This window comes from Microcaecilia unicolor, chromosome 11 (genome assembly GCF_901765095.1).
Source record: "Microcaecilia unicolor chromosome 11, aMicUni1.1, whole genome shotgun sequence".
Lineage (NCBI taxonomy): Eukaryota > Metazoa > Chordata > Amphibia > Gymnophiona > Siphonopidae > Microcaecilia > Microcaecilia unicolor.
The window spans coordinates 74,047,647-74,098,300 of record NC_044041.1 but is presented as its reverse complement, the minus strand read 5'-3'; the positions used below and the strand labels follow the sequence as shown (position 1 = coordinate 74,098,300).

Below are 50,654 nucleotides of genomic sequence, written 5' to 3'. Positions count from 1 at the left end.
AAATTTAGGTGGTTTATAAAATATATCTATCGCCCGTCAGCGTGCCTAAAATTTAGTCGCAGGCAGTTATGCCTAAATTAGGTGCAGACTGTGTGTATTCTATAACACACATAGTTTTTGGAAACACCCATGACCCATGGCCACTCCCCCTTTTCTTAGAATTTATACGCATTTACTGTATAGAATACACTTAAGACAGCTGTGTGCATAAATTCCAATTAATGCCAATAATTGCTTAACTGGCAATTATAAACACTGACTGACCTGTTAAAGTAACTAAGTTGCGCACACAAATCCAGAATACGAGCAGAATTGCGTGCATAACTAGGCTGTACTATCTAGAATGAATATGAATTTAGATAGAAAGCAGCCAATCTTTTCTATGGTCGATCCATGAGTATAGTCTATATTTATTCTATCTTATTTATAATCTGCCTAAACCTAGCTGCATCATGACAGAACATGATCATAAAAACAAATACACAAACAACAAAATAATGTAGAGTTGGTGCTATTTGTCACTTATACATACTGTGACCACTCCCCTGGATGCTCCAAGCACACCACTTTACATCTACGTATAACAAGTTGTACATCCAGCATTATGGAGGTAATTCCATAAAAGTCGGTTAGTTAGGCACTAGGATGATATGCACTAAGTGTAAATTCTGTATTCTCAATTACATGCATAATTGCCATTTTAGCGTACTTGCATAAGTTGGTATTTATGTGCTTAACCTTAGCTGCAACCACTTATAGCTGGAAGGCTGGTGTAGATGCTCACACCTAAATTCTAAAAAGTTAGGGCCAGATTCTATATCCGGCACCTCAGAAATCTGCGCGGAAAGAATTTCCACCTAAGCATATAAGTGGTGTCTAGATTTAGGCGCGGTATATAGAATATGCTTAGTTGGTATCCCAGCGCCTAAAACTATATACCTCCACTCCCTTTACACCACGAAAAAAGGTGGTATAAATCCCGGCACTTAGATTTAGGCGCAGAGGGCTATATTCTATAACACACAAACGCCCATTGCCAGGGCCGCCGAGAGACTGGGCCGGGCCCAGCCCCTCCCCCTCCCCGAGGTCACCACCACCCCCCTCCATCTGCGGCTGGGCCCCCTGCACTGAAATCACAGCGCCTCTCACCTCCATGTGAAAGTGCTGCAGGCAGCAGATCACCTTCCTTCGGCCCTCCTTGTGTTCCGCCCTTGCAGAAGTTATGTCAGACGAGGGTGGGACACAGGGAGGGAAGGATGCCCAAAGGGAGGCGATCTGCTGCCCTGCAGCGCTTTCACACTGAAGTGAGAGGCGCTGAGATTTCAATGCAGGGGGCCCGGCCCAGTGGCAGACGGTCAACGACGGGCCCCCGGCAAATTTTGTCCCCCCCCCCCCTCGGCGGCTATGCCCATTGTCCTGCTTATAACCATGCCCCTTTTTGCCTGCACGTTTAGAAGTTAGGCACACTGTGTTACAGAATATGCATAACGAGTTGTGCTCGTAAATTCTAATTATTGCCAATTAGTGCTCATTATTGCTTGTTAAGTGCTGTTATCAACACTAATTAGCTCAAGCCAATTAAGTTATGCACATTATTATAAAATACAGCTGGATTTCGGCACGGATCTCTAGACACGTTATATAGAACCTGGGGGTTAGTGTACTCTATAGCACTTAGATGCCAACAAGATAGAATACACCTAAGTGCAGTTATGCATATAATTGCAAATTAGTGCCAATTCTAATAATCACCAATTATAGGCTGCTACTGTTAACTTTTTTTTTTTTAATATTGGATGCTATATTTTCAGCCTTTATCCATGTCACTAACTTTGTACCCAAAGAGAGAGCTGCAACAGAGCGTTTCTTTTGTTTAGCATATGGGTTGGGGGTGGGGAGCTAAAAGGGAAGACGAAAATGAAACAATAATTTGAAAAATGACAATCACTTCTAACTACCTGCTGTGAGTGCTGTACCCAGGCTGATGTGTTTGTATATTATATAATGTTGATTTTCCTGTATATTGTACATCAGACAGTGGAGAGGTAGAGGACTGTGCCATACTGACCAGCCCATCTTATCCTTTTCTGTGCACACACTAATGTTTTAAGTCAAGAGCAGATCACACTGAGTATTCATTGTTGTACTGGCTGCCATGTGCACTTGCTTTGTCCATTATGCTGTTTTGTGACTCTTTGATGGGATTATTTTTCTTTAAAATGCTTTTGGAGAGACTGGACATACTTGTGGATGATATACGGGGGAAGCAGAAAGCATTTTAGTGATTGCAGCAGTAGCCTCCTCTCTATGACAGTGGATAAACAGGAAACTTTGTTTTAAATAGGTGTCACCAGCAAGTCAGTTTTGAAGTTTCCTTATATTCACCCTCCTTAGAGGAAAACAAGCATTTATCTAAAACTGCTCAGAAAAATGCCTAAACATGCTGCCACAATCAGAGAAAGCTCCTTTATCACTGGGTGGCAGGAAAGAAAAGCCTCCTCTAGTCCATGCCCTTCCGTTTCAGCCCATAAGCTGCACCATGCTTGTGTAACTGAAACCAGCCAGGAGACTTAACTCGTCTACTCTTTGCATCTGATTATTCTTTGATACACATGGGGCCAAACTCTTGGCGCATACATTAAAAGGATAAACAGCTCATTGTTGCTGGAAGGCACCAGGTATAGACCTGGCTGAGCATTCTTCCAATTTAAAGCTTTACAAACCAAATCTCTACTTCACTAAGTACTTTCCCTTGAAAGACCAGTATTATGGTACAGCTAATAAATGAAACCCTCACTTGTACTGCAGTAAAATGAAAGAATATCCTTTAACTACGAAGGTAGAGTGATGATCACCCTTTCTTGCACAGAGGGAGGGTTGTTTCCCCACACCTGGCAATAATAGTTGTAATAATAGTTTTCTTCAGTTTCAATTGCAAACTAAAATCTCCAAATTATAACTAAAGGCTACCTGAAAATCAAACTAGGGCTATGTAACTGAGGAGTGGATTTTAAGAGCAGACATATTTAGACTGCAATTCAGGTAGTGAGAAGATTACCTCAGTAATCGAGTTCCCCTACGCTGCAGGGGATGAGTCTTTTCTAAAACGTAAAGCATCTCCTTTAAAATCACAATAAGTTAACAACCGGTTCTGTAATTATAAAAGTGTTAAATCCTATTGTCCGCAACCATGGGTGGGTTAGAAGCTAGCTCTCCAGGTGCCACAGCTTTGTACACCCAAGGCCTCCTTAATTTTCTGTTTATTCCCAATTTTTTCATTTGCTACTCCCTAAGAGGACTTTGCATTATTAAATTTGAGAGGATTAAGAACAAGTCAAAAAGCTAATGCCAGAAATAGCACTGCACTTTACCTTCATTATTGGAGCCTCAAAGACCATCACCTTAGCACTGACCCTCTGTGCCCCTATTGAGATGTCCATGACCCACTTCCGTTTGCTGTGCCAGAAGTTATAAGCTCTGGGGCCCAACTGGGTAGCCACTGTCTTACCTGCATGTGTGTGTGTGTGTGTGTGTGTGTGTGCTCACACCTGGGCGACATCTTCTGGCTGGATCAAAGCGTGCTTGTGAAAGAGATTTTTAAACTACCTATAATAATTAGAAAAAAAAACAGTTCTGCATTTGATTGTATGGTGGTAGTGTCATAGGCTTTCACAGTCTTTTTACCAGACACCCAGCTAGCCAGTGAAGCACTTTGTGGCCCTTGAACTCCCAGTACTACTGGGGAAGCGCTACAGCTAACAGGACCTGTTTTGTCTCATAATGAGAATTTTAATGATTTAAGGCAAGGCTAAATTATACAGTTTCCATGTACCCAGTCTGTTTTCAATTAAATATTTTATGAACTGTTTGTTTTGTTGTCTTTCTTCTAAATACTACATGTGCAGTCTGTGTATATATATATATATATATATATATATTGCTTTCACAGGCAACTCTAGTAAAGGCAGTGTATCCCTACATCCAGCACTTTACCATAAAGGCTTATAAAAAAACCAAAGACCTTAAGGTGCACTAGCAAAGCTGTGTGTGCCAGGTTCTTAGTACTGGAGTAGCAGGAGGTGCCGTAGGACAGGAGTGAGATGCACTAGCAAAACCGTGCGAGGCTCTCGCTACTAGAATAAGCAAAGGTTGCTGGCAGACATGAGTTACACTGATAGCGCTGTGTGGGTCTCAGTACTGGAAGAGCAGGGGTGCTGCAGAGCTGTGTGTGCAAGAGGTCGCAGTAGTGGACAAGTAGGGTGTGCTGCAGAGCAGGGAGTGAGGTGCCCTGCAAGAGCTGTGTGGATGGGTATCAGTACTGGAATAATGGTGGCTGGTGCATTAGCAGAGCTGTGTGTGAGGGGTCTCAGTTGTGGACAAGCAGGAGGTGCTGCAGACCACGGAGTGATATACTCTGGCAGAGCTGTGTGTGGGTGTCAGTACTGAAAGAGCAGGGATGCTACAGGGCAGAAGGGAGGTACATTAGCAGAGCTCTGTGTGTGAGGGGTCTTAGTAGTGGACAAGCAGAGTGTGATGCAGAGCAAGGACTGAGGTGTCCTGGCAGAGCTGTGAGTGTTGGGTCTCAGTACTGGAATAGAAGGGGCTGCTGCAGGGTAGGTGGGAGGTGCATTAGCTGAGCTGTGAGAGGTGCACAGACACAGCTGTATGAAAACAGCCCTCCATATTCCCATTCATTACATAAAGTTCATAAAGATTGTAGCATTGGCGAGGAGTGGCCTAGTGGTTAGGGTGGTGGACTTTGGTTCTGGGGAACTGAGTTCGATTCCCGGCACAGGCAGCTCCCTGTGACTCTGGGCAAGTCACTTAACCCTCCATTGCCTGCCGCATTGAGCCTGCTATGAGTGGGTAAGCGCGGGGTACAAATGTAACAAAAAAAACCCAAAAACTCATAGTTTACAATTAACGGTAGACATTTATGTTTCTCAAATTACAACCTGTCACTATCATGCTGTTGCCTTCTTGACCACACCAGCCCCAGCTTACAGGACAGGGAGATTTTAAACAGTTTGTGTAACAGGCCTTGCTGGGAGACAAGACAACATCAGACTCAAAACACCCAGGAAGGTTTACGCAGCTCAGAGCTCTGTACTGCTTTTAGAAGCGAGATTAGTGGATCGATTTTGACTGTCACAACAGTACTTGCATCTGAGACTATTGGGAAGAGCAAGCAGTTAATAACAAGCTACAGAAGACTAGGGAGAGCAGCCCCAGCCTGATGCCCTCCTCGAGACCAGTACTCACATAGAATCCCAACTGGTTCAGAAGAATAGGGCGGCATGGATGTACTTCTTGGATGCTGCTGTTACCTTGTAGAGGAAAGCACAAGCTCCACTGCTAACTGGAAATACTTATCAGTCTGTGGCCCAAGCTAGAGAAATGCCACTCTCTGTTTACTGACACTTGGTTTCAATAAAGAAAGAACGGCAGCAGCTAATGGCTGAAGTCCAGCTAGAACCAGTGGTAGAACAAAACTGGGCAGTGCAGCGTACATAAGAACATAAGCGTTACTATACAAGGACAGACCAAAGGTCCATCAAGCCCAGTATCCTGTTTTCAACATCGGCCACTCCAGGTCACAAGTACCTGGCAAGATCCCCAAAAAAGTAAAATAGATTTTATGCTGCTTATCCTAGAAATAAGCAGTGGAGTTTCCCAAGTCCATCTTAATAATGGCTTATGGACTTTTCTTTCAGGAAATTATCCAAACCTTTTTTAAGCCCTAAAGGTAACTGCTTTTACCACATTCTGTGGCAACGAATTCCAGAGTTTAATTACACATTGAGTGACACATTGACACATTCTGCTGTCTCTGGTTTGTTTTAAATTTACTACTTTTTGCTTCATTGTATTTTTGGCAAGGGTAAACATGCAATTCACGTCTACCCATTCCACTCTACTCCGTATTTTATAGAGCTCTACCATATCACCCCTCAGCTGTCTCTTCTACAAGTTGAAGAGCCATAGCCATTTTAGCCTTTCCACATAGGAAAGTTGTCTCATCCCCTTTATCATTTTTGTCACCCTTTTCTGTACCTTTTCTAATTCCGCTATATCTTTTTTGAGATGCGGTCACCAGAATTTGCTTTCAGTTTGAGAGGGGAATATGCAAAGATCACCAACACAGGAAGCACCAAAAACCTATGTAGTTATCGTGTTTACTAATCTGCATCCTGAATGGCCCTTGAAAATCAAAATAAGAATAAAAAATTCATAGGCTGTAGCCATGATTATACAAAGCCAACAGTTTGCTCAGCAGCTCATAGAGGGCAGTCTCCAGCCACTACTGCAGGTGACCAGCCCCAAAGAGCTCTGGAGAAATCAAGGAAAAATGTGTATCTAGCTGTATATATGTATGTATGTATGTATATATTTATGTGTTCCCTCTTTAATTTGAAAAGAAAAAAAATAATTTCTAGAAAAAGAGTAGAAATCAATAGCTTGAGGATGGTCAGGATGAACATGTACAGCCTGAAGCGTCTCTTTCAAGCGCTTGAACTGAAACAAGAAGTTACAGAACAGAAGGAATCTCATTTGCATGACAATTTTAAAACAGTAGAGGCGACATCTGACTTGATACTAATGCCATTTACTGACTGATCAAGGCTGAGGTCCATTGCTACAAAGCAACATGACTGATCCCTCTTCCACTCACAGATAAATTCACTGGGTTAGGTACCTTTCACCGTCTCTATGGTATTTAATGTAGCCAGAGAGTTTTCTACTGCCCTTACAGAATAGTACGTTCATGGGGTATGCTCTGGCACTTGAAACAGAGTACAGCAGAACCCAGCAACAACCAAAACTGTGAAAAAAGTCACCTAACGAGCAAAGCCTAGACAGATACACTCATGGCAGCCACAAAGTGTCTGATTCATACACTTTTATTCACAATTACTGCATGGCACCTCCCCCAGCAGCAGCAGGTTTACAAGATATGGACGATGGGAGGTGGAATTACCAAGCAGGTTATTCTGTTCATTCTTAACATCAGTCCTATATCTGTTCCACAAAGCTGAAGCAAAGTGATCCCTGATCTAATACTGCATGTATCAGTTTCTCTCAGCCTTCAATGTTTTCCATCCAAAATGACAGGGCCACCCTGAGGCTCAGTGGTAGCGCTGTCCTCAGCTATATTCAAGGACCTATGTTCAATTTCCAGTTCAGCTCTTCTGCTTCCAGGGCCAGCTAAAGCTGTGGATGCCATAAAGGCTGCATTTACAGACTTGGGGGGGGGGGGGGGGGGGGGGGGGGCACTTAGGGTGCAAGCCATGGTTATTATACAATGGCAACATCTAGAGGCCAGATTTAGGAACTGTGACTGCTGGATTCCAGAATGTGCTCTAATACAAGGCCCGCAGTCAAGGACTGTGGCGGGGGATAAAAATAAAGAACCCTCCCCAGCTAACTGTGAATAAATGCTTATAGTGCCAGATCTCAGTCCCTGATCTGACTGAGCTGGAAGCACAAAGGAATAAGTCGACTTCATCCCACCCCCACCCCACAATGAGACTAAGTGGGCAGAATGAGACTAAGTGGGCAGAGCCACTTTTTCTTAGTCAAGTCCTTTTCTGGGATACTTGTGTGGGAAAAAGCCCCCACAACTCTAGGGAATAAATATTTATTGCATAAGTGCCTTGCAGAACTACCGTAGTGCTACAATAAAAATGGGGACTGGGTGGGGGAGAAAGGAGTGTGTGTTTCACATTTATAGATTCCTATAACTAAGAGCACTATCCTTCCTTTACTGTAGTGAATGTTTTGTAGAAAACCTCATTTTGTAATTAAAAAACAAAACAAAAACAAAACACAAATCAAAACAGAGAATGTGACAAACACAACATTAAAAGAGAAATAATTCTGTCTTCCTTACGTGCCAGTGCACAGGCTGCTCCCTATCAAAGTCAACTTTCCCTTTTAAACTAGCAGAACAGGCGTTACTGCCTTAAGAGAAAATACACAGGCTATCAAAATAACCTTTTGGCTAGCTGCATTAATTAGTAGGTGGTCACCAAGGTTCCAACTTCCAATCCATGAAAACTGAGTTATGAACAGAGGCCTTTTCCCCTTTTCTTTGCATTTGGTTCACACCTTTCTAATTGGAAGGCAGCCATATGCCTATCAACCCTTGAATGGATTTTTGACACCCTTTAGAACTGTTTCAATGATTCAGCGTGTATACCAAGAATCTAGGAACGCAAAATGGCCCACAATAAAACCACACACTAAACAGAGACGCTAAGCTCCCAACTCAGACCCAGACTAAAATCTCAGCAACGATCAGAGGACACAGAGGCCCCGATGCTTGGAAGCAAACGCGGACGCTAGAGGCCATTACTGCTGGACTAGCGCCCGCATTTGCTAGTGCATTATGTTCAGAGGCCCCTACCAAGGTGATCAACGAGTGTACCAAAAGCATTTAAATTAGATTTAAAATTAGGTCATTTTGTTCTCCACGATGCTTGGAGAACAGCGCCCTGAAGAAGGGCACCCCTAAGACAGAACTGCCTTCAGCACTGAGGCAATTGCAAAGTCCTGCTACATCTGCACAGCAGAAGAGAATTTTGAACTCAGGCCCACCTCCTACGAGCAAAACATAAAATTTTTTTTTCCCTCCCAATGAGAATTTTTCTTGAGGGGGGGAGGGTGCCCTGCTTTCTCAAAAACACAAGAGCAGGACTAGATCATGGAAGAAGGTTCAGGAGAAGGAGCCAAGCCGCAGAATGAAGGTGAGAAGAAGAGATCAGAAATACTCACCTCTGCCAGTAGATCTTGCTACAGCTGGTGCTGGCACTTCTCCCTCCTTCCTCCGGCGTTCTGGGTACGCGCTGAAGAGCTGTGCTTGACACACAACTCTTCAACACAAGCGCCATCCTTCCCCTAACTTTGAAACAGCTCTCTAATGCTCAGCGCTGACAGCGCACCTAAATTTGCATGTCATTAGCGCTGAACATCAGGGAGCTGTGTTGCAGGGCTTTTGTGGCGGTATTATTCCAGCACTATACTGAACAGCTCCAGAGTTTTGAGAATCTAGGCAAGAGAAAGGAATTGAGGATAGGGAATGAGGTGGACGGGTTACATGCAGAGGGTGGAACCTGCCTCCCTCAACACCAACAAAGCATTTTTTACAGCTTCTCAACTGTGAACACATTAACATATGTCAAAAGGTTCAGTGAAGTTTCTTCCTAGTGTGCCAAGAAGATAGAACACTACAGTTTTTTCTCCAGGAATGAGGACACAAAGCCCAGCAGAGGCAGGATTCTCTTTTCTTAAATTTCAGTCTTGAGGTTTAAATGCATAAACACTGTTTTGAAAGCAAGTTTCAAGCCATGCTGCACCCTGGCCAGCAAGGGCTCAACAGCATTCCAAGTTTCGGAAGTTAAAAGTGCAATATTTGTTGCCTTCAGGCACGGAAATGACAAGAAGTTGGCAGAAGGTGTAAGAGGTTCTCTCATAATCTAGGTGGCCATATTTGTTTAAGTGCTAGTTTCCCAGCATCTGAGATTTCTCCAGTATTGCAGGAATCCAGCTTGTTTTAGAGCTGCTATCAGAATGAACAGTCCTCACTCCTCTGCCAGACACACTATATGACAGCAGAAACGCTCTCATTCTTATCTGCAAGATGTGAAGTCTCAAGCGAACAGGTTTCCCCAGATGTCCAAGCGTCTTTTCATTGTCCAATTCGGATATCTGCTGGGCGTAGCTGCCGTTCTCCCTCTGCCAGGAAGATCTGCATGGCCCTGTGCAGCATGTGGACTCCGAGGCACCGACGGCGTTTCATCGACCAGCTCAAAGCACAGCCATAGTAATCACCCCTCTTCCGATTGGTCAGCATCTTCAATCCTGGGAATGATGAGAAAGTACAAGAGATAAAAATGTATAAAACTTGCTACAGTTAAAATTTTCTCTTCCTATGCCTAATACCATTTTGTTGAAGGAACAGCTATCCTTTTGTAGAGACGTCTAGTGGACAATTACCGTATTTTTCGGACTGTAAGACGCACTTTTTTCCCCCAAAATTTGGGAGGAAAATGGGGGGTGCGTCTTATAGTCCGAAGGTAGCGAGTTCGGGATCGCCCTCCCCTATTTACGTCACGCGATGTTCCCTGGTGGTCTAGTGACGTCGGGGCAGGAAAGAGCCCCCTCTTTCCTGCCCAGCGCGCTGCTCTCCGTCCTCCTGAATGCTGTCTGACGGTCTCGGTGAGATTCAAAATGGCCGCCGAGACTTCAATTCTCGGCGGCCATTTTGAATCTCGCCGAGACCGTCAGGCAGCATTCAGGAGGACGGAGAGCAGCGCGCTGGGCAGGAAAGAGGGGGTTCTTTCCTGCCCCGACATCACTAGACCACCAGGGAACATCGCGTGACGTGAGTAGGGGAGGGCGATCCCGAACTCGGACAAGACGCACCGGAGCACCTAGGTTTTAGAGGAGGGAAAAGGAAAATTTTTTTTTTCCCTATTTCCCTCCTCTAAAACCTAGGTGCGTCTTATGGTCCCGGTGCGTCTTATAGTCCGAAAAATACATAAGCTGTGTTTGGCAGATAGTATTATTTTGGAAAGTCAAGAACAATCCCATAATGAACACAGGACCAACCTTATGCATTTTTTCAAGGGATCTCTCTCTCTCTCTCTCTCCCTAAGGTGGTTTAACTACAGCCAGGAGGAAGAGGAACCAAGTGCCCATCCTACAGAGCACATACTATATAGTGCTGCTATACTTAGGCAGCTCTACCACCTTATGTGGCACCTTGTCAACCTAAAAAGGTGAAAACCCAAGAACAAACATCTGCTGTGTCCAATCACAGAATGGCTAAAAAAATATTAAGAACAACAAAAACCTGCTGACAAGATGCAGTACACAGTGATAAACAAGTTTTGCTCAGTGCTCTCTGCATCCCAATAGACCAATTCTAATGCCATCTGTCACTCTGTGGATTAGTGCTGCCAGCTCCCCACAAGATTAAAAAAAAACAAAAAAGCCTTTTCTTACCAATGGCATCCACCATGCATGCCTCCCGTGTGTACGCTTCCACAGGGATCACATTCTGAAAGCAGTGCAGGGAGATCACACCCAGGCCCCCTTGCCAAATATCCAGGATCTGCTGCACCTTAGGACACGTCTGCAGAGGACATCGTACCAGCTGTCAGTGCTCATACTTCATTATTTGTGTGTTCAGAAAACATATACACTGCTTTTAATAAACATTTCTCCAGTGGTTTATAGAGACATAAGAACATTAATAGACATTAGGACAACAGTGTGATAAGGTAGTCAGTGAGGAGAACACTAAGGGGCATACTGAGGCATAACCAATGGAAAATAGGAAACAAAAATGGCTCTAGACCATGCTTAAACATGCAAACTTATGCCTCTGTGTGCTAACATAGCAGATGGCTTTAGTGTTCACCCAAACATTCTAATGTCACTCCTGAGCAATGACTGGGGCTATCTCACTCCACCTCTATAGCATCTTGGGCTCAATAATAAGCAAACCTGGAGGAGCTGATCCTCCCAAAAACACTCAGGGTGGGCTACTGAGTCACTGAACCAACCCTGTTCTCTTCTTTAGTCATGCTAATTGGAAACTTTGAGCTTTTACACCATCATTCAAGTGCTGTTTTTCCTCTGGTATCAACCTAACAAGAAATGCTTGAGCCTGCCACTTGCACATCACCTCACTACTGTGTTCTCGTGTGACTCTTCTAAACCCATTCCAATGACCAGTTCCTTCCTGGTGCCGGGGCCAGTTCATAACAGTGATCATAATATGATCAGATTTGATATCGTCTTTGGAGTAAGTATACACAGGAAATCCAATACGTTAGCATTTAACTTTCAAAAAGGAGACTATGATAAAATGAGAAGAACAGTGAAAAAAAACTTAGAGGAGCAGCTGAAAAGGTCAAAAATTTACATCAGGTGTGGATGCTGTTCAAAGATACCATCCTGGAAGCACAGGTCAAATATATTCCATGTATTAAAAAAGAAGGAAGGAAGACCAAATGACAATCGCATGATTAAAATGGGCAGTGAAGAAAGCTAAAAGAAAATCCTTCAGAAAATGGAAGAAGGATCCAACTGAAAATAATAAGAAACAGCATAAGGAATGGCAAGTCAAATGCGAAGCGCTGATAAAGAAGGCAAAGTGGGACTTAAAAAAAAAAAAAAAAAAGATTGCGCTGGAGGCAAAAAACACATAGTAAAAATCTTTTTAGGTATATTAAAAGCAAGAAGCCAGCAAAAGAATCAGTTGGACAGCTAGATGACCAAGGGGTAAATGGAGAACTCATGGAAGACAAAGCCGTAGTGGGGAGATTAAATGAATTCTTTGCTTCGGTCTTCACCAAGGAAGATTTGGGAGAGATACCAGAAATAATATTCAAAGCTGACGAGTCAGAGAAACTGAATGAAATCTCTATAAACCTAGAAGATGTAATGGTGCAATTTGACAAACTGAAGAGTGGCAAATCGCCTGGACTGGAAGGTATTCATCCCAGAGTATCGATAGAATTGAAAAGTGAACTTGCAGAACTATTGCTAGTAATATGTAATTTATCTTTAAAATCAAGCATAGTACTGGAAGACTGGAGGGTGGCCAATGTAATCCCCATTTTTAAAAAAATTTCCAGAGGTGATCCAGGAAATTATAGACCAGTGAGCCTGATGTTGGTGCCGGGCAAAATGGTACAGACTATTATAAAGAACAAAATTACAGAGCACATTCAAAAACATGGATTAATGGGACAAAGCCAACATGGATTTAGTTAAGGAAAATCTTGTCTCACCAATCTATTACATTTTTTTGAAGGGGTGAACAAACATATGGCTAAAGGTGAGACAGTCGATATTGTGTATCTGGATTTTCAAAAGGCATTTGACAAAGTACCTCATGAAAGACTCCAGAGGAAATTGGAGAGTCATGGGATAGGAGGTAGTGTTCTATTGTGGATTAAAAACTGATTAAAAGATAAAAAAACAGGGAGTAGGGTTAAAAGGTCAGTATTCTCAATGGAGAAGGGTAGTAAGTGGGGTTCCTCAGGGGTCTGTGCTAGGACTGCTGCTTTTTAACATATTTATAAATGATCTAGAGATGGGAGTAACTAGTGAGATAATTAAATTTGCTGACGACATAAAATGATTCAAAGTTGATAAATCGCAAAAGGATTGTGAAAAATTACAAGAGGACCTTACGAGACTGGGCATCCAAATGGCAGATGATATTTAATGTGAGCAAGTGCAAAGTGATGAATGTGGGAAAGAGGAACCCGAACTATAGCTACGTAATGCAAGGTTCCACATTAGGAATCACCAACCAGGAAAAGGATCTAGGTGTCATCGTTGATGATATATGTTGAAACTCTGCTCATTGTGCAGTGGCGGCTAAGAAAGCAAATAGAATATTAGATATTATTAGGAAAGGAATGGAAAACAAAAATGAACTGGTGGGCTGTGTCCATCTACGAGCAGGTGGGCTGTGTCCATCTATGAACAGGTGGACATAGAGATAATGAATTGAAGACAGTGATACCAGATGGTAAGCTCCTCCTTCATTTAGTATGTCTCTTCACAAAGCAGGATCAGAAAAAGCAAAAAAAATGCCCAAAACCTTCCTCACCAAAGAAAAACAAACAATCTTGCCTGTTGAACCAGTCACTGTCCGAATATTTCTTCACTCAACGTGTAATTAAACGCTTGAATTCTTTGCCAGAGAATGTAGTAAAATCAGTTAGCTTAGCAGGGTTTAAAAAAAGGGTTTGGCTAGCTTCCTAAAACAGAAGTCCATAAGCCATTATTAAAATGGACTTGGGGAAAATCCACTGCTTATTTCTAGGATAAGCAGCATAAAGTGTATTCTATTGTTTTGGGATCTTGCTAGGTACTTGTAACCTAGATTGGCCATTGTTGGAAACAGGATGCTGGGCTTGATGGACCTTTGGCCTGTCCCAGTATGGCAATATTTATTTTCTTATTCTTCCCTGCAGCCACCCTCAGATCCAACTTTTATGATCCATCTTCAAATCTGGCTTGCCACAATCATCACCTGTTGGTCTATTTCATTAGCTGCCCATCTCTACCCTCTCCTCTTTGGAAGGTCCTGCTGCTGTCTTCAGCATGGGGAGGGAGGGGAAGTTCGCTCACCACATTAATCTGCCTCTGATCATTACACATGAAAAGCTAGGCCAAGGAACGCTAGTGCTACGCAGCATCTCTAGTCTGGACTAGTGCTGGCTGCCATCTAGAGGCAGCAAGGGGAAAAAAGGGTCTTGGTACCTGTTTTCTTCCAGTCTTGTAGTGCGTTAAGGCTTCATAAAGGTGGCAGTAAGGGCGAGCGCGCTTCCCTTTGCCCACATAGAAGATGGCATTGACAAACGTGCAAAAGCATTCCACCTGACTCAGACTATGGCAGCGTGCGGGCAGATTGCGGGTTACTCTGAGAAAGAAAATGCAGGAGTCTGACTGAACAAACTGCTAAACTGGTTTATAAGTACTTTTAAAATAAATAGAACCTTGTAACATACAATAGAACACCACAGACCCATAGAAGACACATAAGTATCACCAAGGAAAACGGCCATCCCACCAAGCCATTTCTTCAGTCGTCGTAACAGACGTGGAGGGGCATAATCGAACGCGAACGCCCACCTCCATGGGCGTCTATGTCCGAAAACGGGTATGTGAAGAGGCGGGACAGACCATATTATCGAAAAAGATGGGCGTCCATCTTTTGTTTCGAAAATACGGTTTGGACGGACCAAATGCCATGGATTTGGTCCCTTCTGAGATGGGCGGTTTTTTTTTGTGAAAATGGAAACTAAAAACGCCCAGCTCAGAAATGTCCTAATCCAAGCCATTTGGTCGTGGGAGGGACAAATGTACAACACTACCATAGATCTTTGGGGTGAAGAGGGCAACTACATGTGGGTACAGTGGGTTTTAGAGGCCTCCCATTTACCACCACAAGTGTTACGGGGGGGGGGGGGGGGGGGGGGGGGGGGGGAATGGGCCTGGGTCTGCCCGCCTGAAGTGCACTGCAGTACCCACTAAACGTACTCCAGGGACAGGACTTGTTGCTGGTGTATAACCTTGGCACAGCAGTTCACACCTGAAGACTAATCTCGCTGAAAACGTCCTTTATTTGAATAAGCACCTTTACTCACAGTTAACTGCAGATCAGAGGTTGTGCCCCACTGGCAACGAGTCTCGCTGGTACTGAGATTAGCAGTAGGTCCGAGCTGGCAGAATGGTGTACAATGCCCTCTTTCAGCAACATTCAAGGTAAGAACTAAGTGCTGTAACGTGGCTAACACAGGAAAGGGATCTAAAAGTGTCTTACACAAATGGCCACTACCTCATGGACTACCGGAAACAAAACAGGGCACACTCTGACCCAGTAAGCAGGGGAAAAAAGCACCATGGGAGTAGAGCCTACCAACTACCAACATTGTGAGCATTTAACACAAGCTAGTGGAATCACGGAGCCCAATACCCTACACCCACCACAATGCATTTCTGATGCGACTCTGCAGTGCCATTAACAGAAAAGGTGTCACACTCACCCGAGACCCACATCAGAACCAGGGAAAGGCTGTCAGAGGATAGAACACATTCTGCTGTCATGGAGGTGGGTACGGCATTTGAGGCTGGCATACAGGCTGGGAAAAAAAGTTTGTAAAGTGGGGTTTCTTTGGTGGGAGTGGGTTAGTGACCGCTGGGGGAGTCAGGGGAGGTCATCCCCGATTCGCTCCGGTGGTCATCCGGTCAGTTGGGACACTTTTTTGGGACTTGGACCTGAAAAAAAAGGGTCCAAATAAAGCGGACCAAATTCTAGTCAAAAACGCCCTTCTTGTTTCGATTATCAGCTAAAGACGCCCATCTCTCCTTGGCCGATAACCACGCCCCAGTCCTGCCTTCGCCACACCCCCGTTATCTTTGTTCGTCTCTGTGACGGACTGCAGTTGAGGACACCAAAAATCGGGTTTCGATTACACCGATTTGGGCGCCCACGGGAAACGGACGCCCATCACCCGATTTGGGTCGAAATATGGGTGTCTTTCTCTTTCGAAAATAAGCTGGATAAGCTCCTCAGTAACAGGATGCACCACATCCTGTCCCCCTCACCTGGGATCTAAGAGTAAATAATTGAAACTGGATTTCAGGATTCCTTCCCGCCACTTCTTCCTCCTGTCAGGCTGATCAAACTGCTTAGATAGAGCCATCTCGTCACCCTGGCATTCTGGGATCTGGGAAGTTTGCAGGGTGAGGGTCAGCTCAGGACTGTATCCTACACCAGGGCAAGAAAGAAAATCAGTAAAAAGTAACATGTTTATTCTGGACAGTGTGGATCATATGAATAAAGCATTGGGTCTTACCTATAGTTTCCTTCCGGCTCCTAGACTGTGGATCCTTCATCAGCTTGTCTAACAGTGCCAGGTAGACCCATCTTGTGAGGCTGGTGATGGGCCCGGGATTCTCACCAAAGTCCCTCAGCTTCCTCTCAATCTCCTCATTCGATAGCTGGAGGAGGTCCAGTCTTATCCTGGATGAGTTGCATCTTGGGGTCTGGCTGGCTTTGCATTCTTGCACCTCTAAATTGCTCTTATACATCCTCCAGTCATAAATGATGGTCTCTTCAGAGCTTGTGGTTTCTGCAGTGTTCTCCTCAGTGCACGGGAAATGCTTTTCTATCAATGCATGTCCTTCCTCATTGTCTGTGTAGAGATATTCTACAGATTCATTCTTGCTCATGTTGACGGGACGACCACCAGGAGACAGTGTAATATCATGACTTGATGAATCCTCGATAGCTGTCAACTTGTCCGAGATAGTTTGTATTACAGGGACCACAGAAGGTGGCCTTATTGTAGACAGTCTACTAAAGCTAAATCTTGGCACACAGGGTTGACCTCCTCCTTCCTTCTCAGGAAACCTGGGATCATCTAACTGTGTGTTGTGGAAAATTTGTTTGTTACTAGAACCTGTATAGGCTTTCATAGAGAGTGGAAGAGCCCTGAAATCCCAGAGATTAGCAGTCATACACGTGGTGGTGTCCATACAGCTATTTCCTTCATCTTCTGTCAGCCACGTGTTTTCTGAGGAAACCTTGGCAGTGTTTGAAGTTGGTAGAGGTACATAGGATACAGTGCTGTGTTTCAGCCCCTCTGAGCCTGAAGATGATCTATCATCAGTGAGAAAATCACTAATGCTTCCATCGATGTCATGTTTGAGAAGCATTGTTGGACTGCAAGCTATTGGGACATTGTATTTCCTTTGGGAAGAGCAAGAGGGCACCTCATTTTGTACAATTTCAGTATGATCTACTTTAAGCATCTTGTGCTCCTTCATTGGCAGATGCTGGCAGTGTACAGGGTTATATTCATTTTCCTGACTCTTCCTTGGGCCATGATCTTTCATCTGACTGTCACTTGCAAGCAGACACTGGGGAACTCCTTCTTGGTTTCTTAGTCGCCTGCCCCGTTTAGGCATATCCAAAGTATTGTCAAACAGAGATGAGGAGCTGCTATTGCGGGAGGAGGAGGAAGTTACACGGCTTTTCGTTCTAGCAGTAATATAACAAGGTCTTTCGTTGCCTTGGGGTGTAAAGGATTCAGCTGTTTTTGTTAACATTAACATCTTCTTCAATTCTCTGCTCAGGCTTGTATCTTTGCTTTCAGAGCTAGAAGATGATCCTGAGTCTTGCTCTATCATCACAGTTTCTTGAGTTACACTATATGGAGGAGGATCGTTCTTCCATTTGGTTGCAAGCATCATGCTTTTGAGCTGCTTGCTCAGTTCACCAATAGTGTTCTGCTGCAGGCCACTGCAATCATGAACAAGTGCCTCTGGCAGGGTTTCCTGAGACTGCAGAACAGTCACTGGCAAAGTCTCAGTGTCTGTTAACAGATTATCAGAGGCTTGGCTTCTTATCCCTTTATTCTGAACCAGCTGTGTACAAAGAGATTCCGTCCTGGGTGCACAAAATGTTGCAGGTGACATATACTTCTCAATAGAAAAAAGATCTTTCAACTGTGACTGCTGCTCATCATCTTTAGAAATATCCTTTAGAGCGACAGTGGCATGAGCAGCAGAATTAATTGTACATTGTAACTGCGATTCTTGAGTGGGTGACATTTTCGCCTCTACATAGGAGCTTCCTGTGCTTGTCCCTTTGCAGTTCTGAGACGTGTGTTTAGTATGACATGTCTCCTGTACACACTCTCTATTTTCAGAGTTTCTCTTCAAGTCTCCTTCATGGACAGAAGCTTCAGCTGCATTCATGTACCAGTCACTGTCACAGCTCTCATAGTTATCACTACTTGAACTACAGTGCTGCACCTGCACCTCTGAGCCCAGACCACCATCATCTTCAGTTTGCTCTCTTTTCTGCAGAATTGCTGGATTGATCACCGTCCTGTCCAAGTCATAGTCAGAAGAGGAGACCCCACGCTGGAAGTAGTATGCATGATCTGGGGATGTGGCATCTAGTCCTTGGTTTTCAAAGATTTTTGGAAGGCCATCAGAGTCCAGAAGCTGTCTGTCTTCTGAAGAGTGAGGGGTCACATCAATGTTACTTGGTCTGGAAGAGCAACTTAACCCAATCTCAGATTCTTGGAAGGAAATAATCTGTGACCCTTTGCAAAAACTGACTCTCTTCTTGCCCAAAGAGGAAGACATCATTCTGGAATCCAGTGTTACCAAAGAGACCCCAGAGCCATCACATGGCATCTTGCTTCCTGAGCATCCATTAGGTGTTGCTGGGTTATCTACCTCAGAAATGAGATGTGTAGATGGGGCAAATGTGTCTAACCCAGAAATGTCACCACTGGCAAATTCTTTAGTCATATATTGGCTGGTGCTGTTCACCATGTACTTCTTGCTGGATGAAATATGACTATTGCATGGCATGTCTTTCTGGCCAATGTCACAACCCATTTGCGGATGAAGAAATGTCCATGCTGGTGCTTGTGACATACATAAAATGGATTCATCCTCAAGAAAAACTTCTCCTTCAGGTTGGCTTTCAGTATTTACATTGCCTTGACTCAGGGAAGACACCCGAGTACCAGACAGCACTGTTGAGGACGGTGAATGCTCCTTGTCTCGCCCATGACAATCAGAGGGTTTGTGAACATGCTGAATAATGCCTGAAGAATACAGAGCGTCCTGGAGAGCTTTTTCACAACTGCTTTGGCTGTCCTGGGTTCGTTTCTCCTGGTAGTTAATGCCAGCAATCACAGTGTCATCATGAAGGATGCTATTCAACTCAGAGGTCAGGGCTGGGCGCAGACAAGATTTCCTTGTACTGTTAAGTATTTCCACTTCACCACTTCTTTCTGAAAATCTGGAGATACTGCTGGGGTCTGTTCCCATACTAGAGAAGAGAGAGTCTCTGTTCTTTGTTGAATAAGAGTCTGCAGGACATAAAAACAAACAGGTTAACATTAGTTAGTGCAGAAAACTGGTTTAATCACCAGCAGCAGAGAAACTGCTGGCAGTGGCCCTGCTGCTTTCTGATTAAAACAAATTGTTTCACCTCTCATCCTAAATTTATCCCAACAGGACCCAGTAAATAATTACATTGAAAGTAACAAAGATGTGAGGTTTCATTTTCTGGTTTTAACAATGAACACCTATTGCAGCCTACAAAGATTCTAGTTTTCTTGTGCACCTTTACCTTTAAAAATCACCTAATTTAGAATAACTATACACAGTCAACATTGCTAGAACTTTAGCTAGGCCTCGATTCCTTCTAACTGGAGGCTGAGCTGCTCATTGAAGGATTGGCTATGGCAGCTTTCAACCAGCAAGGGGTAGGAACACTCCAGCTGCTATCAAACAAGTGTCAACATATTCAAGGTATAATCAATGTTATGGAAATTCATTTTTGCCTTACCATGACTCTGTTTGGGTGAGTTTTCCTCACTCCTCTCCTCTGACAAATGACAACTGTAATAATCCTGCAAAAGCATGAAACATATCCTGTTTCCCTGCTCCAAAGCCAAATCAACTGCACAGTTTCCATCCTGTGGCACAGAGAAATAAGACAACAAATAAGTTCAAAAGAGACTTTTTGATGAGACTAACTTGCATATGGCAACTAGAACTGAACGCAATATTCAAGGTGCAGTCACACCATGGAGCGATACAACAGCATTATAATATTTTCAGTCTTATTCACCGTCCCTTTCCTAATAATTCCTAGCATCCTGTTTGATTTTTTGGCCGCCGCCATACACTGAGCAGAAGATTTCAGCGTATTAATGTACAATGACACCCAGATCTTTTCCTTGAGTACTGACCCCCCAAGGTGAACCCTAGCCATCATACAACAATGATTCGGATTATTCTTTTCAATGTGCCATTTGGATGCCCAGTCTTCATGCAATATTTCACAGACCGCATGTGTTTTAACAACCTTTATCATCTGCTCATTTAATCACCTCACTCATCGTTCCGATTTCCATATCATTTATAAATATGTTAAATAGCACCGGTCCCAGTACAGATCCCTGCGGCATTCCGCTGTTCACCCTCCTCCATTGAGAGAAATGACCACTTAACCATACCCTCAGTTTTCTGTACAATAACCAATTCCTAATCCACACCAGTACTATGCCTCACCACCACCGAGTAGTGGCAGATCAACATTTGGGAGGTGTGTCGCCCCCATGCTTACTCCAAATTAAATCTATGGCAGTGTACAAACCTGGTCTTTGAGGCTGGGATCCCCTCCTCTTCTCAACAAGAGTTTTAGACACTTGTAACAACCCCAAGAAGCAGCAACATGCAGAGGTGTCAAGTCCTCAACTGATCTGAAAAAAAATAAATAAATAATGGTATCCTGTGTTTAGCTATAAGCCAGCATATTGTTCTGTGATTTCTATTTACTTTCCTTGAAAGCAATGCTTCTCAACCCAGCCCTCTGGGCACACCCGGCCAGCCAGGTTTTCAGGATATCCACAATGAATATGCATGAGAGAGTTGCATGCACTGCCACCTCAGTTTACAAGTCTCTCTCATGCGTATTCTTTGTGGATATCCTGAAAACCTGACTGGCATGACAGAGATTTGTTGGGTGGGTGTGCCCCAAGGGCTTGATTGAGAAGCATTGTTGTCAAGGAAAACTCTGTCCTACAAACCCATCCCAATTCAGAGACAAGCTGAAGTGCATTCTAACTTATAGGCCAGGGGTTCTCAACCTCTGGCCTTGAGACAAACCTAACCAGTCAGGTTTTCAGGATATCCACTATGAATATACATTAAATTAATTTGCATGAGGTACCTCTACTGTATGCAAATCTAACTCATTCATATTCAAAGTGGGCATCCTGAAAACCTGGCTAACTAGGTGTCCCCAGGACTTGGGTTAAGAACCATTGTTTCAGGCTAAACCTTGTAAAACAATAGTCCTAGTCTTCATTGTTTCAGAACATCAATCCATCCAAAAACTAGTCTTGGGCAGCCAAGTAAAAATCAGTCTTCTGCTTTCAGATAGAACTCACTTATGCTTCTTTTGTCACATCATCCTCTTCACATCCCCACCTCACTCTGGGTTTGGAAGAAGTTCTCAAGCATTAGATACAGCTTCCAGACTTCCACTAGCGCTGCATGGGTGATATGCAAGCTAAGGATAGAATACCTGACATTGGGGTTTCCTCCATGCTGAAGTATCAGGTTCAGGCAGCGCACTGCACTCTCTCTCTCCTTCCCTGCAGCTAAATGAACAGCTGCTATCCCATCTGGCAGGAGGAGGTTAGGGTCTGCGCCTTGTTTCAGCAGCGCATCCACAGCCCTTAAAATAACAGTAAGATCCAAGAGTAACAGAAGCACCAGTTATGGATAATGGCACTGCTTGCAAAAACAGGTTCTCATTTTTTTCAGTACGAAGATGACAGACTGGATTTGGTGGTTATTTCAAATCACATACAAGCAGAACCGGCATTAAGGGGGGGCGGGGGGGGGGAAAGAACAAACACTATTATTAAACAAACAAATTATTTTGTTACAATGCGCTCTTGCTAACATCTCTTTTTTTTTTTTTAATTAGATCCACTGACTACACAGATAGAACTCCTAAATGCACTACGTTTGCAAAACACGTAAACCCGTTGACAGGAAGCATCGGAAGACGGAGAGAAGTACAAACTTTAAGAAGGGTAAAGCTCTCACTCTGGGTCCTCCTCCTCCAGCGCCTTGCACAACTCTTGAGCCAGCGAAAATGCACACATCCTTCCGCGGGCGTGAACAAGGATAGAGACCCAGGCCACTTTCCCCACCCTCCCCCAACACAATCAGATTCCCGGCTTTGCTCTTGGAATTTAGAAATATCGCCAAACTGCTCAAAACCGAACCGAGTATCACTCCTCCTGCTCATCCTACCCCTCTGAGTCTCCACCTAGCGCGCCGGCCCGGCGCTCAAACTTCCCGCCTCTTTCCGGAACGCTACTGCGCAACCGCGACTTGAGGGGGGGCGCGCCGCTCAGTCAGGACTCTCCGCGGCCCAGGCCAGCCTAGACAGAGTCGTGGCCTCTCGGTGTATAGTTTAGCTCACCCTGGTTAGCTGCCCCGTTCCCCAAACACCTGTAGGCTTGATTAAACACACACACCAAATGTGACTTGGCAAACTTCCCGTCGCACTTGATCACGTCAGTTCCTGCGCGTGTGAAACATGGGGGGGGGGGGGGGGGGGGGTAAGGAGGATAGGTTCAGCAGGTTGAAAAGCTCTCCTGTTGCCAGGTAGAAGAAAATAACACCTTTTTTTTTTTTTTTTTTAACTGAACTTAATTAAGCTACTCAAAAATGGATTAGTATTACTTTAATAAAAGGATATCACTATATATTTTTTCGTTTTGATGATTTCTAGTCTCTGCTCCAAAACACAAGCTTTTTTTTTTGTACCACAGGCTTAATTACTGCCCCCATCATTGACTCTGGGAGACCACAAGCCCCTTCTGTAAAATTGCATATAATCTCAAGACCATTCCTCTTTCTGAAAGGAATACAAAAAACGAATTTACACAGCTTACTTTAGTTAGGAGCCAACTCTCACAGGTTGGTAGCAGAGGGCCATTTGACTGAATCTTGCACAGAAAAAGTGCTGCAGCATGCAAATACATGCCACATTACAACCACAGCACAGCTGTAGCTCTGCAAAAAAATGTGGATTTTCCTTTCAGTGCCTCAGCTAATCACTACTCAGGCACATACTGTGGCAATAAGCTCCTTACCCCCTGCCTGACCCTAAAAACAATTCCCTAGTGGCCCCTCCTTCCAGTCCAAATGTGCCCTAGTAGTCCAGTGGTCAACCCTAGACTGGTGGTCTAGTGGAATTGTACACTCCCAGACCCTCTATACCTCATAGGAGGCAGGAGTGATGACTACGTGCTCCTGCCACCTTCAAAAGGGCAGTGTCCCACCCCACTCAGTGCACCGCCAGTTTGAAGATGACAGCACCTAGAGGCAGGAGCAAGTAGGCATCATTCCTGACTCCTACAACTGATGGAGGGGTTTAGGGGAGGGACTGGGATTCCACTGGACTACCAGGTCAATGGCAACGAGCAGGGCCAGGCCCAGCCTTGCTGAGGGGAGAGGGAGCAGGGCATCACTGGACTACCAGGGCATTTTTGGACTAGAGGGAGATAGAGGCCACAGGACCACTGAGGAATTTCTTATTTTTTTTAAAGCTTGGGGGATAATGGAGGTAGGGTGGGTGCCATAGGCTACTTTTTTTATTTTAATGATGGTTGAAGGGAGAGAAGGAATACCACTAGAGATTTGCTCCTCTCAAACAACTTTTCTACCTGCTGCAGACCTAACCCAAAGTTTCCTGTACTAAATGCACCAAGGAATTTTTTTTTTTAACATTGCTGCAGGGTAGTTAAAAACTGCTTTTAAATAGTCTGTGCTGAAACCATTAAAGTATTTTGCACACAATAACATGCATGCTAAGCTGGTGCTAATCCCCTTTTAGAGCTAGCAGAAGTTTTGAGCACCTGTCCGTTAAGGCTTTAATTTCAGCTCAGTGTTTACTGCACAGTTTTATTAAAGTTATTTTCTGTGTAATGAAAGTTTTAAAACAATACAGATTTCAGAAGCAACTGACCACAGAAGGGTGATGCAGAGAAGTAATATATGAAAATAAGAAATTCATTTTTTCCCCATTACCAGAAAATTGTTTTTTTGGTGGATGATGGCAAGGAGCCATTAGGACAAAGCCGGTGCAGAGATATGAAGGGGAGAGAGAGTTTGGTTTCTGTCTCAGCGTGAGAGAAAGCAGTTAACTTAGGAATTCACTGTAATGAGGAAGTAGACCATAGAAGCCTTGTTATTTGAAAAGCTATTTAAAAAAAATAAATAAAAATAAACACTCTGCTGAATGTAGTCAGGGATGATTAATTATACAGTGTTCTGTGTATTCCTCTCTTCTTTGTCAGGATTCTAATAAAGTACCCATAATAGCAGTTAAAGCCTAGTCATTATTTTACTTACACCCCCCCCCCCCCCCCCCCCATCCACTCCTGCTCTCTGCCATGAATGATTAGCTTAGATTCTCTTTAAAGTTGTCTTATGTCATTAGACTACACATTGTACTACCCTAGTCAAAGCATGGTACTTCTGTAAGAGTATCACTCAGATCTGTTTCCTGTGCTTTTGTTTGTGTAGGTTTATTGTCTACATTATATATTACTGTTAAGTGTTCTACAAGCTTGGACAGACATCAGTAGTGTTATGTACCAAGCAGTAAACCAAATGAATGAATAGAATGGGAAGGAAATGTTTGATTGTCTATAGTGCCTACTCAATACAGGTCGGACTCAATCCACTAGAGCAGTAGCAGCATTTCACAAGCATTTCTTACCTTAGGGGAACACGTGACGCCATGACCGAGAGAGGCTGTTAGAACAGGTTTCTCCAGCTCTCGTTGCCTCCTTCATCTCGCTTTTTGTGGCCTCCGAACATTAAACGGGGTTTTTTTGGACATAGGACGTGTATAAGTGATGGGACCGGCGATCCAGCGCCGTTGGTTTGGCAGCGAGAAGCACACAGAAAGAAAAGCTTCGTGGCAAGGGCTCAGAGGATAAAATGGTGCCACCTGCCAGCCCGTCCGTCCCCACAGTATTGTCGGCATGGATCGCCAAAATCACCGGGGAAATGTCCGCCGTTCTCAAGGATTTGCTGGAGCGCAGATTGTCCCCCATTGACTCAAAACTAGAAAAGGTACAAACGCAACTTACGGATCTGGCCCGGGACTGTGTAGCCTTTCAGATGCGGGTGAGCAAGGTAGAGGACAGAGTAACTGTGGTGGAAGAATCACAGGATTCCCTAAAAAAAAACTGCTGGCCTTGGAGGAGAAAGTAGAGGACCTTGAAAATAGGTTCCAAAGGAATAATATCCACATGGTGGGACTACCTGAATCTGTTTTGGACAGAGGCCTTGAGGCATTTTTGTCCCAGTAGATTACACAGGAACTACAGCTCCCAGAATGCTTGGGGCCCCTGCGTATTGAGCGGGCCCATCGGTTGGGTCCACGACAGGCAGGGGCAGTAAAACCCCGAGTAGTAGTTCTTCGGTTTATTTATTTATTTTATTTGTTACATTTGTACCCCACATTTCCACACCTATTTGTAGGCTCAATGTGGCTTACAAAGTACCGTAAAGGCTTTTGCCATTTCGGTTGATAACAAATACAAGATTGTGTTGTGGTCAAATGAGATAGAAGTGAATCAAGCATCTTGAGGTCGAGGGGAAAGAGGAAAATAAATTGTCCAGTACGATCATTGATTATGGTGTGTTTCTGGGTGTGAGGATTTATGTTGGATCGGTGGGATAAGATTTTTTTGAAGAAGTAGGTTTTTAATGATTTCCTGAAGTTTAGGTGGTCATGTATTGTTTTCACTGCATATGGTAGTCCATTCCATAGTTGTGCATTTATGTAGGAGAAGCTGGATGCATAAGTTGTTTTGTATTTTAGCCCTTTGCAGTTTGGGTAATGTAGGTTTAGGTATGTTCGTGCTGATCCGAGTCTGTTTCTAGTTGATAGAACTATGAGGTCTGTCATGTATCCTGGGACTACATCGTAGATGATTTTGTGGACCAAAGTGCAGATTTTGAAGATAATCCTTTCTTTGAGTGGGAACCAGTGCAGCTTTTCTCATAGGGGTTTAGCGCTTTCGAATCTTGAACTGTGCCCACAAACAGGAAGTGTTGCAGGCAACCAGATCAGGCAAACCTTTAACGTACGAAGGAACGCAATTTCGTTGCTTTCAGGATTACTCAGCAGGGGTGGCAGCGAAGCGCCGCACTTTTTCCGAGGTGTGCTCCACATTATTCCATAAGAAAATTAGATTTGCCCTGCAAACACCTGGGAGGGAGTGGAAAACATGAAAAAGGATCTGAGGAAGCTAGAAGAATGGTCTAAGGCTTGGCAATTAAAATTCAATGCGAAGAAATGCAAAGTGATGCACTTAGGGAATAGAAATCCACGGGAGACGTATGTGTTAGGCGGGGAGAGTCTGATAGGTACGGGCGGAGAAAGGGATCTTAGGGTGATAGTATCTGAGGATTTGAAGGCGACGAAAACAGTGTGACAAGGCGGTGGCCGTAGCTAGAAGGTTGTTAGGCTGTATAGAGAGAGGTGTGACCAGCAGAAGGAAGGGGGTGTTGATGCCCCTGTATAAGTCGTTGGTGAGGCCCTATCTGGAGTATTGTGTTCAGTTTTGGAGGCCGTATCTTGTTAAGGATGTAAAAAGAATTGAAGCGGTGCAAAGAAAAGCTACGAGAATGGTATACAAGATGTATGAGAGACTTGCTGAACTAAACATGTATAGTCTGGAGGAAAGGAGAAACAGGGGTGATATGATACAGACATTCAAATATTTGAAAGGTATTAATCCGCAAACGAACTTTTCCGGAGATGGGAAGATGGTAGAACGAGAGGACATGAAATGAGATTGAAGGGGGGCAGACTCAAGAAAAATGTCAGAAAGTATTTTTTCACAGAGAGAGTAGTGGATGCTTGGAATGTCCTCCCGTGGGAGGTGGTGGAAATGAAAACAGTAACGGAATTCAAACATGCGTGGGATAAGCATAAAGGAATCCTGTGCCGAAGGAATGGATCCTCAGGAGCTTAGTCAAGATTGGGAGGCGGGGCAGACTTATACGGTCTGTGCCCTGAAGAGCACAGGTACGAATCAAAGTAGGGTATACACAAAAAGTAGCACATATGAGTTATCTTGTTGGGCAGACTGGATGGACCGTGCAGGTCTTTTTCTGCCGTCATCTACTATGTTATGTTACTATGTAATAGCTGTCACTAAAATAAAACAAACATGATTGAACCACACACCCCTACAAATAGCTATTAGGAAATGAACTATTCTAAACATGTGCCCATATTCTCTGCACAGACTGATTAATCCATTTGGAAAGGCGCAATTGACCAAGGAGCTGCTTCATCCCAAGACACTATAATCTTTCTCAGAAAGCCCATCAGATTACATTCCCAAACAACCCCCCTCCCCCAATTCTTTACATGCAGAAGTCCTGCTCCAGCTCTCCAGGCATACTTGAGACAAGAACACAGTACATTTATGTATTGCCATATAGTTTTCTGACACACTATTTTTCATACTTAGAGAACACAGCTCACAAGGTAAACAAGACAAGTCATTTTATAAAAATGGTATTTTAAATTATAGAATGACTGCTGTTGCAAAAAAAAAAAAAGTTAATTTATTTACAAGCACATAAAACAAAACTAACTCTTAAGGTACATAATATTGTATGAAGAATAATATACTAACCTTTTGCTAGTTCTTTGGCTGGAATTGAACCAGAAAGTTTCTCTCTTTCTGACTTTGAGCCCCAACTGAAATGAGTCTCAACTGACACTTTAGTGAGGATTTGTCCACTTTATATAAAGTAGAAGCCTGGTTTGTAGAACTGGCAGTCTGTCTTGCAGGGGACAATAAAAGGGTACATGAGCTGAACTGGGTGTGGTGTCTCAGTCCTGGAATAGCAAAGAGTGCTACATGGAAGAGGGAGGTGCTCTGGCAAAGCATGTGGGGTGTTTAGGATGGTACAATTAGGAGAAGACTGTATAGTAACTACATGAAGTATGAAAGGCTGAGTTACACATCCATCGCTTTAATGTAATACAGTTCCTCGATTCATTACAAAATAAAATGAATGGAAGCTCAAGCTCATTTGACACCAAAATTAAATGCAGATGAGGAGAGATTTTACAGTGAGAAGCAACAATGGTTTCCAACTCCCCCTTGTCACACAATAGCTTCACTATCAGTGGACTGCTGCTGCTGCTGCTCCTCCTCCAGCAGGCTGTAAGCTGCATGTGTCTGAAATGGCCGCTGCAGGGGGTGTGCCAGGAGCTTGGCCATGCAATTGTGTAGCTCTACTGCTGGGCTGTTTAAAGACACTTCATATTTATAATTTGTACCTTTGGTGTCCAAGCTCCCAAAAAAGTTGTACATGTCCTGCAAGCAGAAGAGGACAGGAATACCTTAAAACAGGACGTAATCATTCCTTACGCTTTAAGTGAAACTAAAACAGTTCCCTCATGCCTGAAAATGAAGTCTTTAAACAGGAGATGCAGCTTCAAATTTTGACTGAGGCACAACTCCCCTCCTCTAGTCATATTAGGGCTAACCATAGCACAGAAACGCTATTAATCAAATGAACTTTTAAATTAAAACAGTAGATTCTGGTTAATTCAGTCAGGTTTTTATCTGAACAATAAAACCTAATTCCTCCAAATAACCCCACCTTGGCTCAGAAAACAGCCATTAATTTTAATTTCTTTTTCATAATTATAGATTATCACTCTGACACTGATTGATGCCATTTTACCAAGAGCAAACCATCTTCTCACCTTCCAGCTCATCTCATCGTCCTTCTCCTCAGCACCGTTGTGAATATAAATTAAGTCGAAAAAAAAATAAGGGCAATGAAGCAGTTTCTGTAAAGAGAAGAAACAGGCAGAGGTTCACATAATGAGTAGTTGTAGCAGACCAGACCCCTCATTTCTATAGCACTACTCAAAGTATGTGGCACTGTTCTGAGACAGGACCAAATTTAGCCAGGGATCTCAATTAAAGAAAGCTGCCAGATGCAGTGAAAATCCTTCCCTACATTAATTTTAGTAATGATATAATGGATTTTTATGGTGAGCATTATTTCTTTACTATCCAGCTAGACAACTCCACGTCAGTGGGTTATATCCCCCAACCAGCAGTTTTGGAAATACAGAAAGAACAGACAAGTTCCAGTAGGATCACTAGTATAACAACAGGTGCAGCCTGGAGCTAGTCAGTATTTTTCTACCTTCAGCAAATAGTGCAGATTGCACTGATGCCACTGGCTTTTTTGTCTTGCTCATGCCGGACTCTCACAGCTCCAGGCTATGGCCGGTGGCTTGCTGGTCGAGTCCTGTGGTCATGTCTATCGCTCAGGGTTTAGTTCACAGACAGGCCCCTGGTGGAGTTTGGAGAGCTTTAACCCTCTCTCTTTGCTCAGTTCCCCGCTTCTGGGCCGGGGTTCCTGAGTGGCTGGCACAGGCCCTAAAGGAGCCCTGCCAGCAGGAGTTGAGTCTCTGCTGCCCTCTCCTCCCCTCCCCCAGATCTTCATAAAACAGTACAGTACGTACACCTATTCCTATTTGTTCATTTAAATTTACAGCACTTTCTTTATTCTCATTCTTAGATCCAGAACGTTTCCAGTTTCATTTCTGCTGTACTGATTTTTATTTCAAACCGTTATTGTTGGAGAAGACAAACTTGTGAGCTCTGCTCGGTTCACATTGCCTAGTGTAGAAGACAACTGTAGCAAGGCTGCACATGCAGTAGATAAATATGGTTCCCTTGCTCGGTTCTGTATTTGTTCACATTGTCTGCTGTACTATATACTGCTCTGTACTGTATTTGTGCTCAAATTGCCTGCTGTATGATGTTTTTGCATTGCTGATTAGTGTTAATAAACAATATTTTTCAAATTAAAGACACCCTACAGGGCTCATTTTCAAAGCACTTAGACTTGCAAAGTTTCATAGGTTACTATGAAACATACTTTCAAAAGCACACACAAAATTCCAGAGGCATATTTGAAAATATAACTTTGTAAGTCTAAGTGCTTTGAAAATACGCCTCCACACCTGTTCTTTATGCATAAAATATGTTTTCTATGCATTTTTAAGGGGTTACCATTGTTTTCCATATTGCCTGACTTTTTCACTTATCTGACAATGGGTCGGCCTCGGATAATTGAGACTGTACCATATACGTTGGCAACTCCATGGTTGGCATTTCCTTTAAACGCCGGCTGTGGCGTTTAAAGATATCCAAATATTGGCTAACACTGCACATTCACACATATTGCTGTTGAATATCCGGGTATAGAGGTGGCCAACTGCATCATCCGGACACTGGCAATATTCAGCGCTGGTATCCGGATAGCTATCTGGACAACTTGACAGCAAAAAACCTAACCCTAAGCTGCCCAAATAGCTATCTTGATACCGATGCTGAATTTTACCAGTATCCTGGCTCCACTCCAGACCACACTGGTGCCATCTGGATAGCACCAGGGCAGTCTTCAGGGATTTTGAGCAGCATTATTTAAAAAAATACTGGTGAAAATCTAGGTATGGCTCTAGTCAGCAGCACCTGCTCCTATTACAACATGGATTTTCAAAGTACGGTTCTGGGTGCTAGAGGCTTCTGGTTTTGACATCAGGTAGTACAGGGTGAATTTCAGTCAGATCCATGGGCCGTGACCTGCGGTGTTCCTCAAGGCTCAGTAAAAGTTCCCTGCTGGTATATACCTATCAATATCAATGGGGGGGGGGGGGGGCTTAATTGCCGATTAACCAGGCATTATTAGATGTCTACACTTAGGTTAATGCTTTTGTTATATGTGCATGTGTAAGTGAAAGGAGGAACCTGTACTTTCTAGAAGCCTGGCTTGTAACTGCCATATAACCACAAGCTTTCCTGTTTTGTTCAAAACTAAACAGAATGTGTTCCATAAACAGGAAAAATATGTATCTCATGGACCATAATGATTAATACATAGCAAATTTCCTATAGTATTTATTTCATTAATAAAAAAGGCAAAACACAGAACTCTCTCATGCTGATTAGGAGAGGGGTTTTTTCTTCAGGCCTACTCTGTATGCTAATAAAGAATGATTGAACACTTGTGTGGAGTCCAGTATCTTTGGTTTTCCACCACACGTGCCAGCCAGTCTGGAGGCTGTGACAACCTGGGTGGGAAAAAAAAATCACTGAAAACTGAATGCAGCAAGAACTGGGCTGCTTTAAGAAGAGTCCCTGGCAGGTGGAAGTTAAGAGACATTAGAAATATGGGCACTTTGAATTGTGCAGTAGTAACCTAATGGTTCAAGCAGCGGGCTAAGAACCAGGGAAACTTGGTTCAAATGCCACTGCATGTGCCTTTTTCACCTTTGACAAATTTGATGAAACTGACAATGGCCTATGTTACACTTGAACACTAATATGTTGTTGGTTGGTTTCCCTAAGAAATATACAATTACTGACAGTTCCTGCCATCCAAAAGATTTGTTTAGCAGAAACAAGAGTGATCACTTTTTCATGTACTTGACCAATGGAGTGGAATTAGTTACCTTTGTCTTTGAGAACTATCATGAGACTAAGTTTTAAGAAACAGTTAAAAGCCTTCTTCTCCCAGGTGTTTAGACATGTACTAGATTTTAGGGTAGCTGATCAGTCCTAGTTTTGCTGATAATTGCCATGTGGATTTCTGATGGGGATATAGCTTTAGAATGTAATGGACTATTCTAGTTGATTCATATCCTGTATCTTTCCTTTGTATTTGTTTTTATAAGTCACTTAAGGGGATGGGACTTTATACTGCCTTTTCTGTGGTTACAATCAAACATATTATATACAGGTACTTTATTTTGTACCTGGAACAATGGATGGCCAGAGTCAGAAGGAGCTGCAGTGGGAATTGAACCCAGTTCTCAGGCCACTGCACTAACCTTTAGGCTACTAGCTCCTCTATTTAAACATTGATAGGTAGGTGTAGGTGTGTGTGTGTACCATGGACTAACCCCTTTAACTAAAATCATACCACTTGACACTGGAAGATCAGATTTGATTTAAGGTTCTTTGCTTAACCTTTAGTCTCTTCTTACATTAAAATATGGCTTAGGTTTGCATTGCCCAGATAAAGAACTGCAGTCTTCTCAAACTGGTACAGCTTGGGGGTACAGGAAAAACAGCATTTCTTTAGGATAAGCTCCTTGAGGTAATGTGACAGCTGCCTTTTTGACCTTTAATAAAGGCTAAAGGCTTCCTTGTTTCAGAAGGCCGTTGGCCTTGAGAAATATGACATTGAGTGTCTTATGGTTTCTGTTTTTAATAAGGAGTTATAAATGTGTTTATGTGTGTCATGTTATTGTTTGATTTTATTTATGCTATTTGCATTTTATGATCCTGTGCTTGATTGTATTTTATATTGGGTTTGATTTGAATCTCACCGTGAGCACTTTTTCATAAAGATGGGAAAGAAAATTTAAATACTGTTACTAAAGAAGGAAATAAGATACCTAACACAATGCTTCTTTCAACTGTGAACAGATATCTCTAACTCACTGGCAACTCACCTTCAAAGAGTCTGTCATGGAGAACTGAGGTTGGCTGGCTGGCCGGCTGTAGATAAGGATCATCCGGATGACATACGGTGGGGGGATAGTCTGGACATTTTCAGTGACAGGGAACTCACTCCTCTGCTGTCTGCCAAGAATAAGAGATGTGCATCATGTTTAGCTCCCCATCCCCGTCATATTGAAGGCCAGCTTCTTCTCATCAACAAAATAAACTGGTCTGGAGAAACCAGGAAAAGTACAAAAGTGCTAAGAGACCTAAGGACACTAGTAGGGCACACAGAAAATAGTTTATTGGTGCCTGCATTAGGGGTACAAATTCCGATGATAAAGGGAAAACACTGTTCCAGACCACGACTGCTTTTTCAACTCCAAATTTGTGATTTTAACAAGACAAAATTCAAATTGCAAGCACTAATAAACTGAATGCAGAAGTCCAACTGTTCACGTTCTGAACAGTTTTTGGATATTCCCTGCTCTGGTTCAATAAAAAAGGTACTACACCCTGCGAAGCAGGTCACTTGCTCTCCCTGAACCCTGCGCTTCCAATGTATACCTAGCATATATAAGGAATGCCATAAGAGCTGCAAGCTGATGTGTGTAAAGAACATAACTAATGAAGGAAAAATTGTGTCTTACCTGATAATTTTCTTTCCTCTAGTCCCAACAGATCAATCCAGAGACAAGCAGGTGGAGATAGAAAGAACGCCAGAGCTCTGCCATAAAGGATACTGTGCAGCAGCCTCACTTTCAGTATGTTCGATACCAAAAGAAGTAAGGAGACCATAAGCCCAGGCAGAAAACTCCTGCCTCTGACACAGAGAAGGGAAGGACCAGCAGCAACTGTGGTCAATCAACCACAGTCTTTCCCCTGCATCATCCTTCCTACAAAAACGAATTCTGCAATCGAACTCAAGACTTGTTGCAAAGGGATACAAGGTGGGCCTCTGGACTGATCTGTTGGAATTAAAAGAAAGAAGATTATCAGGTAAGAAACAAATTTTTCCTTCCATTACGTCCCACAGAATTCAGAGACAAGTGGGACGTACCAAAGCAATCCACAATTAGGGTGGGACATGGTAAGCCCTGAATATGGGTATGCAGCCCCAAAGGCCTCGGCCTCCCAGCCAACAGTAAGCAAACAGGGATGCTGCAGCAAAGGAAGAGCCATCCGCCAACGCAGAGTGGTCTCTGGTGACCACAGAAGAAACCAACCCCTGGAGGTAAGGAGCAACAAAACCCCTTGAGAAGGAGAAAGCCATGTGAAGCATGAAGGAAACCTGTAAACAGGGGAAGCACACCCAATTCCACACAGAACATGGTCACAAAAGAAAGGACTGAAGACCACCGAGAAGCAAAGTCCGACTGGAGGAACTACCAGCAGCCAGCCAAACCCTGCATTGTCCCAAACAGGAAATCAGATACAAGAAGCCATTGCATGCTAGGAAATCCATGCAGCACCCAGGCCCACCCCAGAGAGGCAGGCAGGGCCAAAAGGGCAAGAAGACCTACATTGCAAAACAAAGTAACGTGCCCAGCCGCAGCTGTGCAGAACCAGAAACAGGTCCTGAAAATAATCCAGGAACGAGAGAATTCCCATGCTGGAAGAACTATGGCGATCGCTTGGATTTGATGTGCAGCCTTCTGCTGCTCTGTTTTTTTCGGATTGGCACTTTACAACAGTCTTTTCCAAGTCAGCCATCAAGAGGCGCCGGAGACTACTTAATTCCTGCTGCCCAGACCGAAAAGAGAGAGGATCCTCAGCCCACATGGGCCCACGTTCCCAGGAAGAAAGGTGGCCAACACCAGTAGCCTGAGGCACCCAGATACAATTTTAGAAAAAGACAGGCATTTTTACTGCCAAAGTGCTGAGCTGAAAATCACAGCCTAGCAAGCATGGGAGTAAGGAAATGAAGGCTCACCGGTTGTAAGCTCTGTCGAGCAGGGACTGTCTCCTCATGTTCAAGTGTACAGCGCTGAGTACGTCTAGTAGCGTTATAAAAATGATAAGTATTAGTAGTAGTACTAGTTCTGTAAAGCTCCCAATGCCCATGACAGTACCCCCCCCTCACAGTTGCAAACGGAATGTCACAGAAAGGAGAACTAGATTTTTTTTTTTTAAACTCTACTGCCGAAGGCAGAAGTCCATCCCCCCAAAACGGTACCAAAATCTCAAAATGGCACTATGAGGTGACCAATGTCGTGTACCTTGCCAAAAAAACCTTGCCATGTCCCCACAGGCTGAGTGGCAGGAGAAAAGCTGGATGCGGGTAAAGAGCAGGACACACAAGGTCCTGACACTGCTCTCCAGGAAATCCCCATGGGAGCAGTTCCAAAGCACTCACCGAAGCTGGTAGGGAGGGGGGAACAGAAACCACTCACAGTTCCAGAAGTGTGAAGTCCACTGAGGCTGAGCAACTGCAGAACCAATGTCAAGGCACCTGCTGCCTCCAGTGATGCCACAACCTTCTCTGGCTCCACTCTGTTTTTTTTTTTGTTTTTTTTTTTAATATGAGGCAGATCATCAAACTACTAGGGTAAAGACCCAAGCATACAGAGGTTGGGGAGTGGTGGGGGTGGAAGGAACCTGGCCCAACTAGGTGTACCTCCAACAGACAGGCAGGGAAAGCCAAGACCCCCAGCTCAAATAGTCCTGAGGGAACAGGCCAGGAACAAGCACCAGTCAGAGAGTTGCACAGGATATGGCCGCCTGCTGAGATAGAAAGCAGAATGACAATGGGACGGGGACCCGCGCTAATCAAGAGTACGGGGACAGAGCTCACGGAGACAGGGACAAACTGTCCCCATGTCATTTTCTACTTTGAAGCCTGTTAATGAATTGGACTGTTATTTATGTTTGAGTGATGCAGGCGATGATTTTTTGGAAAAAAACAAGCAAACATGCTGGCCACAACTAGCAAAATTTGCATGGGGGATGCTGTACATTCCTGCTACCAGCACATCTTCTAAGAAGATATCTTCTATTGCAGGAAGGACTGTGGAAAACAGGCACGCTAGACTGAATCCTGAGATTGTTAGACTAAAAAGTCATTAACGGTGCTTTATAACGCATTTTTCTCCCCTGCTAGGGTATATAAAACTGGTTGTATTTTGTACCCCTGGCCATTTTAATAGGGTGGATTAGGATTCCTTGGGGTAGTAGAACTCAGCCATTCTTGGATTTGGAAGGTTAGAGGGTGGTGGTTGTTGTTGGTGGTATTATAGTTGCTTGTTATTGTTTTCTATTTGTGATTTATAAACAGTTGCACAGCATATTGTTCCTTTTTAAGATTTAAATATAAAATCACAAATGTTCAAGGCTTCCGCAGATGAGGACAGAACCCATAGGGATGGGGCGGGGACAAACTTTGTTCCCGTGTCATTCTCTAATAGAGAGCTCTGCCATAAAGGATACTGTGCAGCAGCCTCACTTTCAGTATTCTCTCCATCTCCACCTGCTGGTAGGGGCACATAACCCATTCATCTCTGGATTGATCTGTGGGGCGTAATGAAATTTTTTTTAAATAAGAGAACTAGAAGAGGCAAATGTTATCAGGTTATTTGGAAAAATTGTTTTATCCCACTACCTTTCATTTTGTAGCAAACACTGTAATCAGTGTTCCTTTAGACCGGCTTAAATAACATTAGCAAGCGTAGAGATAATTCTTAATTGCCACCCATTTTGTTAACTCATGTTGCCACTTACATTAGGTTGAAGAGGCCTTCCAGATCTGGGTTATGAGAGGGCTAAGGATTAGTTTCCACACATTTTCAGCATTTTTCCAAGGTACTGCTAAGGACCTCCCCAGTGGTTTAGCCTGCACCTTGTTACGGAGGCTTTGCAGCACGCCTCCTCTGCCTATGAAGAGTAACATTTGTGCCTGTACACCCATTCCAGAAAAAAAAAAATCACCTTATAAACCATGCCCCGGATTTCTGCTATGTCTAAAGTAACTATGCTGAGCAACCAGCAACAGGCTCAAAGCCTTTAACATAAAAGAAGCCAAAAGCCTGCACAGCTGCTGGGGCTGCTGCTTTAGCACAGCTCAAAGTGTTGTCTTGAAAAGCATCTGGCTTTGTTTTCTCTTCCCCAACTCACTTCTATCCTGTCAGACCAGTTCCAAGAAATACTGTGGGTATATTCAACAGCTTGGACTTTTCCCAACGCTAAGGAGAAGCTATATGTCTGGGGAGCCTTTCACCATTAGGGAAGTTATATGTAATTAAAAAAAAAAAAAAAAACAACAACAACAGAGAGAATGAGTTCTCTCAGGTCTCCATGAGATGAATATATTGCTATGATTTGCATTCCATGTCTGTCATACAGTGGCATTCTCTGTCCAACTGTCCTACTTCACCAGCAACTCCCACAAAGGATACTGAAAGATTCACAGATGTTTGTCTCCAGATCATACAAGCAACTGCAGACTTCCCTGGGGTCAGAGGTGAACCCTGACAGCTGCAAGAAAGCAAGAGGCAGAATGTTATATCTAGCAAAAAAACAAAAGAATTCTGTAACTACAATGAGTAAAACAGTGTGACATTACCATAATCAACTGTGTTTTACAATAACCACTCAATTCACAGTATATCCAGCAGCTTCTGGAGCTTCTTACCCTGATCTGCAAACACCACTTCCCTTAGGTCCCACAGATAAATGAGGAGACAGACAAGATCAAGTCTCAGCAAGGTCAACAAAGCCTTTTGTCCACCCAAGATGCATACAAGGACAATTTATAAGTGACTAATAAGGGATCATGATGTGATAAGCCACTTAACTTTCTGTCACCCCACTTACCCAGGCTGCATCATCATTTACCACCACCAAAGCAAACTCATGACGCTTGTCAATCTTGTGTTTCGTCCGTACAAACATTTCAATCATTTTCTGAGATATGTTCAGCGTGTTCATTTTTGACCTGGTGGGAAGTAAAGCACAGGGTGTGTGTTCTCTAGGTGGGTCCACATCTGGGGGATGGGAAGTGCAGAGAAGGCCAGAGGGTAACAATGCTAAACAATATGCCTTTATTTTAAGAATTAGCATGGGCTTCACCACATATAATTAAAGCACAGGCTCAGTTGAACATAACAGACATACTGAGTCAGACCAATGATCCATCTAGCCCAGTATCCTGTTTCCAACAGTGGCCAAGCCAGATCACAAGTACCTGGCTTAAACCCAAGTGGCAACATTCCATGCTACCAATCCCAGGGCAAGCAGTGGTTTCCCCCATGTCCATCTCAATAGCAGACTATGGACTTTTCCTCCAGAAACTTGTCCAAACCCTTTTTAAAATCCAGGTGGCAACACCAATCTATACTGGGATTTCCCTATGATTATTTGCCAAATGAAAACGTATTGGAATGACTGCTATTATCTAGCACACAGCCTGGGTTCCACCCCACCCCCCAAAAAAAGCACTATTCATGCTCTAAATATACAACAAAACACCAATTACCCATTGAAAGACTCCAGCTTCTGAGTGGACATTTCTTCAGACAAATCCAGGCAGATTATCTGGGGGTACAAATAATAGAGCCACAGTGATAACATACAAAGATAAAAACTTTGTAAAAATAATTGAACATTCAACCAGAGGATCCCTAATGGCAAGAGAAAGAAAACCAAACAGCTCAAATGGCATTTCACTAAGGCATGGGTGGGGGTGAGGTTAGTTGGTTTCTTACTTACAGAGTATTTGATATACCGACAAGACTAGAGAATGACATGGGACAAAGTTTGTCCCCATCCCCACAGGCCCTGTCCTCATCTGCAGAAACCTCGAACACTTATGATATAAATATATATACACACACATAAGGAACAATATTCTGTGCAACTGTTGCTCGTTTTCTATTTGTGACAAACAACGAGCAACTATAATAACCCCCCTCTACCCTTTGTATAATTATGGTACAGCCAGAGACCCCCCCCCCCCCCCCCCCACTGGAATGGTGGAGGGCCCAGTCATAGAGTTAAGGCCATTACAGAACTTGGCTGAGTCAGAAATCTGATGGCTGACATAACTGGGAGCTTACTGGAAAAGTATGGCCTAGTTTGTAGCCCGGATTGAGGCCTAAAAGTTAGGTCAATAGATATGGAAACAAAATGGAGGATTTCAGCACAAAATGGAAGCCCGTATCTGTTACAAAGTGGAATTTTCTCTAATGTAAGTTAGAAAAACAAGTTGAGAAATGAGTGAGTCATGCCAGGTGCATAGAAAATAGGGAACTAGCTGTCCAAGAGAGGAGGGAGACTTTCCTGTGAGCAGGATTGTAGTCAGCTATGGTGTGAGAAAGGAAAGGCAAGATAGAAGCAGGGTTGCCAGGTGGAAAATTTTTTTCTAGCCCAATCCAGCCCAAAACCCGCCCAAACACAAACCCCGCCCCTGACACCCCCACCCCCGCGTCATCACCCCCGCCCCCGCCGTCCCCGCCTCCCACGTCACTGGCCCCGCTTCCCCCGTCATCGGCCCCGCCTCCCCATCATCGGCCCCGCCTCCTACGTCATCGGCCCCGCCTCCCACGTCATCGGCCCGCCCAAAACGTCACTAACCCCGCCCAAAAAACGTCACTAACCCCGCCCCCCCCACGGCCGAAAAAGGCAAAAAGCCGCCCGAAAAACCGCACAGAAACCCAAAAAGCCGGCCAAAAAACCGCAACCCGCCGCGGGCAAAAATTTCCCGCGGCGGGTCGCGGAAAACCGCCCAATTGGGCGGTAAAACCGCCCACCTGCCAACACTGGATAGAAGCTACTCATTCGCATGAGCCAATCAGTGACAACCATGACATTAGCATAGATCCAATCAGGTATATCTACTGTCATATTATCCATATCCTGAGGGCACCTATAAAAATCAGGGTATTTCCTGGTTTAAGTTAGAGAGAAAAGGGTTGCCACTCTCTCTCCAAGGGAAACCAATGTGTCCAGCAGAATTGACAAATTACCTAATTGCTTTCCCTTGTAAAACCTCTAATTGGTAGGAGAAATTATAAAAGATTAGGAACTAATTAACACCTGTTTGCAGCTGGATTATTATATTCCTATAACTAATTGATTGTACGTGCCTGTTGTCAATCACTGATTTGACTTATACCTTAGCAAATAAACTCCTCATTCCAAATGATGATTTGTGGGCTTCACTTAATGATGAAAGGCTGTAAGTATAAATGCTTTTGCTGTATCAGGCTATCATTCGCTGCATTGTATAACCTGTAGCCTAAATCCAGTTTGTCATAAGGCTGGTATCTATTCCTTGCCAGTGCCGAGAGGCGGACTAATGTGGGTCCCTTAGACCTAACGTCTCTCTCTGTGGCAATTCCTTTTAGAACTGCGCCACCCCTTGAGTACCCCAGTACTAGTGCTATTTAGAGATGGAGTCAGATTTAAGGTCACTCCAGCCTTCTTGGGGGGCTCTGGACCCCTCAATTCTCAACACCTTCCAACCATAATAGCTGACCTACTACCTAAGGAACCCTAATCCACCCTGTTAAAAATGGGTACAGAATACAACCGGCTCTGTATGCCCTAGCGGAGGGAGAAATATGACCTATATTACTGTTATGATTTTTAATCTGTGGATGAATATAAGTCATCAACAATTTCAGGATTCAGTCTAGATCTCCTGTCTTCCACAGTCCTTCCCCCTGCAATAGAAAATGTCTTCTCAGATGTGCTGGTAGCAGGAATGCACAGGATCCCCAGTGCAAATTTTGCCAGTTGTGGCCAGCACTTTTGCTTGATTTTTTTTTTTCTTCAAAAAATGAAAACATTGTCGCCTGCTTCACTCGAACATAAATAACTGTCAAATTCATTAACAGCCTTCAAATTAGAGAATGACATGGGGACAACTTCTCCGCTCCCGTGTAATTCTCTAATACTGACATTCAAACAATATACTTTGACATCAAAGTGGTTTACAGTCCTTTGAGAGTCCCAGCAGGCTTACCCTAGCATTTAAACACTAGGGAAACAAGTCAAATAGGCAATGCACTAGAAGGAGGGAGGGAATGCACCTCAAAATAATAGGCACAATAAACCACACATAACAGAGAACCCAGGAGGAGGGAAAAATTGCTGCCAAGACACCAGAACCAAGATTAGACTGAATCAGAAAGGCACAGTGAGGCCATGTCTTAACACCCTTTTTGAATTTTTAACTGAACTTTCTGCACAAATATTAGTTGGCAGAGCTCAGGAGCTAGAACGCTGAAAGCAATTTTTCATGAAAATTTCAATCTTAACTTGGAAGGCAGGGGCAAAACTGAGATCTGACTGAGGGTATGCTGAAGGCAATAAGAAATTACTAATGCACTGAGATAAAGAGGTTGTCCTTTATAAAAGGCCCTGAAAGCAATAATAAAAGTGCTAAAAATATTCTCCGAGGACAAGCAGGCTGCTTGTTCTCACTGATGGGTGACGTCCACGGCAGCCCCTCCAATCGGAATCTTCACTAGCAAAAGCCTTTGCTAGCCCTCGCGCATGCGCGGCCGTCTTCCCGCCCGAAACCGGCTCGTGCCGGCCAGTCTTCTTTTGTCCGCGCTCGGTACGGTCGTGTTTACGCCGTTCGCGCCCCTTAAGTCGACCTCGCGCCTCTTTTTTGACTTTCGCTACTAAAAAAAAAAAACAGTATTTCGGAAGGAGACCTTTTCGGTCTTTTTTTCCCTTCCTGTATTTCGAGTTTTTGCCCCGTTAAGTTTTCTTTCGTCGTCAGGGTAGGCCCTTTTGTGGTCTCGGGTCGAAGTTTTTTCTTCCCCTCTTTTGTGGTGCCATCTTCGCCATTACGAGTTTTGATCTTGCCGGCGCGATTATTACATAAGTACATAAGTACATAAGTAGTGCCATACTGGGAAAGACCAAAGGTCCATCTAGCCCAGCATCCTGTCACCGACAGTGGCCAATCCAGGTCAAGGGCACCTGGCACGCTCCCCAAACGTAAAAACATTCCAGACAAGTTATACCTAAAAATGCGGAATTTTTCCAAGTCCATTTAATAGCGGTCTATGGACTTGTCCTTTAGGAATCTATCTAACCCCTTTTTAAACTCCGTCAAGCTAACCGCCCGTACCACGTTCTCCGGCAACGAATTCCAGAGTCTAATTACACGTTGGGTGAAGAAAGATTTTCTCCGATTCGTTTTAAATTTACCACACTGTAGCTTCAACTCATGCCCTCTAGTCCTAGTATTTTTGGATAGCGTGAACAGTCGCTTCACATCCACCCGATCCATTCCACTCATTATTTTATACACTTCTATCATATCTCCCCTCAGCCGTCTCTTCTCCAAGCTGAAAAGCCCTAGCCTTCTCAGCCTCTCTTCATAGGAAAGTCGTCCCATCCCCACTATCATTTTCGTCGCCCTTCGCTGTACCTTTTCCAATTCTACTATATCTTTTTTGAGCTACGGAGACCAGTACTGAACACAATACTCCAGGTGCGGTCGCACCATGGAGCGATACAACGGCATTATAACATCCGCACACCTGGACTCCATACCCTTCCTAATAACACCCAACATTCTATTCGCTTTCCTAGCCGCAGCAGCACACTGAGCAGAAGGTTTCAGCGTATCATCGACGACGACACCCAGATCCCTTTCTTGATCCGTAACTCCTAACGCGGAACCTTGCAAGACGTAGCTATAATTCGGGTTCCTCTTACCCACATGCATCACTTTGCACTTGTCAACATTGAACTTCATCTGCCACTTGCACGCCCATTCTCCCAGTCTCGCAAGGTCCTCCTGTAATCGTTCACATTCCTCCTGCGACTTGACGACCCTGAATAATTTTGTGTCATCGGCGAATTTAATTACCTCACTAGTTATTCCCATCTCTAGGTCATTTATAAATACATTAAAAAGCAACGGACCCAGCACAGACCCCTGCGGGACCCCACTAACTACCCTCCTCCACTGAGAATACTGGCCACGCAATCCTACTCTCTGCTTCCTATCTTTCAACCAGTTCTTAATCCATAATAATACCCTACCTCCGATTCCATGACTCTGCAATTTCTTCAGGAGTCTTTCGTGCGGCACTTTGTCAAACGCCTTCTGAAAATCCAGATATACAATATCAACCGGCTCCCCATTGTCCACATGTTTGCTTACCCCCTCAAAAAAATGCATTAGATTGGTGAGGCAAGACTTCCCTTCACTAAATCCGTGCTGATTTTGTCTCATCAGTCCATGTTTTTGTATATGCTCTGCAATTTTATTCTTAATAATAGCCTCCACCATCTTGCCCGGCACCGACGTCAGACTCACCGGTCTATAATTTCCCGGATCTCCTCTGGAACCCTTCTTAAATATCGGAGTAACATTGGCTACCCTCCAGTCTTCCGGTACTACACTCGATTTTAGGGACAGATTGCATATTTCTAACAGTAGCTCCGCAAGTTCATTTTTTAGTTCTATTAATACTCTGGGATGAATACCATCAGGTCCCGGTGATTTACTACTCTTCAGCTTGCTGAACTGACCCATTACATCCTCCAAGGTTACAGAGAATTTGTTTAGTTTCTCCGACTCCCCCGCTTCAAATATTCTTTCCGGCACCGGTGTCCCCCCCAAATCCTCCTCGGTGAAGACCGAAGCAAAGAATTCATTTAATTTCTCCGCTACGGCTTTGTCCTCCTTGATCGCCCCTTTAACTCCATTTTCGTCCAGCGGCCCAACCGACTCTTTGGCCGGTTTCCTGCTTTTAATGTATCTAAAAAAATTTTACTGTGTATTTTTGCTTCCAACGCTAATTTCTTCTCAAAGTCCTTTTTTGCCCTCCTTATCTCCGCTTTGCATTTGGCTTGGCATTCCTTATGATCTATCCTGTTACTTTCAGTTGGTTCTCTTCTCCACTTTCCGCCCATGACATTGAAGTCTCCCAGCGGCTTCAAGAAGTGCACCCAGTGCGCCCGGGTAATCTCGCTCACTGATAGACACGCGTCGTGTCTTCAGTGTCTGGGGGCTGGGCACTGCCCGCAGGCCTGTAGTCTGTGCGCTCTTTTACAAAAGCGGACTCAGGTAGCGAGATTGGCCCAGTGGAACGTTTTGTTCTCGGGCTCTTCGTCGGCATCGGCACCAGGAGTATCGAGTGCATCAAAGTCGCCAGCGTCCAGACCTTCGTCCTCAGCCGCGACTGCATCGAGTGCATCGAGGCATAGACCCTCTGCATCGGGGCTGAGACATCGGAAGGCTGCGTCGGCGTCGGTGGTACCGGGACCTCCACGTCTGCTGATGTCGTCGGACGGTGGTGCTTCGCCTGGAGTGCAGGTGAGGGCTGTCCATTCCCCTGCTGGTGGCGGTGAGCCTTCGGGTGGGTCTCCCCCTACCCTGAGGGCTCCTGCGGTACAGCCCTCCCCCCGAGACCGACCTTCTTCGGCCTCGGCCCCGAGGAAGCGATGGTTGGATTCTACGTCCTCCTCATCGGTGCCGGGAAGCTCCGGGGACATGCTTCATTCCAAAAAGTCGAAGAAGCATCGACTTCGGTCCCCTTCCCGTATCGGCACCGAGAGCTCTGGGTCGCCGAGGGAGTCGGCACCCAGTAGGCATCGGCACCGAGAGGACCGCTCACCCTCTGTTCAGGAGGTGTCGATGCGCTCCACTATGGACAGCCCGGAACAGCCTCTGACATCGACACCTGCATCGGCTTCCATGTCTTTCTCCACAGCCGCTCTGCACGAGAGTCTCCGGGCCGTCCTCCCAGAGATCCTGGGAGAGCTGTTGCGCCCTTCCCCTCCGGTACAGGGGGTGCTTGCGCCACCGGTACCGTCGAGTGAGGCGCCGGCTGGCCCCTTGCCTGGGGTGAGGTCTCTGACATCGGTGCCGCTTGCAGTACCGACTGCGGTCGCCTCCCAGGAAGGCTCCCCAACGTCGGCGGAGGGAGCTTCGCCGGTGCGGGCGAGGGAGTCTACCTCTCGACGCTCCCACCGTGGCCGTGGTTCCACGGAGTCGAGCCGGGCACGGCTTCAGACACAGGTCCGTGAACTTGTGTCTGATACCGATGGTGAGGCCTCGTGGGAGGAGGAGGAGGACATCAGATATTTCTCTGACGAGGAGTCTGATGGCCTGCCTTCTGATCCCACTCCCTCTCCTGAAAGGGAGCTTTCTCCTCCCGAGAGTCTGTCTTTTGCGGCCTTTGTCCGGGAGATGTCTACGGCCATCCCCTTCCCGGTGGTTGTGGAGGACGAGCTGAAATGTTTGAGCTCCTGGACTATCCTTCTCCACCTAAGGAAGCGTCCACAGTACCCATGCATCATGTCCTAAAAAAGACATTGCTGGCGAACTGGACCAAGCCATTAAGTAATCCCCACATTCCCAAGAAGATCGAGTCCCAGTACCGGATCCATGGGGACCCAGAGCTGATGCACACTCAGTTGCCTCATGACTCTGGAGTTGTGGATTTGGCCCTAAAGAAGGCTAAGAGTTCTAGGGAGCATGCTTCGGCGCCCCCGGGCAAAGACTCTAGAACCTTAGACTCCTTTGGGAGGAAGGCCTACCATTCTTCTATGCTCGTGGCCAAAATCCAGTCTTACCAGCTCTACACGAGCATACACATGCGGAACAATGTGCGGCAGTTGGCGGGCTTGGTGGACAAGCTCCCCCCCTGAGCAAGCCAAGCCATTTCAGGAGGTGGTCAGGCAGCTGAAGGCATGCAGAAAATTCCTGGCCAGAGGGGTGGACACCTTTGATGTTGCGTCCAGGGCCGCTGCTCAAGGTGTGGTGATGCGCAGACTCTCATGGCTGCGTGCCTCCGACCTGGAGAATAGGATCCAGCAGCGGATTGCGGACTCGCCTTGCCGTGCGGATAATATTTTTGGAGAAAAAGTCGAACAGGTGGTAGAGCAGCTCCACCAGCGGGATACCGCTTTCGACAAGTTCTCCTGCCGGCAGCCTTCAGCTTCTACCTCTATAGGTAGACGATTTTTGGGGGGAAGGAGGACTGTTCCCTACTCTTCTGGTAAGCGTAGGTACAATCCTCCTTCTTGACAGCCTGCGGCCCAGGCTAAGCCCCAGCGCGCTCGCTCTCGTCAGCAGCGTGCACCTCAGCAAGGCCCCTCGGCTCCCCAGCAAAAGCCAGGGACGAGCTTTTGACTGGCTCCAGCAGAGCATAGCCGACATCCAAGTGTCAGTGCCGGGTGACCTGCCGGTCGGAGGGAGGTTGAAAGTTTTTCACCAAAGGTGGCCTCTCATAACCTCCGATCAGTGGGTTCTTCAAATAGTCCGGCAAGGATACACCCTCAATTTGGCTTCAAAACCTCCAAATTGTCCACCGGGAGCTCAATCTTACAGCTTCCAACACAAGCAGGTACTTGCAGAGGAACTCTCCGCCCTTCTCAGCGCCAATGCGGTCGAGCCCGTGCCATCCGGGCAGGAAGGGCTGGGATTCTATTCCAGGTACTTCCTTGTGGAAAAGAAAACAGGGGGGATGCGTCCCATCCTAGACCTAAGGGCCCTGAACAAATATCTGGTCAAAGAAAAGTTCAGGATGCTTTCCCTGGGCACCCTTCTCCCCATGATTCAGGAAAACGATTGGCTATGCTCTCTGGACTTGAAGGACGCCTACACACACATCCCGATACTGCCAGCTCACAGACAGTATCTGCGATTTCGGCTGGGCACACGTCACTTCCAGTACTGTGTGCTACCCTTTGGGCTCGCCTCTGCGCCCAGAGTGTTCACGAAGTGCTTGGCTGTAGTAGCAGCGGCACTTCGCAGGCTGGGGGTACACGTGTTCCCATATCTCGACGATTGGCTGGTGAAGAACACATCCGAGGCAGGAGCTCTACAGTCCATGCAGATGACTATTCGCCTCCTGGAGCTACTGGGGTTTGTGATAAATTATCCAAAGTCCCATCTTCTCCCAGTGCAGAAACTCGAATTCATAGGAGCTCTGCTAGATTCTCGGACGGCTTGTGCCTAATCTCCCAGAGGCGAGAGCCAACAACTTGTTGTCCCTCGTCTCGCGGGTACGAGCGTCCCAGCAGATCACAGCTCGGCAGATGTTGAGATTGCTGGGCCACATGGCCTCCACAGTTCATGTGACTCCCATGGCCCGCCTTCACATGAGATCTGCTCAATGGACCCTAGCTTCCCAGTGGTTTCAGGCCCCTGGGGATCTAGAAGACGTGATCCACCTGTCCACGAGTTTTCTCAAATCCCTGTATTGGTGGACGATTTGGTCCAATTTGACTCTGGGACGTCCTTTCCAAATTCCTCAGCCACAAAAAGTGCCGACTACGGATGCGTCTCTCCTGGGGTGGGGAGCTCATGTCGATGGGCTGCACACCCAGGGAAGCCGGTCCCTCCAGGAACGCGATCTGCAGATCAATCTCCTGGAGTTACGAGCGGTCTGGAACGCTCTGAAGGCTTTCAGGGATTGGCTGTCCCACCAAATTATCCAAATTCAGACAGACAACCAGGTTGCCATGTATTACATCAACAAGCAGGGGGGCACCGGATCTCGCCCCCTGTGTCAGAAAGCCGTCAGCATGTGGCTCTGGGCTCGCCGTCACGGCATGGTGCTCCAAGCCACATATCTGGCAGGCGTAAACAACAGTCTGGCCGACAGGTTGAGCAGGATTATGCAACCTCACGAGTGGTCGCTCAATTCCCGAGTGGTGCGCCGGATCTTCCAAGTGTGGGGCACCCCCTTGGTAGATCTCTTTGCATCTCGAGCCAACCACAAAGTCCCTCAGTTCTGTTCCAGGCTTCAGGCCCACAGCAGACTGGCATCGGATGCCTTCCTCCTGGACTGGGGGGAGGGTCTTCTGTATGCTTATCCTCCCATACCTCTGGTGGGAAAGACTTTGTTGAAACTCAAGCAAGACCGAGGCACCATGATTCTGATTGCTCCTTTTTGGCCGCGTCAGATCTGGTTCCCTCTTCTTCTGGAGTTGTCCTCGGAAGAACCGTGGAGATTGGAGTGTTTTCCGACCCTCATCACACAGGACGAAGGAGCGCTTCTGCATCCCAACCTCCAGTCTCTGGCTCTCACGGCCTGGATGTTGAGAGCATAGACTTTGCCTCTTTGGGTCTGTCAGAGGGTGTCTCCCGCATCTTGCTTGCTTCCAGGAAAGATCCACTAAGAGAAGTTACTTCTTTCTATGGAGGAAGTTTGCCGTCTGGTGTGACAGCAAGACCCTAGATCCTCGCTCTTGTCCTACACAGACCCTGCTTGAATACCTTCTGCACTTGTCTGAGTCTGGTCTCAAGACCAACTCTGTAAGGGTTCACCTTAGCGCAATTAGTGCATACCATTACCGTGTGGAAGGTAAGCCGATCTCAGGACAGCCTTTAGTTGTTCACTTCATGAGAGGTTTGCTTTTGTCAAAGCCCCCCGTCAAACCTCCTACAGTGTCATGAGATCTCAATGTCGTTCTCACCCAGCTGATGAAACCTCCTTTTGAGCCACTGAACTCCTGCCATCTGAAGTACTTGACCTGGAAGGTCATTTTCTTGGTGGCAGTTACTTCAGCTCGTAGAGTCAGTGAGCTTCAGGCCCTGGTAGCCCAGGCCCCTTACACCAAATTTCATCATAACAGAGTAGTCCTCCGCACTCACCCTAAGTTCTTGCCAAAGGTTGTGTCGGAGTTCCATCTGAACCAGTCAATTGTCTTGCCAACATTCTTTCCCCGTCCTCATTTCTGCCCTGCTGAACGTCAGCTGCACACATTGGACTGCAAGAGAGCATTGGCCTTCTATCTGGAGCGGACACAGCCCAACAGACAGTCCGCCCAATTGTTTGTTTCTTTTGATCCCAACAGGAGGGGAGTGGCTGTGGGGAAATGCACCATATCCAATTGACTAGCAGATTGCATTTCCTTCACTTACGCCCAGGCTGGGCTGGCTCTTGAGGGTCATGTCACGGCTCATAATGTTAGAGCCATGGCAGCGTCGGTAGCCCACTTGAAGTCAGCCACTATTGAAGAGATTTGCAAAGCTGCGACGTGGTCATCTGTCCACACATTCACATCTCATTACTGCCTGCAGCAGGATACCCGACGCGACAGTCGGTTCGGGCAGTCAGTGCTTCAGAATCTGTTCGGGGTTTAGAATCCAACTCCACCCCCCTAGGCCCATGTTTATTCTGTTCCAGGCTGCACTCTCAGTTAGTTGGATAAATTGTTAGGTCAATCTCAGTTATGTCCTCGCCGTTGCGAGGCCCAATTGACCATGGTTGTTGTTTTGAGTGAGCCTGGGGGCTAGGGATACCCCATCAGTGAGAACAAGCAGCCTGCTTGTCCTCGGAGAAAGCGAATGCTACATACCTGTAGAAGATATTCTCCGAGGACAGCAGGCTGATTGTTCTCACAAACGCGCCCGCCTCCCCTTTGGAGTTGTGTCTTCCCTTCTCTTTGTCTTGCTACATATGAGACTGGCCGGCACGAGCCGGTTTCGGGCGGGAAGACGGCCGAGCATGCGCGGTGCGCATCGGCGCGCGAGGGCTAGCAAAGGCTTTTGCTAGTGAAGATTCCAATTGGAGGGGCTGCCGTGGACGTCACCCATCAGTGAGAACAATCAGCCTGCTGTCCTCGGAGAATACCTTCTACAGGTATGTAGCATTCGCTTTATCCTGATAGAGATGAGAAATCAATATTGTTCAATGAATCAATGTACTGGCAAACTAGATGGGTCATTAAGAGTCTGAGAAGTAAAAGTTGACTCACTGGTCAGCTAGAAAAATTAAGGCAAAATACTGCAGAGGACAGTGTTGCTACAACGCAAAGCCAAGTCACAAGAAGGTGGCACAGCTCCATAGTATAGCAACTAATAGGAATATCGTGTCATGAGGTTGTGTGCCACAGATTTGTTAGGTGACACTAGCAGTGGCCTCATTGTATGCCAATCGCTTCTCTAGTAATGTAAATGTCCTATACAATCGCCATCAAAGTAAATTACAGCATGAAATGTTTACGGTGGGCCTCTGTCTGCAGGTCAGACAGCACAAGCGAATCAATCCAAATTTTGCAACTCATACTACTACTACTTAGAGCTACAGGAGCGCCTTAAAAATGGAGAAGAAAAACCAGGCTAAGCTCGTCAACTACTTTTTGACAGACTCTGGATTAGGTACGCACCACTTTTTCCGGACAGTTCACCCTGGGGGTTCTGACTTGAAATTCAGGGGCCTGCCCTGGAGTCTGCCACTCTTTGCTGTTGGAAGAGGCTGCAGCGGTCGGAGCGTCCTCACTGGCTGCCGCCTCTCCCTCTCCTTCACTCCTGCTCCCCACGTTCACGCTGGCCTGCACATTGGCACCTCGGTCCTCCGCCCCCTCGGGATTGGAGCGTGTTCGAGGTCTCTGTACAGAGTCTTTCTCTTCCCCGTCAGCAACACTTTCGGATTCGGGTTCGGACGTGTCCATTGCCAGCTGCAGGTTTCCAGCTGAGGCTCCAAAGATACAGCAAATCTGCAACACTGAAAGGAAGAAATCGGATAAGCCTGCCTGTAGGCAGTACTATATGCGGAAAAGGAAGAGAAGAAGGGCGTTATATTTTTAAATTTTAAAAAGCAAAAGCCTAGCGCACAGAATAAGACTTGAAACACAATTTCCTTACACAGGATCACGTGGTAAAAACTAACCCGCGGCGATTCACTGGTGCTTCCGTCCTCCGCCGGAAACAGGAAGTTTGTTATTTCAGAGGCACATAATAGTAGAATTACTTACCTGTAACGATCGTTATCCGTAGACAGACCAGCTTACAGCTAAGGATGTTTAATTTAAAGGAGACGGAGGGAACGTGCTTGGACTTAAGCTAATAGGCGGTGCTTGCCGCTATACAAATTAATTTATTTTGAGTGTACCAAGATGGCGGCTGAGTACGGATGCAGTTGAGGTTTGATAATAGGAGACGGCATGAGCCTATCTGCCCCATTATCTAGGCTGAAGCCAGTAGGCAGAGCTTGCCGATTGCATTTTTTTGCATGAACCAAGATGGCGCTGCATTGAGGAGAATTAAAATTACTACTACTTAACATT

General features: G+C 45.2%; 2 protein-coding genes across 4 annotated transcripts; both read right to left on the bottom strand.

Moving 5' to 3' along the window:
• Positions 1–6,886: 6,886 nt before the first annotated feature.
• Positions 6,887–22,511, bottom strand: ANKLE1 (ankyrin repeat and LEM domain containing 1). Its single transcript, XM_030219504.1, has 9 exons — positions 22,186–22,511; positions 21,656–21,808; positions 20,723–20,828; positions 19,910–20,039; positions 16,389–19,427; positions 16,138–16,300; positions 14,290–14,449; positions 11,008–11,137; positions 6,887–9,861 (listed from the first exon to the last, which is right to left on the bottom strand). Exons 1-9 carry the CDS (start codon positions 22,242–22,244, stop codon positions 9,689–9,691), a joined length of 4,113 nt encoding a protein of 1,370 aa, XP_030075364.1. The 5' UTR covers positions 22,245–22,511; the 3' UTR covers positions 6,887–9,688.
• Positions 22,512–27,732: 5,221 nt separating this feature from the next.
• BABAM1 (BRISC and BRCA1 A complex member 1) lies at positions 27,733–50,430 on the bottom strand. Of its 3 annotated transcripts, none has more exons than XM_030217533.1 (9): positions 50,343–50,430; positions 49,755–50,092; positions 38,137–38,195; positions 37,476–37,596; positions 37,058–37,136; positions 36,384–36,415; positions 32,678–32,803; positions 28,904–28,990; positions 27,733–28,508 (listed from the first exon to the last, which is right to left on the bottom strand). In XM_030217533.1, the coding sequence occupies exons 2-9, from the start codon at positions 50,037–50,039 to the stop codon at positions 28,296–28,298; spliced, it is 1,002 nt and encodes a 333-aa protein (XP_030073393.1). In that variant the 5' UTR covers positions 50,040–50,092; positions 50,343–50,430; the 3' UTR covers positions 27,733–28,295. The 3 variants fall into 3 exon arrangements, with proteins under 3 accessions (XP_030073393.1, XP_030073394.1, XP_030073396.1); XM_030217534.1 differs by lacking the exon at positions 50,343–50,430 and adding an exon at positions 50,233–50,285; XM_030217536.1 differs by lacking the exon at positions 50,343–50,430 and having other exon boundaries at positions 32,678–32,807; positions 36,384–36,408; positions 49,755–50,225.
• Between the last annotated feature and the right edge of the window lie 224 nt (positions 50,431–50,654).

What these genes read in the sequence shown, in the direction of transcription:
- BABAM1 (XM_030217533.1), bottom strand. Translation starts at nt 50,039, where the DNA reads ATGGACACGTCCGAACCCGAATCCGAAAGTGTTGCTGACGGGGAAGAG. An exon ending in TAAATGATGATGCAGCCTGG is followed by an intron (nt 37,137 to 37,475) that starts GTAAGTGGGGTG and finishes GCTTTCTTGCAG; the next exon opens with CTGTCAGGGTTCACCTCTGA. An exon ending in ACGATGAGATGAGCTGGAAG is followed by an intron (nt 28,509 to 28,903) that starts GTGAGAAGATGG and finishes TTCTGCTTGCAG; the next exon opens with GACATGTACAACTTTTTTGG.
- ANKLE1 (XM_030219504.1), bottom strand. Translation starts at nt 22,244, where the DNA reads ATGTGTGCATTTTCGCTGGCTCAAGAGTTGTGCAAGGCGCTGGAGGAG. An exon ending in ATCCCAGCCTCAAAGACCAG is followed by an intron (nt 20,040 to 20,722) that starts GTTTGTACACTG and finishes TCTGTGCCACAG; the next exon opens with GATGGAAACTGTGCAGTTGA. An exon ending in CTCACCCAAACAGAGTCATG is followed by an intron (nt 19,428 to 19,909) that starts GTAAGGCAAAAA and finishes TATGTCCTGCAG; the next exon opens with ACTCTTATTCAACAAAGAAC.